This window comes from Dendrobium catenatum, unplaced genomic scaffold (assembly GCF_001605985.2).
Source record: "Dendrobium catenatum unplaced genomic scaffold, ASM160598v2 fragScaff_scaffold_847, whole genome shotgun sequence".
NCBI lineage: Eukaryota > Viridiplantae > Streptophyta > Magnoliopsida > Asparagales > Orchidaceae > Dendrobium > Dendrobium catenatum.
In genome coordinates this window covers 5,720,447-5,784,096 of record NW_021319309.1, presented here as the reverse complement: position 1 = coordinate 5,784,096, position 63,650 = coordinate 5,720,447, and the positions used below count along the sequence as shown (strand labels likewise).

At 33.5% G+C, this 63,650-nt stretch overlaps 3 protein-coding genes across 3 annotated transcripts in view; 2 read left to right on the top strand and 1 right to left on the bottom strand.

The window, feature by feature from the left end:
- Nucleotides 1–21,459: 21,459 nt before the first annotated feature.
- LOC110097808 (trihelix transcription factor ASIL2-like) lies at nucleotides 21,460–23,393 on the top strand. Its single transcript, XM_028696797.1, has 2 exons — nucleotides 21,460–21,582; nucleotides 22,161–23,393. Exons 1-2 carry the CDS (start codon nucleotides 21,460–21,462, stop codon nucleotides 22,695–22,697), a joined length of 660 nt encoding a protein of 219 aa, XP_028552630.1. The 3' UTR covers nucleotides 22,698–23,393.
- Nucleotides 23,394–40,662: 17,269 nt separating this feature from the next.
- On the top strand, nucleotides 40,663–46,926 carry LOC110097802 (peroxiredoxin Q, chloroplastic). Its single transcript, XM_020824372.2, has 4 exons — nucleotides 40,663–40,904; nucleotides 43,325–43,462; nucleotides 44,047–44,136; nucleotides 46,338–46,926. The coding sequence occupies exons 1-4, from the start codon at nucleotides 40,713–40,715 to the stop codon at nucleotides 46,554–46,556; spliced, it is 639 nt and encodes a 212-aa protein (XP_020680031.1). The 5' UTR covers nucleotides 40,663–40,712; the 3' UTR covers nucleotides 46,557–46,926.
- A 5,170-nt stretch (nucleotides 46,927–52,096) lies between these two features.
- Nucleotides 52,097–63,650, bottom strand: part of LOC110097791 (probable ethanolamine kinase) — an 18,984-nt gene continuing 7,430 nt past the window's right edge. Inside the window, exons 3-11 of the mRNA XM_020824357.2 lie at nucleotides 60,576–60,682; nucleotides 56,268–56,373; nucleotides 54,573–54,695; nucleotides 54,335–54,426; nucleotides 54,001–54,085; nucleotides 53,695–53,800; nucleotides 53,526–53,592; nucleotides 52,549–52,641; nucleotides 52,097–52,443 (exon numbers count right to left, since the gene is read on the bottom strand). Coding sequence (XP_020680016.1) covers nucleotides 52,312–52,443; nucleotides 52,549–52,641; nucleotides 53,526–53,592; nucleotides 53,695–53,800; nucleotides 54,001–54,085; nucleotides 54,335–54,426; nucleotides 54,573–54,695; nucleotides 56,268–56,373; nucleotides 60,576–60,682 — 911 coding nt within the window. The 3' untranslated portion in view covers nucleotides 52,097–52,311. The remainder of the gene's footprint in view (nucleotides 52,444–52,548; nucleotides 52,642–53,525; nucleotides 53,593–53,694; nucleotides 53,801–54,000; nucleotides 54,086–54,334; nucleotides 54,427–54,572; nucleotides 54,696–56,267; nucleotides 56,374–60,575; nucleotides 60,683–63,650) is intronic.

Sequence of the window (63,650 nt, the reverse complement as noted above, 5' to 3'; positions counted from 1 at the left end):
AAACGGGTCGATTTCTGGAACCCGAACCCGACCCGTTTTGAAATCGGGTCGGGTTCAACCCGGATTTTCCGGGTCGGGTCCGGATCGGGTTTTCGTGTCGTGTCAAATATTGACACCCCTAATTCTAGCCCGCAACAATCATCATCATCATCATCCACCATTTTCTAACAATGCCCATCATCAACAATCATCAGCCTCACTCGCATTCGCTATTTATTTTCACCCATTGTTGAATGTATGATAATAACATCCATTATTCTCTATCATCGACCGACACCAACATGTATCATCTTATCTTTTATTCTCACCGCTTTGATGATAGAAAAAAGATATATTATTGCAATTTTTAATCTATATATTTATATTATTTCAAATAAATATGACTCCATAGTTCATATTATATTTTCCATCTATGCATGCAAAAATTTAACATAATTCTAAGATAATAATATTGCATGACATTGCAAATTAAGATTTCGTTTGGGATGATTTTCTTACTGCTTATTAAAACAGTTTTCTAGTACAAAAATTAAAAATTTTGTACTACGAATCTGCTTTAAGAAGTAGTAGAAATAGCCGTCTCTAATGAAGCCTAATGTTTTGTTTGTGACAGCTTTTTAATTGCTTTATAATACAGTTTTTTAGTACAAAATTTTAGTTTAAAAACTTTTTTTTATTAAAAAAGAAAGAGGTTGCAAATGAAGCCTAAATATGGTTAAGTAGTTTGCAATACTAAGGGTAGGGGTGTCAATTTCGGATCACGGGTCGGGTTCGGGTCGAACCCCGAACTTACCCGGGTTCAAACGGGTCGACCCTAACCTGACCCGGGAAGACAAACGGGTCAGAAATCCGAACCCGAACTCGAACCGTTTTTTAAACGGGTCAATTTCTGGAACCCGAGCCCGACCCGTTTTGAAATCGGGTCGGGTCCAACCCGAATTTTTCGGGTTGGGCCCGAATGGGATTTTCATGTCGTGTCAAATATTGACACCCCTAACTAACTCAAACTAAGGGTCATCAATGATGTCATCTTGTCAATTGCTAAGACGTGTCAAAAAATATAAAAAAAAAATAAATAAAATTTAATGAGGAAATTTAATTTTTCATTTTGAAAATTAGGAAATTTATTTCTTAATATATAATAAAGACAAAAACGACTCTCTAGTTCACGAAGGTCCATCCCCTGTCTATTATGTTCTCGACAAGTCCAACGCTGATGCGTTTGGGACCGCGTTAGGTAACCATCTCTAATTTTAAAACAAACAAAATTTTGAGAATCTTTTTAGACCGACCATCCTTCAGCTTTTTCATTTCAGTGCAGTTGTCTGATTATTTATGCACTGATTTATTTTATTTGACGATAAAGAAATAATAGTGAATTTTATTACATTATTTAATTTATTTGCAAATTTAAAATATCATTTTAAGCAAAATCCCCTTATAGAATTTTTCAAAAAAAAAATAAAATGTTATCACTTAATGAAATTTTGTAAGCTTCGGCCTAAGTTTTCAAAAAAATAAAAAAAAAAATTATTTATTTTGATAAATATATTATGTAACTAACTACTTATTAAATATTTAGAAATTCTGTTAAGTCAACCATTCATGCACTTTTAAACTCATAAACAAACACAAAACTATAAATGCTTTCTGATAAGTGATAATGGAAGGCCTCATAATATTACACTAAATAATGGCCGGTGCTTTGTTTGGCTAATACATTTATATTTGAAAGCAAAAGCTGTTTCCTCAGTGACTTTTTTGGGAAAAAATCTTAAATTATCCCATTTTGTCAAGTCTTGAGTACACATTAAATGAAGACGATTATTCCCGTCAAGCCAAAACATCACTGTACGAAGTTGCTTCTCGTGGGAAATTTCGTGATAGAGGCGGTAGAAGATAATCTTATTTCAATTTTGAGTTTTTCACTTTTTCTTTTGTTGTTTCGGGTTGCCTCAATTTTGGTTGGTTGGAGGTATTAGAGCACACTCATGAAAACAACAGCAACAGTAATAAGTAGATTGTAATAGGATAGGTTATGTAACTTCTGTGGCACATCTTATCTGTTATAATACTTGTATCTATATATTGTACTCTGATCTCTGAATATGATAACCTAACATTTTCCTTTACTGTATCCGTCTTCTTCCTCCTTCGGTTCTTGCTCTCTGTGTTCGCAATCCACTCCATGTATTTCTACATGGTATCAGAGCTACCATAGCTTCACAGCAAATCGCTCACGGCTTCGTCGTCGGTCTCACGGATGGAAGAAACAAGAGATCAAGGATCATTCGATTCCACTGGCATCCCTTCATCTCTAAAGTTTGTCGTTTCTAACCTAAAGAATCTTGTTCCCAATCACTTGTCCACTGAGAACTACTCTATTTGGAGAGCTCAGATTGAAAAAATCTTTAGAGCCAACGGGTTCTTGCAATTTCTTGAAACCACAACCAAAACCCCTCCCAGATTCATTCAAAATGACAATGGCTCCACCGAACCAAATCCAGCGTATCAGCTAGCAATGGATCCTAACGGACCAAAATTTGGCTACAGCTCTCTGTTCGTCGATCTCGTCAACAATCCTACCTTACATCCTAAATCTTGAGTCCGCTGCGGACATCTGGGCTTCGCTAGCAGTCCGTTTCCAATCATCGAATAGATCCCGGTTCATACAGCTCAAGAATGAGCTGCACAACACATCGATGAAGACTGCCACCATGACGCAATATCTTCAAGAAATCAAGACATTGGTCGACAACATCGCAGCGGCAGGCTCCACCGTCGACACTAAGGACATCATCCTCTATATCTTGAATGGTTTACCAGCATCTTATCAAGCTTTCAAGACATCAATTCGTACTATGATTCAACCAATTTCGTTGGATAATCTATATTCGCTGCTTCTTAGCGAAGAAATTAACGTGGCAATGGAGTCCGCTCATACCATCAATCAGCCTGATCCGACAATTGCATTATACTCAAACAGAGGTCGTGGTCGTCGGGGCCGTGGCAGAAACCAGAACAGTCATCCTCCTCAGCCGCGAACAGCATCCTCCACCACATGTCAGATCTGCAACAAAAGGGGTCATTCGGCCACAGCATGCTGGCATCGTTTGAACATGGAGTATACACCAAGGCAGCCGGGGAAGCAAACAGAGCATTGATGGCAAATCACGAACGTCCATCGCAAGAATGGTATCTAGACTCCGGAGCTTCTTCTCACATGACCAGCTCCTTCGACAATCTATCTCTCGCTCAACCGTATCGTGGATCAGAGACAATCACAATTGGTGACGGTCGTTCGATCCCAATCGCTCACACCGGCGATGGTCTCTTACCCACGCCGGATCGTAAGCTTTATCTATCGAATCTTCTCCACATTCCTAGTATTCAATTCAATTTGATTTCCATATCCAAATTAACTAAGGATAACAACATATACATCATCTTTTCTCCTGATGGATTTGTTTTCAAGGATTTGCAGAATCATCAAACGATCCTCACAGGACCGTGTCACGCAGGGCTCTACTCCCTTCCGAATCAAACAATGACATCTACAGCCAAGGCGTTGGCAGCCACTAGATCTGAAGCTCGTCTTTGGCACGAGCGTCTGGGCCATCCAAATAAGCATGTGTTTCAATTCATATGCCAGAACGTTTTACATTTGAAAATATCGTCTATGTTTCCTATCTGTCAATCTTGTAAAGCCGCAAAAGGCCATAAAAATGCTTTTGAGATTTCTTTAAATAGACAATTGTTACCGCTATCATTGATTCACTCTGACGTATGGGGGCCTGCCCCAGTTGATTCTGTTCAAGGATACAAATATTATGTTCTTTTTGTCAACGATTTTTCTAGGTACACCTGTATATTTCCTATGAGACAAAAGTCTGAGGTCACTGACATATTTATAACATTTAAAACTTTCATCGAGAATCAACTCTCACATAAGATCAAATGTCTTCGCACCGACGGAGGCAAAGAATATGTTAACTGTGAGACCTCGTTCCCTTACTGTTCCTCTCTAGCTTGGATTTTCCTCCCAGGATCGTCCGGGACGATAGTGAGATCGGCCAGGCCGATCTGCACTGTTCAAAATACCGTCCTGAGATAAGTTCTGGGAACCGTCCAGGACGATCGATTTTGGTCTGATCGTCCCGGGACGATTTAGCGATCGGCCGGGCCGATCAGCCTAATGATATAAGAAAATCAGCTCGTTTTGAGGAGAGAGAAAATCATTTTTTATAAAATCAGATATTTTGAGGAGAGAGAAAGAGAAAGGGAAAAAGAGGAAAAGCTGGATTTTGGAGGCCGCGAAGCGCTTTTCGTCCGACGCTGCTGTTGGGAAAAGTGTAGATCTCGTGGTAAGGACTCTGAATCTTATTTCTGTTTTCAAAGATATTGTGTTTTGACCGAGTTGTGTACTGTTTTGTGTTTTCGTAGTCGAACTTTTGACATGATTTTGATTTGACACAACTTTCACCGCACAACTTTTAGTATGTTATAGATATGACTATTATACACGATTTGAGTATATGCACCGATATTGATATGGATTCTGTGTATTGATTCATAGATATTGACACCGACATTGATATAGATTGTACCGATTGATCGATACCGACATCGATATTGAAATGGATATGATATTGACATATGGAAATTATTGATACGACAGATCCTGACATGATATTGATACATTGATTCGTCGTACCGGTTATCGATTGATTGATTGAATGGATTGTTGTCGTATGGATTTGATCTATCGCAGAATAGATTTCTTTATAGAGCTGATTGTATTGATTTTTACTGACCTGATGATTCCATTGTATGATTCGATTGTTCGATGGATTTCCCTGCTGATAGAGATAATTGACTGGAAAGTGCTTTATTGATTGAGATGATTTCCCTACTGTAGCAACGTACGTCGTCATTATTGAAGCTGTCGTAGTGTCATTGAATATTGTATATTGATATCGAGTAAATCGTATTGAATAATTGGATTGACTGATTTGCAAGAGTACGTTCTGACACGAGTCCCTTATTGAATTAATTGATGTTATTGATTGATATTAGTTGACACAGAAATTCGACGAATTGATTAGACGACACGATTAATTGAACTGATAGTATTGACTGATAGACATTGCGACGATGATTGGATATTGACTAGAAGCACTACTGATTTGATTTCCGCCGTGTAGACTTGATTTCATTGACGATGGATTTCCGCATTGCATAGATTCATTGACCATTGATTGGCTTGATTTTATTGACCTGCATATTGATAGCATCGCCGTGCTTTGATTTCAGTTGTAGGCTTTGGTGACCTGCTGGGCTTTGTAAGCTCATTATATGTTGTTTAAATTTTCAGGTCCGAGCTTGGCAACTAGAATGGAGTTCGATCAGAATGTCAGACGAATCCTTTCACTATTGATTTCTGGGTCATATCATTAACAACCGACTGTTGTCTCATTTAAAACAATTCGGCATACACCATCAGCTATCGTGCCCATACACACCCGAGCAGAACGGTGTTGCCGAACGCAAGCACATGCATGTTATCGACACTACAAGAATGCTCATGCACAATGCCTCGATTCCATATTGTTACTGGCCGGACGCCTCCCATACGGCGGTATATCTGATCAACCGCATGCCATCGTCCAATACCGATAATAAATCTCTGTTCCATCTTCTTTTCAACAAAGCCCCCTCTTACCAACACCTACGCACGTTTGGATGCACTTGTTATCCATTAATTCCAACTCATCTTCGTCATAAGTTACAGCCAAACACTACGTAGTGTATATTTCTTGGATACTCGGACGTCTACAAAGGCTACAAGTGTCTTGATGTTGATACAAACAAGATTAAGTTTTCTCGGCATCTCACGTTTGATGAAACCTTGTTTCCCTTCTCTACCACTCAGCACCATCCTTCAGATCAAATGACCGATACGCATCCCTCACTTCTTATCCCGCACTCTATAAGCAATCATCATCCAAATGTGCAGGTAATGTCTCAAAGTAATTCTATACGTCACAGTAACCAATTGTCTTCTTCTATTCAGGATATTCAAGAAACTATTCCATCGCTCAGCTTGCACTCACCTGTGTCTACCGCACCTGCACCATCTCCCACTCACGGATCCATCAGTCAGCTCAAACAGCGGTTAGCTCCCACTCACAATATGGTCACTCGTAGCAAAACAGGTAATCTTAAACCTCGCCAAATGTTAAATCTAACTCATCAAGTGCAGCATTCAAATCACACGCTGGAACCCAAGAACTATGCGGAAGCAGTCAAGAATTACCATTGGCATAATGCCATGGCTCAAGAAATCCTCGCACTACAACGTCAAGGCACGTGGGATCTAATTCCAGCTCTGGACAATGTTTCAATCCTCGGAAGCAAGTGGACGTTCAGAATCAAATATCATGCTGACGGATCAGTGGCTAGGTACAAAGCGCGATTGGTGGCGCAAGGAAATCGTCAGGAATATGGAATCGATTACACAGAAACATTTAGCCCAGTGGCCAAGCTCCCAACTATCCGCATAATGCTCACTGTCACTCTCAATAAAGGCTGGCCGGTTCACCAACTTGACGTAGAAAATGCGTTTCTTCACGAACAATTAGATGAAATCGTCTACATGGCTCAGCCCAAAGGGTTTGAAGACACCAACAATCCGGACTACATCTGTCGGCTTAGAAAATCTATCTACGGGCTCAAACAAGCTCCTCGTCAATGGTACAACACTCTTACTTCTAGTCTAGTATCTCTTGGGTTTAAGCAAAGTAAGTCAGACTCCTCACTCTTCTTATTCCAACATGACAATACCCAAATTTTTCTTATTATTTATGTTGACGATATGCTAATAACTGGAAATGATCAATCAACTATCACTCGTCTGCTTGGGCAATTAAATCAAACATTTGCTCTCAAACACCTGGGTCAAGCTCACTCCTTCCTCGGCATCAACATTTAGAAATTTCCGCACAGCTACTTTCTCTCCCAGACGGCTTATGCCCAATCAATCCTGGAATTAGCTAATCTTCAGAACTGCAATCCGTTGGCTAACCCTCTTCCAACCAAGCTGCCCACGACAATACAAACAGACAGTCATCTGTCGGATCCTGTTCTCTACAGAAAAATAACAGGCTCACTCCAATATCTCACCATTACCAGACCGGACCTTGCTTATGCTGTCAATTTTTTGTCACAACATATGCACAATCCGATGGAGCAACATGTGTACTGTCTGAAGCGATTACTTCGGTATATTCAGGGAACGAAGCACTTCGGTCTACCCATTACTATAAGCTCTCTTCAACTCAAGTCTTTTTCAGATGCTGATTGGGCAGGCGATCCAGTCTCACGAAAATCTACATCCGGCTACTGCTCCTTTCTCGGGGATACTCTAATCTCCTGGACAGTCAAGAAACAACACACAGTTGCCAGATCGTCCACTGAATCCGAATATAGGGCTCTAGCCGCAGTTGCAGCAGACATTCTATGGCTTCGTCAAATACTTCAGGATTTCTCTATTCCCTTAAACACTCCCACTGAATTATTTTGTGATAATATGTCTGCAATTGCCCTTGCTAACAATCCTGTTTTTCATGCCAGGACCAAACATATTGAGATCGATCAACGCTTCCTACGAGACCACATCATCAACAAAAGCATTGCTCTTCTTCCAATCAGTACTATGGACCAAATTGCAGATATCTTCACAAAATCTCTCTCTACACCGCGATTTCAGGCTCTTCGTCTCAAATTGACGGTTGTTCCCGACCCGTCACTTTGCCAGGGCGTATTAGAGCACACTCATGAAAACAACAGCAACAGTAATAAGTAGACTGTAATAGGATTGGTTATGTAACTTCTGTGGCACATCTTATCTATTATAATACTTGTATCTATATATTGTACTCTGATCTCTGAATATGATAACCTAACATTTTCCTTTACTATATCTGTCTTCTTCCTCCTTCGGTTCTTGCTCTCTGTGTTCGCAATCCACTCCATGTATTTCTACAGGAGGTTTGCGGGGCTATGATGTTGCTGGGGCTCGTGCATGTCCTCGTCGTCTAGCTAGCGGCAACCTTGGGTGAGGCCCTCATTTTGGTTTGGTTCGATCAGTACGCTTTAGTCACCTAACTGAATGGTCTTGGCGCGACTTTAGGGATGCTGGGAGCCTCGACCTTTAACTGAGCCCTCTCGTTGGATTTTTTTCTCCTTTTTATTGTGTTTGTAGTTTTTAGTTGGTGTTTTCTGCTCTTATTGTTTTTCATTTCTGTAGCTGTTGTAACCTCTTTTATTTTTTCTAATATATTGGCTGGTTTTGGGGAAAAAAAATTTTTGTACGAAGTTTTTATTTATTTATTTTAAGACTAAAGTGAGATAGTATAATATTGTGTTGAGAGTAAAAAATCTAAAATTTTCTTTTTCTTTTTAAGAACGCAAGATTATCCATTTTGAGGTTATTAAAATACTTAAAATGTTTATAAAATCATCTAAGATCAAGGGAATCATTGCATGTCATTCAATAAAGAATTTTTTTTTTTTAATTTTATGTAAATTTATCAAATGCTACTCTAAAGGGTTGTTTGGTAGCAGGATTTGGTTGGATTTGAGATGGATTTGAGCGAAATCCAGCCAAACGGCCTAAAATGCAAAACCAAATCTTATGGGAAAAGAAAGCCGTCATAGACTGAAAATTTCGCCATTTCGTGCTGAATCCCGGATTTATGAAATCCTATTTTTTTGTTGAATTTATGAAATTCATTGGCTGCGGAGGAAGAGTCCACTTGTTAAATCAGCTCTATAGCCAAACAGTCGCACGAAATTTAATAGAATTTATTATGAATGTTACCAAATAGTTTTTAAGATTTTGGGCCCTCATGATTTTTGAAACCCAGATTTAGAGTATTTACGAAATCCTACTTAAATCAAATCACATGCGCTACCAAAAAGCCCCTAAAAGCTATAAATACAATCTCATTTAATTTGGATAAGGTCGAATGGGTTGAAAGAGGCGCTGACTTAGAGGAATAAAGTATACAAATTTTTTATTTTTTTTTATTAATAAAGTATACAAATTTGGAATGCCTGAAGAGAGCCAAATTGGAACTTAAAGTTCACAATTTTTAAAGAAGTGTGATTATGAAAACTATAATAACGTTTTTTATAATAATATAATAATATGATAAATTAATCATATTTTGTCACAGATAATTGTAATTATGTCATCGATGTTATCACTCTCTTAAAAGAGCAATAAGCAATTAAAAGTACAACTAAAAGAATTTTAATAATGCTTATTAAAAAATGTGGATCATAAAGAAATTTTTAGTTATAATATTTTTTAAAATTATAATATAACAAAAAACTTTAATAATTGATTTGTCACCCAAAAAGCTATATGATCATACATGAATATCGACACAATATTTGAGCGGTCAGCGTAGACGCGACATCAGGTAGACACGGTCGGCTAGTTTTTATCGAGTTTTCTTGGGTTGAATTCGAGTTGTTAGATCAGCATGAACCTGACCCGTTTTTTCAAAAAGATCGAATATGAGAACACGACTCATTTGTGAAACGGGTTGACCCTAACCTAAAATTTTCGAGTCGAGTTTAAATCTGATTTTTGGGTCGTGTCAAATATTGACACCCCTAGTTATGATATTATTTAATAGCCAAATAATCATCTAAGCATGCATGTTTCAATGAAATTTGACGAAAGAATTTAACAAATAAAAATCATTCAATTTTGATGTTGTTAAATCACTTTGATTCATAAAAAAAGTGTTCATTAGATAGTGTTTGAGAACTTATTTGTAATTTCTAAAATTTCATTCTATAAAATTATAAATATACCATCATTCTTCACATAAAAGAGATTTGAAATTGAAAAGAACTTAGAGATTTGAACCATTTTGAAGTCATGCTAGAAGATCATGATCAATGATCAATCGAGCAACTATAGTCGACCGACTATCATTTCTCAATCGCCTTCCACCTAATCATCATTGCTCAATCATTATCACCTAATCATTGTTGTAAGAAAATCTTTAATATGTAAGAAAAAGAAAATCGATCTTTAAAACTTGTAAGACAATTTCAAATGAAAGAAAATCTCATATTCGTCTCATCAAAGAAAATATTCATTCTCATTTAAACGATATAATCGTATAAACACTTAAGGCCGAAATTGAACAATATGATTTTCACAAATCAGTAATTAATATAAATAACATGCTTTGATTCAGCACCAATTTCTCCATGGATTTCTTCAAATTGAGAAACTAGGGTTTCTTTTCCTTCTCCCCTTTCTTCTTCTCTTATGTTAATTGATGAGGATTATCCTGTTCCGCATACCCAAGTTACCTTATTACAATTCCCACTGCCTTAGTCACTATCTTTGTTCCCTTTATTCCTTTTCTATCAGGAATGTTCTCTTGTTCCCTTCCTAGCTGTTTCTTCCTATAATAGCATGATAGCAAGTGAAATGATATATAAATACTTGAAAACTGCTTTGAGGGAATATATACAAAGAATATTACACTCCCAATTACTGTTCCATTGCTGCTTTAATTCTTAATTTGTTCTCCTTGCAGGTGTTCACCCGGCGGGCTATTGCTGCGCGAGGATACATCAGTTGGTATCAGAGAAAGGTAGTAGGTAATGGCTGCGGACACGTCTCGTGGAGCTCCCGGTGAGGATTACACCAGTTGCCGACAAACTGTGTAGTGATTACACCATTCTCCATGGCTTCTTATTTAAAGAAAGCTGCCGGTGTATTTTCAACTCTTCTTGGCGTCAGCATCTTATCAAGGAAGCTCATTGTGGGGGCTTGGCAGCTCACATGTTGGATGCGACAAAACCCTTACTTGTCTTCAAATGTGATTCTGTTGACCGCATTTGTCCCATGACGTGTCTTGATTCATCGAAAGGTGCTCGGTATGTCAAATTGGCAAAGGAACAGCATAAAGCACGGGTTTTTATATGTCATTTCCCACACATGACTCCATTTGGGAAAACCTTAGCATCGATTTTGTCCTTGGCCTACTGCGAACTAAGAACAGAGTTGATTCTATCATGGTAGTTGTGGATAGATTTTTCAAAATGGCACACTTTATCCCATGTAAGAAAATTTTCGATACAGTTCATGTTGCTAGACTTTTCTTTAAGGAGATCGTTCGTTTACATGGCCTCCCACACAATATTACCTCCTACCGTGATGTTGAGTTCTTCAGCCATTTTGGAGGGAATTATGGAAACAGCTTCATACTGAACTCAAGCTAAACTCCGTATATCATCCACAAACCGATGACCAAACCGAAATAGTTAATTGCACCCTCGGCAACATGCTGCATTGCTTAGTCCAAGACCATCCTAAGAAGTGGGAAGAGACGTTGAGCCAGGCTGAATTTGCTTTCAATTCGATGCCGAATAGGTCCACCGTCCACTGTCCTTTCAGCATAGTGTATACTAAAATGTCAAATCACTCTATCGATGTTGTCGTCTTACCCAAATGCCGCAACACAGTAACCCCACAAACTATCGAACAGCTCAAGAATATTATGGAAGAAGTCCATAGTAAGCTCACTGAATCAAATTTAAGCTACAAACGGTTTTTTAGTCCAGGTGTGCTACAGTTAGTTAAAAAATTATTAGGTATAATTCTAATTATTAATTATATTAATGAGAAGTTAGATATTTTTTCTTAAAATCATAGTAGAGAAAATATATTAATATAATTTTACAATTCAATACTAAAAAACAAATATTTTTTTCTATTTATAACTAATAATGGCATTAAAAAATCAATTTATACTTAAAAAAAGCTCAATTTTTATTATAAGTATAACGTTATAGTCTGATGTTGATATACCAAATTAATAGTATAAAAGAGATGACAAATTTATCTTGATTCATTCAAAAAAAAAAAAAAGCTCACTCATAATAAAATTTTACTATCTTATAACAAATTCTTAAAAGATGCTTTTGACATTGAAATCTATATGTTATATAATAATGAGATTAAAAATGAATAAGCAAGAGAAATGATACTAATCACAAAACTTTTTCAATATAAATCTTTTTTTGGATATAACAGGATATGTGCACATTATAGAAAATAATAATAAATTTTTCGTCAATATATAATACAGTGGCGGAACCAGAAACTTTTTATAGTTTAGATATGCATGCCGTCATTACAAACATGAAATACCTAGACTTTCAGATTACAAACAGTTAGATATCATACTTCTGGAATACTAATTTTTCTTACTAATCGGTTCTTGCCTATTCCAATTACTCACTTATTAGCGTGGTTTTCAAAATCGGACCGGACCGGCCGGTTCGACCGGTTTAATCGCGAACCGGTCCGGCGCTTTGAATTAGTTGGATATTTGGATGACTTTCTTTCTTAATAACAACAGCACATCATCCAAGCCGCCGGCGAACTCCTCCGACGATCCTAGCCGCTGGTTTACCATGAGGTTTAACTTTTTTTTTTCTTTTTGGATCTTCCTACATTCAAATCTAAATGCTTATTTGAATTTTTTTTCCTATTTTAGTTTTTATTTTATTGGATTTCCATGTTATCTCAATAATCAATATGATTATTTGTTAGCAATATCAATTTTTTTGTTGAATGACTTGAATCAAATTCATATATGTGGTTGTTTGTTAGCAATATCAATCAAATTCATTTATTTGTTAGCAATATGACAATATCATTTTAAAATTTTTATGTGGTTGTTTCAGATTTGAGTGTAGATAATTAGAGCATAATCCTAAGGTTTTCTAAACTTTGTTGTGTATCCAATTTGCAATTTTTTTAGTCTTTTACATTTGCTCATAGACAACTCTATCATTTTGGCACGTCTACATTCAAAGAACTCAATCTTTAAATTCATAATTCATATGAAATTCATTATTGTGATTGTATTTAGTTGATCATATGAGGATGGAAGCATCTGGAACTCAGAGTGCAGCTTCAAGTAGTAGTGTGCGGGAAAAGGTGGATATTGCGTGGAATCATTTTAGTGAGATTAAAGATGCTGAGGGGAAGAGACAATTCAAATGTTTGCATTGTGGTATTGTGTACAAGGGAGGAGGAATAAATAGAATGAAACAAAATTTAGCAGGAGTTAAGGGGAATATAGCAGCATGCAAAAAGGTTCCACATGATATTAGATTTCAAATGCAGGAGAACTTGAAGGATATTTCAAAAAGAAAACAACAAGTGCAGGAGGAGTTAGAAAGTACACCATTTCCAATAGATGCTGAAGTAGACGAAGGAGGGGATTCTTCCTCCCTACCTAAATCCCAATCCTCTGAAGCATATCTATCAGAACTTGCTAAGGGAAAGAGAAAGCTTGCTGTGATTGACACTTTCTTTGCTCCAAGAACAAAATCAGGTTCACAACCTTCAATCAAAAGTGTTTTGGCATCTAAGGAAGCAGTACATCGTGCTGACCTAGCTGTAGCAAGGTGGTTTTTTGATTGTTGCATACTTTTTAATGCCTTAAATTCACCATATGCACAGAAACTGTGGATGTTATAACTGTTATAGGTCCTGGATACAAGCTTCCATCTTACCATAATATGAGGGTTAACCTACTTAAGGATTGTAAAGAGGAGTGTAGGTTACTCATTGATTGCTATATGAATACTTGGAAGGACACATGATGTACTCTTATGGCAGATGGATAGACTGATGGAAGGAGTAGAACATTAATAAACTTTATGATTTATTGCCCCCGTGGTATATATTTTTTGAAATCAGTGGATGCATCAGATATTGTTAAGGATGCTACAAACTTGTGCTCATTATTTAGTGAAATTGTTGAGTGGGTAAGGCCTGAAAACATTGTTCAGCTTGTTACCGATAATGCTGCTAATTACAAGAAAGCAGGCGAGCTCTTACAAGCTAGATTCAACAACATTTATTGGTCTCCTTGTGCTGCACACTGTTTAAATTTAATCTTGAAAGACTTGGGCAGCATGCATCTCATAGAGGACTTGGCAAAGAAAGCATCCAAGGTGACGATTTTTGCTTATAATCATGTTTATGTACTTGCTTGGCTTAGGAAAAGGCAAGGTTGGAAGGAGATTGTGCGTCCAAGAGCCACATGGTTTGCCACAACTTTCATACCCTTAAAGATTGTATGTGAGCATAAACATGATCTACAAGCTTTAATTACAAGTAAGTTTTATGCATATTCAAAGATAGCCAAAACCTGTAAGGGGAAAGAAGCAGCTGTAATTATCTTAGATTTAAAGTTTTGCAATGATTGTTTAACAATTTCAAAGATAGCAGGTCCTTTGATCATGTTGTTGCGCATTGTGGACTCAGATGAGAAGCCATCACTTGGTTATTTATATGATGGAATGTATAGGGCACGGAAGGCAATCAAAGCTATGTTTAGAAATGTTAAAAGATTATATAAGCTATTCACCAGTATAGTAAAAAGAAGATGGGATACTCAATTAAGACAAGGCATTCATGCAGCAGCATATTTTCTAAATCCTCAATTTCAGTATGACAAGGAGAATTACTGTCAAAAGCCAGAAGTATTGCAAGGACTTGTTGAACTTCTTGGAAATAAGGATGTTTGTCATAAGCCCAAACTTGCAATGAATGAGGTTAGATTATTCCGAGATAGCTTAGAAAGTTTTGGAAAATCAATTGCTCTAACGATGGTAATTATCTTTTAAATGTCCATGCATGTACCTTTTTTTTTACTTATATGCTTATTTACTAAACTTTATAACATCACATTATGCAGATGAGTGGTGGAAGATGTTTGGATCAAGTGCTCCTAACTTGCAGAAAGTTGCTATAAGAATTCTTAGCCAAACATTATCATCATCTGGTTGCGAAAGAAATTGGAGTATTTTTGAACAAATTCACTCAAAGAGACGCAATCATTTGGAGCATCAACGATTGAACAACCTCGTGTATGTTCGATATAATCTAAATTTAAAAGATAGGTATAATTATTTATTTTTGAACGCAATGTCGCAATCAATACATTGTATGTTTGTAGAAATGTCACTGAAATTATTACTTCATTTTTTAGGTTTCAACTAAAAAAAAGAAGCTATGATCCTCTTGATTACACTTGTGTTGAAATGGTAGATTTTTGGGTCCTTGATGAGGAATCACCTCCAGATCTTGCATTAGAGGAGTTGGAAACTGAGATATACAAAGAGGCTTCAATGCCTGTTGTTGAAGAAGCAAATATTGCATCCACTCAGCCTACACCTGGTTAGTTAGTGAAATATGAACTTATTATTTAAGTAAAATAAAAAATATCCATTATTATTTTTAATTTGTTTGTGAAGGTGAACTTGAGAATGAAGGAGATGGAGATGACATTATTGACTTCAATGATTTAGGTGCATTTGTGGCTGCAAATTTTGATGAAGCGGGACATGAAGACTTAAATAATGAGGATAGCTTTCATGATGCAAATTAGGAGATATATGATTTTCCTTTTGTGGAATTAATTAAGAGAAACATTAGTAACTCTATATATGTATTATGAATGTGTTTTTCTTTTTCTTTCACAATGCACCCATGTTTTGAATGTTTTTGTGCTTTGCATATCAGTGCTAGATTGTAGTTTTATACTTTATTTCAAGGTTATAAATTCATGTTGGCATATATTTAAAGATTAATTAAAGATTTTTTGTTTGTATTTAAAGATATGCTTCTATTCCTATAACTCCTTATTGGTATTTAATTATTTGTTGAATGTTGTAATTATTCTTTCATTAAAACAAATTTTGTATGGCAAACGAATTTTGAAATGCTTCTGGCAAAACCAAGCAACACTGCAAAAATCCAAATCATATTATAGAAGGTTTATTCCTCAAAATCCAACACTTGACAAAAGGTATGCATTCAAAAATTTCTTATTTGGTTAGTTATTCACTTATTTATGAAATATTTGCTTATATTTTATTATTTTATTGACTTATTTGATGCCACATTTATATTGTGTGTTATGTTTTTTTATGTTTTATGAATTTAATTGATGCAATACTTAATGTTATTTTATGAGTTGAATAAGAAAATGAAATGTAGCTAGATTGAAGTTATTAGAGGAAAATGTCTAATTCATTTTATAAATTTTATAATATTAATATATTATTATTTATTACATCATCCGGTTCGACCCCGGTTCGACTGGTCGAACCTTGAACCTCTCCTTCTTCCGATTCGTTATCCGGTCCGGTTATCAAAACCTTGCTTATTAGTGCATCCTTTGTTCTCCATTTCATTGCCTAACCTACCCAAGGCTTCGTTTGTCACCCTTTAAAATTTTTTCAGTAGTTTAGTCATTTATATGTTTTAGTAGTTAACAACTTTTTCAGATCAATGCACTTTAGTTGTTCGGTTAAATGCCCCATCAAAATGATAAATTAAAAATAGTTTGTCACATTTCATGTTGCTTAATGAGTTTTAGATTATCTTGTAATTAAAATTTTACTTTTTAAAACAAAATAAATTGTAAACTATCTATGTTGGTTCTGTCGGTTCCATGTCTCGATGAAAAAGTTGAGAAATTTTTTGAAAAATTAAATTTGTGCCCCCGCCATAAAATATAAATATCATATATATATATATATACATCGATGATTGAATTACCAGTGAGTATGGCTATCAATAACTGACCCAACCCGAAAACCCGACCCGAACCCAACTGAAAAAGTTGGGTTCGGGTCAACCCGTTAAAGAAATGATGTTTACCATATTATTAAGTTTTGAGTTTTGACTTTTGAGTCTTTTGACATCTAATATGTCGGAATGCCGTCTGCGGGTCGGGACTCGGGAAATTAGGTTTTCATTTTTCTTTTGTCATTACACAAATAGAAATTGTTGTTGTGAATTTGTGATTTATTAAGTTGTTATGTTGGATTGTTGGACACTTGGACTTGGACTGTTGGTGTTAAATCTGTTGACCCGTTGCTAACTAGCTATCTAGCTTCTAAAAACAGTTGATATGGAATTGTTTTATTGTTCTGGAATACAAATCATGAATCTATGAACTATGATCGGCCTGTGATAGTAATCCAGTTAGGCTTTAAGCCTTTGAGCATGTGATTTTGTTTCCCTGTTATTTCTTGTCTTTTGAAATAGTTAAATTTTGATAATAGTCTAATGTTATTGTGCTATTACTATTTAAATTCTATACTACAATATTTTTTGATGCATCATATTACATTATTAGTTTTTTACTATAATAATAATATTACTTGTTTAGTAGATTATGTGTTTGGTGATTAAATATTTAAATATTTCATAAGTATGTATATTTTTTGTATTTAAATGGAGGGTTCTAATACAGTTGTTGATAGTAATCCTTCCGAGAAAAATGATCAAGAACCTATTGATAATGACGTAGAATGTGATAGTGATGAGTATAACAATGTGGATGTGAATGAGGTTGGTGATAATGCCGTTCGAAATGAAGAAAAAAAAAAAGAGGAGGTTGAACTTTACTGTTTGGGGACATTATGAAATGTTGCCACTTGGTAATGATGACAAATAACGTTGCAAATGTAAGAAATGTGGGGCAACTTATTTGTTTGATAGTAAAAATGGTACAAGTAATCTGAGACATCATATTCAGAACTGTAAGAAGCAGGACTCCCATGATATTGGTTAACTTATTCTTTAAAGTAACATAAGCACTTCTATTTCTATGGTTGAAAATAAGTTTGATTATCATGAATTTCGTAGCTTGTTTACTGCATGCATAGTTAAGCATGACCTACCTTTTCAATATGTGGAATGGTCTGGTGTTAGATCATAACTTCGATACTTGCGTCCTGATTTATAAGTTGTATCTAGAAATACAACATGAAATGACTGTAAGAAAATGTTCATTAAGGAGAAAGCATAGATACAAGCCCTTCTATGTAGTTGTAAGAGTAGAGTTTCTTTAACTTCTGATTTGTGGACTTCCATTAACACTGATAATTTTATTTGTTTAACTTCATACTTTATTGACAATAATTGGATGTTATAGAAGAAGATTATAAGTTTTGATTATATGCCCCCCCCCCCCCTCCGTGATGGCTTAGCATTATTTGAGAAACTTCAATAGCTTTTGATTGATTGGAAACTTGATAATAAACTTTTCATTATTACTCTAGATAATGCTTTAGCGAATACTGTATCAGTTGATTTTTTACGAAATCATTTGAATTTGCAAAATACACTTATATGCAATGGTGAATTCTTCCATATGCGATGTTGCGCACTTATAGTAAATCTTATTGTGCATGAAGGTTTGAAGGATATAGATTCCTCTATTATGAAGGTTCGGGTGAGCATTAATTATGTAAAAGGCTCTCAATCAAGAAAATAAAAGTTTATGGATTGTGTACGACAAAATTTGCTTGAAACTAATCAAGGTTTGAGGCAAGACGTACCAACTAGATGGAATTCTACTTTCATTATGCTAGATAGTGCAATATACTTCAGACATGCTTTTATGCATTTGGAGTTGAGTAATTCCAACTACAAGTCTTGCCCTTCAAATAGCGAGTGGGAGAAAATGGTTAGAATATGAAAGTTTTTAGCCCATTTTTTATGAAATTACTTGTGCTTTATGTGGTATAAAGTATCCAACTATAAATTTGTATTTCCCATGTGTATCAACTGCATATGCCACATTAAAATATGAATTGTCTTGTGGGGAGGAGTATACTAGAAGAATGACTGTTGGAATGCTTGTTAAGTTTGAAAAGTATTTGTAGGACTTCAGTGTTATTTTAACAGTTGCAGTGATTATAGATCCAAGGTACAAGTTTAACTTTGTTGAGTGGTGCTACAAGAGACTTTACTCTGATCATTATGATTCTGAAATTATAAAAGTTAAGGCTAAGTTGTCCACACTTTATTCATCATATTCAATTGTAGAAGACCAACCATCAACAGCCACTATATCTCAATCATCTCAATCTTCACGACAAACTCCATCAAGTAGTCATTCAACTACCACCATTAAATCACAATTTCTATAGGTATAATTTGGCAGCTCACATATTATTAACATATTATGTTATGTCAACTTATCAAATATAACTCTTAAAAAAATACAGGATTATGATTCTTTCGAGGTGGAGGTAACTATGCCAAGAAAATCAGAGCTTGAGATGTATTTGGATGAACCCAAGCTAGATAAGAATAGTGAGTTAGACATTTTGCAATATTGGAAAATAAATCAATTCAGATTTCCTCGTGTCTCAAGAATGGCTGTTGATGTTTTGTGCATTCTAATCTCTATTGTTGCATCGAAATTTACTTTTAGCAATGGTGGTAGACTTCTAGACCAATATAGAAGTGTATTGAAACATGATATTGTAGAAGCATTGGTTTGCACAAAGGATTGGTTGTACAATGACCAAGGTAATTTATTTGTCAATTATCATACTACACACTACACAAGTACACGGATGGTTAAATTTTTGTTAAAATTTATATTTCAACTAAACTGTTGTTTTGTTAATATATATATATATATATAAGACACGGAGCTTGATGCCGTGATAGAAAACATTATTAGCTTTGGTTTGGAGGGAAATCAAATGGGCAATGTGAATGAGTCAAGAAATTAAGCATTTTAAAAACTATTATTAGTTCAAATTTCTATTTATAATGACTTTAATGAACAGCTACTGTGCAACAACTGCTTTTGACTATGGGGTTTCTTTTCATGTCTTCTTACAAGTATTTTTCTGGACTTCTAATGGATGGTTGCTCTTGTTGTTGTTGGCTTGTTGTTTCCATGATGTGCAGCAACTGTGGCTGGTTGGCTATTGTGCATTATGCAGCAGACGCTTCTGGACCTCTGGTTGTGGCTTTTGTTTCTTGTCTTGTTACATCAAATTTTTTGGTTGCTCCCTATTGGAGGTGTTTTTCTGGACATTATGCTGGACTGTTTTTTTTCTGGACATTTTCATTATGATTATGTGACTTTATTTCTGGACATTATAATTCGGGTTTAATGTTTTATTATATATTCATATGAAAAGGTCTATGATTATGTTGGGCCATTGCTACCTGAATCCTGATGGTTATGTTGGATTGTTGGGGCCGTTGGGCCGTGGGCAGCAGTGCAGCTTGCATATTTGTCTGCAAGCCTGTAGTAGTGCAGCTTGCATAATTGCATTTTCTGGTTGCTCACTTGGTCTTGTCTTTCAAAATTCTGTTGATATTAGTTTTTTATTATAATATGGCAATGATGAAGAACCTTGTGAGTTTATAGAATAGTGGCAATACATAAATAAAAATGTTTTGCAACCAGGTTACAAATTGAGGAAATGAATTTTTTTTTTTATTTGAGCATATACTATTTCACTAAATAGATACTAAAATTATAAAATTTGTATTCCCAATTTGTAATCTTGGAGGGCAAAATTTTAAAATTGTTGTAGACTTGCAAATGATGCTTCTTCAATTTTCACTAGGTTCATTTTGAGCCTAAGGCCCTAAAGCCTAAGCTGGTTAGCCCTAACGCATTCAGGACCTAAGGACCTTGACTCCTTCAGCTTGTGGCATTTAATTAATCTTTATTGCAGGTTCATTGATTATGCTGACTGATGAGATGTTCATTGTTCAGATTTCATAATCCATATTAGATGAATTAGTGAATGACAAAGAAGCTAACTGCTTGAGCAAATGTATTTGTAGATTGTAAATTTGTAATTTGTAATGTATCTTGTATCATAAAAATTAGAAATTTTGTTTATTTACAATTGAAAAAGTAATAATGCTCTTATAATGTGTTGAATTAATCAAATTTTAATTGTATTCATTTATTATTTCATTGTTTTTTGAATTTTTTAATTTAGTTAATATCTCTGTTTTATTTAAAAAAAATCGGGTTGGCGGGTCGGGTCCAGGTTCAGCAAGTGGACCCGTATAACTAAACGTGTCGGGTTCAGGTCGACCCGTTTAACTTCAGGTCAGTTCAAGTTCGACCCGAACCTGACCCGATAACCCGTATTGATAGCTCTACCAGTGAGTCGTCCTTCACAGGTTGCCAGTCTTTTCTTGGACAAGATCATATTGCATCTTCCACATTGATTCTTTGTTATTTATATTATCAAGATTTTAATATTGAGTGATGACAATAATGAATGATATAAAAATTTTAATAAAAATAAATTTTGATGTTTATTATATATTAGAATAATTTCAAATGTTATATATATTTTTTCTTAAATATTAAACTATTCTCTAAATAAATATAAATATATAAATATTATATTGTAATGTAAGTAACTCTCTCAAAAAACATATATCATAATATATCAAATTTAATTTTAACGGTTGGTATATCCCCTCAACTTTCAGTCGGCGGTCTGCAAATCCCACTAAGGGGTTGTTTGGTTGCAAGAAAATAAAATCCAGTGATGGCGACCCCTTCGCCGCCGTTTCGCCATAGTGGGGAAACCAACACCACCAAAATCCACCAATCCGAGATCACTTCCCTTTCGTCTTGCTCGAGTCTACTTTCCACGACCCCTTTGCCTCCGGTGTGCTCGGCTTGCCGCCGCCGACTCATATTGACCATGCCCCCTTTAGAATCTCTGAGTTCAACTCTGACTAATGGATGGACAGAATGATAGGCGAATCTCCAACCGAAAGCTCAGAAATCATGGTGGTTGTGTGGCAAGGGAGTGATCTCCCTCCAATCTTCCATGATGCTTTTTTGTTTTGAGCGGGTTTCAAAGTCGCACGACGACCAGTCGCAATACACCACTGATGCTTCGAATGTTTTCTTTACGTTCCGCTCAAAATCAACCAAACGACCTAATTTATAAAATACATATAAATAAATTACTTTACCCTCCTAATTCTACATACCAAAAAGCCCCTAAACCCCTCCCGATGTCCTTCCATATTCCTCTGTTCTCCCTCTTCCTCCCCTGCCTCCACTCTCTCATTCTCTCTACACATCCTTCCTTCTCCCAAATCCCTCAATCTCTCCATCCGCCGCCGCTGCTGCCGCCTTCCAAATATGTGTGCCCCGATTCACTCGCCTCAGCTTATGGACGACGACGATGACTCTCCGTCCTCTTCTGACCGCTCTTCCTCCACCTCCCCACAATAGACAACAATCTACGTAGTCCACCCATCTGTTTCTCTTCCGCCGCCGACGAATGCACACTCCTCCGACTCCGTTACCATCGCCACTCCTGCCCCACGCCACCAAACCCTAACCTTAGCCCTCCCCATCCAGCCCCGGCCGGGTTCCTCCGGCGGAGGCCGCGAGGATTGCTGGAGTGAGGGCGCCACCTCAGCCCTAATCGATGCGTGGGGTGAGCATTTCCTGGAGCTCAGCGGTGGCAATCTCAAGCAGAAACACTGGCAGGAGGTTGCCGAAGTCGTCAGCTGCCACGACGACTATACCAAACCTCTCAAAACCGATGTCCAGTGTAAGAATCGCATTGATACGCTTAAGAAGAAATACAAGATCGAGAAATCTAATATCTCCGCCGCCGCCGGTACCGGCCTATCCTTCTCCTCCTCCTGGCCTTTCTTTGACCGCCTTGACATCCTCCTCGGCCTCATCATGAAGACCCCACCTTCCGCCGCCCCCGCCAAACAACCATCTCCGGCTGCGGTGGCGACGATCGCACGCTCCTAGTTCCCTCAGAAGCAACGAACTAGCATGTCGATGAAGAGGAAGGCCTCCTCGCTGCTATTGCCGCCGGCCCCCACTTCCTCCACCTCCGACAGCCTCCCGTCGGTGACGCCAGATACAGCGCCGTCTAATATACGGTGAAAACGAGCTGTTATAGTGGGGATGAAAGTGTTGATGCAGGCAATTCTGAAGTTTGGAGAGGTTTACCAGAGAGTTGAGAGCTTAAAGCTGCAACAAACAATGGAGATGGAGAAGTAGAGGCTAGGGTTTACCAGAGAGCTCGAGAAGCAGAGGATGCAATTTTTTATGAAAAGCCAAATGGAGCTTTCCCAGCTTAGACGCCACCTTCCACATTCTAGTGTTGGAGGAGGATGTAGTGGCGGCGTTAGTAGTAATAACTACCTCCACCATAGCCGGCGTGGCCACCAACATTCAGCCGAGAACGGAAACAACAATTTCATCAACGGGTAGAAGATGATCTCGATAAGGTTGGAGGCTCATCTTCCTTGTATCTGTTTCTTTTATTAGTAGGATTTGTAAAGGTCTCTCCTTTTTCCTATTGAAGCTATGGAATTCTTATGCTTTTACTTATTTATAGACAGATTCAATCACAGTTATGTTCTTCAATTCTACCCTGTTCGTATTCGTAAATTTCAATGAAAGATTCTTAGGAGAAGTCAGCTCTTCCTTCTGGTATCGGAAAACAGTGAACATTGAACAAGAAAACTAGTTTAGACTAGTCTGAATATTGTAGATTATCAATAAAGATTAATATATTGTGATTCTATTATGAAGAGGAAGTTACAAAAAATTTGAAATTTGTCATGGTAGGAGCATCAAATTCCAACTAATTAATTATACAAATTTAAGCAAAACTGATTAGTAGAAGTATTAGCATAGATTGCAATTAGTATAAGAACAACTTTGTCATACCTGTATTCTCTAGCTACTAACTTTATCATAAATTTGATCTCCTATAAATGGAAATTTGTTCTTGCAAGAATTGTCATTCCAAATGTTGAGAGATTATTACGTGCGGAGTCCGGATAGGAGGAACGTCCAGTTTTTGTGAGTTACTGTGCAGCAAAATTGTGCTTTTGCTGCTCACACTCATAAAAATCAGACAGATCAACTCCGCACGTAATAATCTCTCCCAAATTTCAGCTGCTTGTAGTCTCATCCATAACCAATCAACAGAAATACAGACAGCAATGTCATAAAATCCCCATGATTGTCTGCAGATAGTGAATGTGCTTTGTAAGCTGGGATCTTTAAAATCTAATAAATTTATTATTTTCAAATCATATATATTATTAATTTCAAGCCACCAGATGCGCCATTCCCAAAACTTTACTTTGCTTGACTTCCTTCAATTTCTTCTTAAATCGGATTTATAGATGAAATTAAATTCTTTGATGGATTTGGAGGGTAAGGAAATAATTTCAACTTAGGCTACCAAAATTTTGGTGAGGATATTCTGATTATTGTTTTCAATTGGCCAGTAATCTCATTATTTATAGTCTATTCATGATAATATGCTGATGCAATTTTTTTCTCCCATTTATTTGCTTGTAAATAAAAAAAAAAAAAAGAAGTTTTAAAAAATGATTACTTTATGTTAAGAGTGTCAAAATTTGACTCGACGTAAAAATCCGATCCAAAAAATGTGGGTTAAGGTCAACCCGTTTGGCAAATGGGTTGGGTTTGAGTTCCAAAATTCGACTTATTTGAAAAATCGGGTCAGGTTCAAGTCAACCCGCTAACCTGAAGTTGACCCAGATCTGACCTAGTTCTAGATCCGGGCCTCCGCCAGTCCTCCTGCACTCGTGCAGGCATAGTCATGTTGCTCCTGTAAGCCTAGGAATTGCTTTTTCCTCTTCTCACGCAGGCGTATTCCACCTGCTTCCCGCATTCACCTCCTTCAACGACATTCCTTCTTTTCGGGTTGGAAGGCTAGACAGCTCGAAATTAACGACGATGACGAGAGGGAGCTTGCTATTCTGCAGTTGGATCGAAAGTAACGACGACGGGAGGGAGCTCTATGTTCTGCAGTTTGATCGGAAGTAATGAATTAACGACGACAATGGCAGGGACTCGCCATTTTGCAGTTGGATCGGAAGTAACTAACTAATGACGACGATGGGAGGGACTCGTTGTTCTGCAGTTGGATCGGAAGTAACGACGAAGATGGGAGGGTGATCCATGCTCGCAGTTTTGTGGTTGGATCGAAAGTAACGAACTTACGACGATGATGGGAGAGACTCGCACTGTGTTTTCGTGTTGATCCTGAAACCCGATTTGTTGGGTTTGAGTCGAGTCAAACAGAAACAGATCAATGTCGGATTCAACCCGAACCCGATCCGTTAACACCTCTATTTTATGTTCAATTGTATTTGAAATTAAAGCCAAAACTTTTAAGAGTTTTGAGAAGATTTTGTAAAATTTGATATAAATATGATGTCAAATGATAAAATCACCTAGTTAATTTAACATGCTTCATCTTTTTTAAATATGATTGCTAAATTTAATTTTAAAAACTTCTTTTTTTTTTTTTTAATGTGATTACTAAGTTCAAGCAATCAATGGGTGTCAATTAATTTCGGCTTTGTTTTGAATACTTTTTTTATTGTTTTATTTTTACAGTTCATAATTATAATTTTTATATTGCTTTAAAAAAAATTTGTACCGAAAAAGCTGCGTTTTAAGTGAGTTTCTTTTAGACATTTACATCAAATTTATGCATCGACACATAAAACTTTCCACCCTTAAAAAAAATCAAAAGGCCCACAGAGCATTAATAGAAGATCTTTATAAGCGAATTTCTTTCACAGCAATAGCATCAAAGTCTATTCGTGATCTGAACAAAACTTCAGATTTACAAAAGTTTGTAGCAAAGCAGTATCGGAAGCATGACGAAGAGAAGCGGTGTCATTTCATTAGTTCATTAAACACTTAGAATTATACTAATTTTTTAGTTAGTTAGACTCCTATTAATTCTTTAATTAAGCTAAATTAGATTATTTTAATTATACTACTATATCAACAACAACAACAACAACAACATTATATCACTGATTATTAAATTAAACTAATTAACTATTAAATTTTAAATTATATTAATTAAGTTAAATTAGATTAATTTCTAATTTTAGATGGTAGGCCTTCTAGGGTTTGTCTTTAATCTTCTCCATTTCTTCGTTACTGTTTTGTGTGCTTCGTATGTAGTGTTATGAAAGAGTTGCAAAAACTTCACGTTGAAACGGAAATTGCAATGGGAACTCATTGCAAAGGTAACCATCTTTATCCTTTTCGTGTTTCAGCCAAATCCCATAAATCCGTCGAATTCTAGGATTTTATAAATTCACGATTTACAACAAGAAGAGGAAAATAGAGAATTTGATAAGGTTTAGCATAAATTGACGTGTTGCCAAACACCCCGAAAGAGGGATATTTGAGGAAAAAACTCATGGTTTTGGCAAGAAGCTATTCATGAGATAGTGCATAGTATAGGTGTAAAAAAATATTGGAAGAATCTATTTGAACTAATTTGGATTCAATTCTAGTCAAAGTTACTTCAATTTTAATCCTAAAAATATTTGAAATTCAGAATCAAATCGGACTTTATTTTAGAATATTAAAATTTAAACGAATAATACAAACTATAAATGAAATGTATATAGTGACCAAATAACTTGGATAACAATTAATTATTATTATTATTTTATTTCAATGTTGATGGTAGCTCTAACTCATTTGTCCTCAATTTCACAGTTATTATAATGCTCTCTATGTAATTTTGATTCTAAAATAAATAATTCCATGTTTTATATAATCAAGGTAGAGCCACATAGGGGAATTTTTATTAGGTCCGGACACCTAACGTAGCTCTACATCCATACACCAATAAAATGTCGCCACGTGCTCTTACTCTTTACCGCGCGACCTGACGACCCAACCCGGAACCGAAACCCGATATTGCTATGTTCGTCTATTGCAAGGTATTGCTCGGTATTGCTATGTATCGCTTGACAATAACGAGAAATACCGCTCTATCAAGACCAATACCTAGCAATACCTAGCAAAACCGGGGTATTACTCGGTATTGCTAGGTATTGCTCGGTATTGCTAGGTATTGCTCTTGACAGAATGATATTTCTCGTTACTGAGCAATACCGAGCAAAACCTAGCAATACCCTGGTCTGTACAAATAAGCTAATACATAGCAATATTGGGTTCCGATCCGGGTCGGGTCGTCGGGCCGCACGGTAAAGAGTAAGAGCACATGGCGACATTTTATTGATGTCCGGATGTAGAGATACGTCAGGTGTCCGGACCTAATAAAAATTTCACATATGGGGCCCTAACAACAAATGCCCCCTCTAGCTCACTAGGCCTTTTTTTAGTACATTTAGGGCCCATTTTTTTTTTCTTTTCAGTGAGAAAATCTTAAATGAAGATTTGGAATCTTTTAAAAATAAATTTAACCTAACTAAATGTCATCGCTTTAAATCTCCACCACCCGATGCTTGACAAGCATTTTTTAGGAGCAATTAAATGTCTTCACTTTTAATCATACATTTTTATCATATAATCTATCTTTTTATAATAACAATTCTAATTAAAAAAATTAAAACCGTCAATACTGATTCCAAGCCAAAATAAAAAAAAAATCGAAAATGCTTTTAAAATTGACAAATTATATCCCCACAAAAAAAAAAATTCGGACTCTTCCCTTATTTGATCATATCTATTTAATTCTCAAATATATAGTAGTTCATATTTATGCTCATCATCCTTAATCATGTACTAGATGATCTGTTTCGTTTGTGATAGTTTTTTTACTGTTATCTAAAATAATTTTTTAGAACAAAATTTTTTTGTTTAAGAAAATTTTGTATTAAAAAATCAGTTTAAAAAACAGTAAAAAAGTTATCTCAAACGAAGCATTCGATCAAATGTGAAATCAAATTAACATACTCGATTCATTTGATCTAAATCAAACTGACCCTACCTGATTTGCACCTCTAGTAGGACAAATATATATTTTGTATGATTTAATAGCAGTGGTGATAATGAAGTGGGAACCAAAGAAATTTTTAGTCCGCTAGTGTTTGATTTTTTAAAAAAAAAACTATTTGAATGACATGATTGTATCTTATCCAAAAAAAAAAAAATTTATTGCATGATATGTTATAGAATCTGATTAAGTAAAATTTATTGATAAAAATTGTCATTAGGCAGATCTTTTAATCAACATAAGGAAGAAATATGATGGATATAATTTAGACCATCATTTTATTAAATATTTGATCTTAAAATAGAAATTTTATTGACATAACTAATTCAAATTATATAATAGGAAATGTAAATATATGTTTATAATATTCTTGGGATTATAGAGTTCAAGAGATAGAAGAGGGGGATTTAAGGAAGCATCATCTTCCTCATTATTATAATGTTGTCTTTTTCTTATAGAGATGAAATTTGAGTATATTTTGCTAAAGAAATGAGAATCTAGATTAAACATATCACTCAATGTCACCAACTAGGTGGATCTTTTAATGATGTCTTATTGATGCTAGTATATCAGGTTATTTAGTATTTGAGTGTTATGTTATGTAATAACCAAAAAGTGTGAAATGAATTATTTGAAAACATATATATATTTTAAAGTAGAGCATTATAGTGCTAGGCCACTAATAGTATATATATGCATCACCCACCGTCTCCCTAACTTGGTTGTTTGGTCAGAAAGAAATTGAAGGAGGAGAAGAAGAGAAATGAGAGAGAAAGGTATTTGAGTCATATTAGCATGTCATTCTTATTTACCGTTTAACTTTTGATATATTATAGATTTGATCATTATAAATGATTTGATATGATTTTATTACATTTTCATTAGTTAAATCTTTGTATATGAATTTTTTATGTAAATGAGTATGAATAAATATAATGAAAATGGAATGTACTGATATGAGTGATATGTACTAGAATGTAATTCTGGTATTAGAGAAATGATGTACTGATTAATATCAAATATATGATCTGATAACCCCACGTGATACTTTACTGATTCATATGATTCACTGATAGGAGTCATAAGAAACTGGAGATTTATTGGGAGTTACAAGAAGTCAGAGCTACTGATTCACCTCATTCAAGGGGAGTTATGTCATAACTCAAATACGTGAAAAAATTTTTTTGAAAAATATGAAAATTATGAAGTATAGCACTTTGGCGCTGATCTGATGAACACTGAGGAGCTAGGCCATGAACAGCTAGCATTTATGTATATATATTTAAATATCCTTGTCTCAACCCACTGAATCCCTCACTTGATTGCTTGGCCACACAAAAATTTAAAGATAAGGAAGAAGAGAGATGAGAGAGAAAATTCTTTTGATCATATTTGTCAGTCATTTTTATTACAGATTTTATTATATTCATTGTATATGACTAATCTCTTACTTCTGTTTTTAATGATTTTGATTTCTACAAATTTTATCTCCTAAATATGTCAAAAATATATTATCTCTTGAATTCATAAGTTTTCAGTGTGTAAATTTAGATATGTTATAGATTTGATCATTTTGAATGATTTTATTATATTTTAAATGAAGTACATATACATGATATGATAACTCCACATGGTATCCTATAGATCTAATTGATTAACTGATTTGGAGTCATAACGAGCTGGAGATTGATTGGGAGTTATAAGAAGTCAGGATGACTGATTCACATAATTCAATGGGAGTTATAAGAAGCATATTAATTGGAAGTTATAAGGGGTGACTGATTAAGAGTCATAAGTACATGAGCAAGATACTCTTAAGATAAACTCATTAAATATCTGAATATTATTACCGACACTGCTGCTAATAATATATTAATATTATGACTGATATTAATATTATTTTATATCATTAATATTATTTAACATTATTGATCATGATATTAATATTGTTATTGGCATTAGCATTATTACTAACGATGTGATTGATGATATAATGGATTAAGGTGTGATGAACTATATAAGGATAAATTGATACTGATAATCAGTATACACATTGATTCATATATTTATTTATTTGATTTATAGCATATTGTTCTCTTTTATCTTTCATATATTTCAACTATAAGGTTTTAATTATTTGCTATGATATGTGCTCATTATGTAATTTTAAATGTTTTTTCAAGAAAGGGTAAGGATCTCAATATATGCAATTAGTTTGGTTTTAATTATAATTATTAATTAATAATTAGCTTGGTTTTAATTATAATTATTAATTTTTATATTAATATTGATTATTGATACTGATGTTGTTGCAAATACAATTTTATTATTGATACTAAAATTATTATTAATATTGTGACTGATCAAACTGAAATATTGATGTAAGCTAAATGGATTATAAGATTTAATAGAATTGATTGAGGGATAAATATCGACTGATTAATTGATTTATTAGAGTTTATAATGGAAGAATGAAACAAAACTGACTGAGATATGATATATTATTGATTTATTATTGATATTGATAACTAGTATAGATATATTGATGCATATATTTATTTGTATGATTTACAAAATATTATTATTTTTACCTTGCATTGATTTCAATTGTATGATTTTGGTTACTTAGTGGGATATGTGCTTATTATGTGGTTCTATATTTTCTTAGGAAAATATAAGGATCCTTTGATATGATGCTTCAGATATCATTCATAATTTTTTCTGTTGTTCATAAGAAATTGATAAGCTATAATTAAATAGTTAAAATGAAAGACAAATACAACTCTTTCAATATAGATCCTGATGTGTGACATGTTAACACTAACATATCATGTTTATTAGTATCAAAGTGTCATGTTGCCACTGACAAGATAATAGAAATGGATGCCACCAACATATTGAGTGGATGACACGTTGTGGGGTGATTAATCTATATTCTTATTTTTAGAGCAAGAAACATTCAGGTCCCAATAAGGAATGGTTAGGCAACAATTTAAGGAGGGAGACATTGCTTTATTGAATCCCCTCTCTGATTATATGAGTCTCTTTAAAACCAAAATTGTCTCATATTGGATCTCAATTCCTTAGATCTCTATTGATTACCCTTAAATCCTTTACAATATCTCTTTATATAAATAAATAATGCTGATTGTAATTATATAACAAAACAATATTAATTATAAATTCAATGTGATAATATTGAATATGGTCCTAACTATATGGATTGTTAATGTTAAGCTGGCATCAAAACTGCATGTCTTTAATCATCTTGGCAACAAATTTCATCGACTCCCATGCATCTTCTCGTTACTTTTTTTAGTTTATTTCAGTCACATCAATTCTTCTCAATTTTAATGTATTTATCTTGGTAGCACGTCAGTTATCTCAAGATTTCTCTCAAATATAATAATCATCTCAGGATTCCTCTTCTCAAATTGGAATTCCTCTTGTTTTATCATCTAAGTGTTTTCCCGAGTCACAAATCTGTGGATCATATACCATTCTTCAGAAGGTGATCTGCTTAAGTGAATAAGATATTTATTGAACAACTCAATCGATCCCTCTCTCCCAAGTATACCATTATGCTTTAGAGTCTACTTGCCCTTTATTTCCAATTATTTAAAGTGTGTTAGTGCCATCATGGTCAGCAAAGTTTAGTTCTCTAGAAGTTAGTTTTCTTTAAGTTAATTTTCTCAACCCAGTATAGTAGTAGATCATAAAGAGGATATAGGATTCATATACCACATCATCAAATACTAAATACTCAAATGATTTAGTATTTTTACATTCACTATAGAGTAGATTTCAATGAAGGTAGCCATTTCAAATTGATTTGCATTGCCACTAACTATCTTCAAAATCATGAATGGCCCATATCAAATTAGATCTTTCTCCTATCTCCCTTCAGTTTCTCCTATCTAATATAGAGCCACACATATCCTTCTTTAAACTTATTTTCTACTCAGTGTTGGTCATATCAATATTTATAGTGATGGATAGATTCATAATAAGGGCATTAAGGGGCTCATGCCCCTACAATCTTGGCCCATTAATGTTAGATTATTAGTGAGTCTCCTTAAAATTTTATATTTATACGTGTTAAAAAGAAGTTGTAACACATCATATTTTCCCCTACATATTTTGAGGATTCAAAGGAGAGAATTAGATGACTTAGAGAGTTCTAGAGGTGCACCCCTACACATTTTGATTATTCAAAGTTGAGATTTCTATGACTTAGAAATTTCTAGAGGTCCACCAATCAACACCATAAATCCATCATCGAAGCCCATCAATACTAGACAATGCCCATCATAGATGTCATCCAATGATGCATGTCATCTACACTCTACAACAACACTTGTGATCAACTGCCCGTACACCAACCACAGACTATTGTCAATATCTTTTGTCCTACATAATGGACGGACACTTGCACCTATAGCCTTGTCTTGTAATCTCATATTCTCTTGTGATAGGGAAGGGTGGACTGTTATAACTTTCAAGCTATTTAGTGAAGTTATTTTGGGTGAGCTAGGACCAAAAGAAAACTAAAAGAAATAACACATCAATCAAAATTCATCTAGAACAATAATAGAATATCATCCTTACAAGACAAAACCTAAAAATTTCTCTAAAAAACAACAGAATATTTCCTATTGAAATATAATATAAAAAAGGAATGGCGTTGGAGTAGTTGGCCATGGCCACAGTATGTGAGCACATATCCAAACCAAAAATAATTTTCCACACGCCACTCATCATCTGACAAGATAAATCAAATAAAAATTATAGAACAATCAGACCATCATGATCATAACATCATGATGATCTCATCATGATGTTTTTTTCTCATTCAAAAAATTTAAAGCTCTATAGCTTTGGCCTTTGGGAGGATTAATTATTATGTGCGGATGTCGAATACCGTTCGGAGACCAACCAGAATGTGCCACATCACCCCTTGCTCTGTACCGCGGCTCGATATTGCTATGTATCGCTCGATTGGTACTGCGGTTCGATACTGTTGACATGGCGCATTATGATTGGTCTACATATGACGTTCTGCGTCTTGTTTTCGCACAGAATAATTTCTCCTTTAGGAGTAGCAAATATTAATATTTTTATAAAATAAAACCAGTGGTTGGGTCAAGAACATCATTAACATTGATTGGAGGGACAGAAAATGATAAATACGCAAGTTGTTATCACAAACACCAACACATTTAATGCAAATATGAAATACTTTCAGTTTGGTGGCTGTCTCTTCTTGTTCTTTTCTTGAGAGGGATCCTGACAGTTTGTTTTCTTTGGGTGTTAGATGTAAGAAAATAACTACATAATTATTACAGCTAATTAACTTCCTAAAACCTATTATTATTATTTTACTAATTGTATTTATTTATTAATCAACTTCATTAATTCTTAAATCATCTTACTTAAAAATAATTAACAATGAAATTAAAAATGTATTCACATGCATGCATGCAAAGAGCATTTTCTTTCATTAATCATATTAATTAATTCGAGTAAATACTAATCTCAATCTCCAACTCTTTAGAAATCTCATTTTCCGTTTGAAAATTTTCTAAAATATGTGATCCTTACGTAAAAATAGCCATGATCATGCTGGTATAATTAAATTAGTCTAATATTTTTTACAGCACAGCAACATTTTCTGTACAGAATACGTACTTCTCAACTGCTCATTGATAGGCTGATGTAATTGTATTAATTAGCAGTTTATGCGCACATAGAAACACAAGGAAATAATTAATTAAACCAACAACTTGTAATTAATCTTCCTATATATATTGTAGGAACTGAACCTTATCAGTTCTAAACTATGTAATCTGGAAATATAATGAAAGCTTTAAGAAGATGCAATTGATCAGACTATAAAAAAAAACAATGAAAAAGTCTTATCCTTCCCATCTTTTTCATCATGCAGACTTCCAATACTTCACGTCATGTTGGCAATCAAACTTTCAATAAAAGAACAAAGAAGTGGATGCTTGAAGTGGATGCTTGCTGCCTCTTTAATCAACAATAACAGTAATAAAAAGATAGATTTTCAGTGAAAAGTTTTCAAATTTGAAATTCTCTCCTTGATCTGAGGCTTTGCCTGCAACAAGACTTGCATATTTTGCTAGCAAGCTGGAAGTGTTAGCTAGATTGTTTACTTATATCATTTGGGCTGAACAATCAAGCATTCAGAGCTCATATGAAATGAAGTCCAGTTTTGAAAGATTCATGTAGCATATATAGATATTTATTCAGACAAATGGAAAAAGAGAAGGTTCAGCAAATAAGCAGGATTAGAGAAACTGGGCTTCGTTTTGGACGGCTTTCTAGCAAGGAAGTGTTAGATTATAACAATCAAGACATTCAGAATTCAAAAGCTCAAATCCCAATAGTTTGGAGAAGAAATTGAACTGAAAATACAGAACAACAAGTTTTCAGTAATGACTTGAATCAACATTAAGCTCACATGAAATGAAGTCCAGTTTTTGAAAGATTCATAGTATATATAGATATAAATTCAGAAAAATGGAAAAAGAGAAGGTTCAGAAAATAAGGAGGATTAGAGAAACTAAATTACAATCTCAATTAAGAAGTATATTATATTACTCAAACTAATTACCTTCAGGTAACTCTTGGCAATAAGAAGAGCTAAAGGAAAGTAGCCGTTAGCTTCATCTCCATAAAGAATGGCAAGCATAGAAGGGGCGAGTAGCCGAGATGGAGAGGGAGTGCACGTGTTTCATCAATCATTGATGATCATGACCATTAATCACGCATCAGACGATCACAAACACGTGCCCTGCTTCTCCAGCTCGGCCTACTTGACCCGTAATTCTTCTCTTTCTTTCTCTTCAACTGTTGAGGAAGGAGAAAAGAAGTTGATAGCTAGCATGTAATTAGCAGTACTAAAGTTGCATCTACTGTGAGAATTTATATACAGAAACACTTAAAAATGGCAATCATAAAGTGTTGTTGATAACGGTTAGATGTTAGGCTAACTAAAAAGGAAGTGTGGTTGATGAATTGCTAAAATGAACAAACACCTACCTGAGAGAGCCATTCTCATCAGCAGCTGCAGAAGTCACCAAACCACTTTGGAAGGAAGCAAAGGCAATATTGCTGATATATAATCGCCAATTCAGTTAGCTCCACCTTATAAACATATATAGCAGTATCTGGAATATGACTAAAATAAAGGGGTCTGCTATTTTTGATCTATTGTGCAGAGGACGAAGACTGGGAGGGATAATCTTGTAATTTCATGTAGTTTGTACTGCTGGTGAGAGATTCTATGTTTTGTCGAATTGGCAAGTCTAGATTTTTCTTCTAACAAATGGTAGTGTATGAATGCTCCTATTCTTATATTTTCCATTTATGCATATCTCAAGTAAGATATTTGATGTAGATGTAAGATAATTTGGCGACAATAACATAATTCATCTCCAATTAATCAGGTTATTTCACTCACTGATAGAATTTGATTTTTTTTTAGCAAATTAATGCAAATTCAAACACATCACATATGCAAGTCTCGAATTCAAGATTTCTTAATTGATAACCTAATTAAGCTCCTAACCAACAGATTAAGGCTTCGTTTATTTTTTTGGTGCTTTTGTAAAAGACAGTTTAAAAAAACATTAGTTCAGAAAATGGAGTTTTGTAACGGAGAAGCATATATAAAAAGCTTTCTCAAAACTGTAGAAAAATGAAAAAAAGGAGTTATTGGGAACGTGATTTGACAAATCAAACAACACAAAAAAAAATTCCTCCGTTTCCAAATAAGGAAAAGGCAAAAAAACGCTCAAACAAACAAAGCATAAGGTGGGCTGCATATATAGAATTTAACGTTACATTATGATTAAATAATATTATTATTATGTGTTGAAATATTTATATATGGTAATAGTGAATGTTTATCATCTTATTATGTTAGCCTGATTAAAAATCTCACACGCACATAAATTGAGAGTATTTATAATTAACTGATACGAGATTTCTTACATAGAAATTAATTTGGGAAGGGGAAAATCATAGAATATGATTTAATTGAATTGATTATACAAGAGTAAGTTATATATTATAAAAAATGCCCTTCTTCATCATCAGAGAATATGTAAATACATGCAATATAATGTGAACTATTTATAAACTATTTTTTGATAGAAGTAGGAGTCTTGAGATACTTGCAGACTCCAAAAATTGGGCCCCGACCTCCCCCGCTGCTTTTTCGGGGGAGTTTTAGCGGGTTAAGTTTCGGGATAAATTTTGGAAGGCACATGAGATTGTAGATAAGACATTACCCAGAGATTTTGCCCTATTTTTGCGAGGACTTTATGATCTAAGTTCTGATTTCCTATAGGCGCAAGCCCCTATAGTTAATTACCCCTCCCGATAATGAGAGAGGACTTTAGATTAAGGCTTGTTGTCATTCATATATGTATAAATATGTGTTATCTTGCATATAGTAGCAGCATGAATTTGGAGTGTTGGAGGTTGAATATTTAAAATTGAGAATTTCATCATTTTGTACTTAAAATAGATAGTGAGTGAATGGATGATGGACACGATCAAGATCACATGGTTCTATCATCTCGGGCCATCGTGGTCCCTGGCTTACGTAGTCAGAGGAGGTAATCGACCTAACCTGACACAAGGATCCTTGTAAGAAGTCATGGGCTACTTCGTCTAATGGTACCTTGCAGACCTGGGAGAGTGTTTATCTAAGAAATATAAATTCACCTTAGCTAACAAAGGGCTTTATGCTCTATCAATTATATTCTATTGATTTATATCTCAAGGATTTGATGTCATTAAGGAACGTATTTGTTCTAGCCATAATCATTATCTCATGGTGCTATTTGGCGGCAAAATCACTCAGTTCAGAGAGTCCCGCCAGATCATAATCGTTTATCCTGCGGTGCTATTTGACGGCAAAACTATCGGTAAGATGACACATACCACATCCTTACTAGTATGAGGTTATTTGAGAATGGATCATGGTGATATTTCAACTAGGCATTAGCTCTATATGAGCTGAATTAAATTTCAATTTGTCCATCCGACAAACTATTGAGGAGGGTGGAAAGATTTTGCTTTAAGGGGTTTTGATAGTTAATTTCATTTTTAATATTTATTTAATGATTTAAGGATTTTAGATTTCAGGTATTTTAGATGGCATTTCAAAATATTGGAATTAACCTCTCCGGTTGAAATCTGCATTCAACATGACCATCATCGAGGTATATGGAGTCATTAAAAAATATTTGCATTTGTGGATGAACCTTATCGACTCTATTGAGCTATTGACAGTGGATTGAGTTTCATAGGCTTTATGCCTTTGTTGATGATTTTTTTATTGAATGCCTTGAAGGCCTTAATTATATGAACATATAAAATAGATATTCAAGTGTATATTTGTTTGATAATTCGAGCAGTGACAATTCCTATCTATTCATATTGAAAGATCAGGCTCGAACTACATTCATTTATGGACCTGTGCAGAATTCCTAGATGTCACGTGTGTATCAATAAAATGCTCGTCGGAGGCCCATGTGGTTATATGATTGCACTTAACCCTTTTAATTATGTATCTATGTGTGTGTGTGTGTGTATTACAGTACATGTACATAGCATTTTGAGATATTTTAGTTGTGCATGTAACTATCATTTGAATGCACACAAAATTTCATTTGAGAATTTATATACACCTTATGTCCGCTAATACAAGTGTTGCGAATCCGATAGCGTATTAATTACACGCTGAGTCTTCTACAGCAGCCTGGTAGGTATTTGTATTTATCGTATATTTGCTACCCTTGCTCATAAACAACTTGTTATTTATATAACAGATCTAGTGCAATGACTTGTAGTTGTTTGAATTTGTTGTAAATCTTCTATCATTGTCTGTAGGAGATCAGTGTATTTGCCTACGACTGATTATTGCTAACTGCACGAAGCTATATTCTCCTTGAATCATTCAAATACAACATGTCTTTCGTTCATTGCATGTTGAATTCCCTTGCTAGTAGAAGACAAATGTCTTCATCGCAGCTGCCTTACTATGGGTTGTATGAGTATCTTTACATTCATCACATCAATTATATCATGCATTAACCATATTTTTAAATAAAATTTCCATTAAAAGTACTTCTCGGCTCCCTTATAATATTTGGTAGAATTTTTTTAAAAAATAACGATTATTTTTATTCTGAATAAAAGCATCAGTAATTAAATATAATTATTTAATCATATTAAAAAAATAAAATTTCATTAAAATTCTTACAGATATATGCAAGCAAAGTCATGTTTTTCTAATTATTTTTCAAAAAAATATATATTGAAATATTAAAAAAATTCAATAACTTTAAATTCATTTTGAATAAAATTTAATTAAAATATTTTGTATCCAAAAAAAATTCAATAAAAAAATTAAAAATACAGCCTTGTCCACCTTCATCGGCTTCCTTCATATATTAACGTTACTAAGCCAGGATTAACTCAGCAAGCATGAGTTCATATAAAAAAAAAATATTTATAAACTATATATGAATTTTGCAGGCCGGTAAATAAATGACGGAATCGAAGCAGTAAAACTGCTCAGCCTCTTGGCGCCGCCTGCAAAAAACTATGGGTGGCCGGCGGCGACGTGGGAAGTTTCAGCTGCTGATAAGTTATAATAATTATGCTTGCCGAATGTTAATCGTTATTTAAGAGTTAATAATCGTAATTAAGTACGCAATGCTTAATTAGAGGAAAAGCGACGTTTATATATAAATTAATTATTACATAAGACTTTGATTATTTCTTTTTGTTTTTCTTGAAAGTAGTTCTATGAGCTAAGGACAAGGTTGAAACACTATTGTACTTCAAGAAAAATATATTGTATTAGCTAAGGAAATAAAGCCCATTCATCAAGAGAAGTAATTAATATTCTGATATAAATTATATGAATTTTGAAATTATTAAGTTTATTTTAAGATTAATATAATATAATTTTTCATGTGTAGTATTAATTTAATTTTATTTTAAAATAATTTATATTAGAATATTCTGATCTAATTTTTATTCTTATCAAAATATAAAATTTAAGATAAGAGAATAAAAATGGAAGATAGGTTTGGATAAAATTTCATGTGTGATCGGTATTTTAAAAAACTTTTATTTCAGTTCTTATTTTACTTTAATATTTTGTGTTGGGAAATAGAGGATTATGAGCTGTTTGATTTGTTATAAAAAGAGTGTAAAGTATTTCAAATGTATAGATTTTGAAAATATTAATGTTTGATTTGAAGTAAAAGGAATGCAAAATAAAATTTTGAAGTAAAAGAAATTCATGTTTTATTTCAAATTGGAATTTCTCCGATTTGAACGATTTCCAAATACACCAAAAGTTCATTGTAATTGTTGCCGCCCGCCATCACCGTGTATCAACCACTAACCACAATCATTCACCACCGGCCACCCACCCTGTCGGCCACCACCACTGTCAGCAACACACCGTCACCGGCCACCACCACTGTCAGCCGCCCACTATCACCAACCACCATCTCTTCCAACCAACGCTAGCAACCATCGGGCCCCACCGTAGCCCACTGACGTCAACAACAGATTTTTTTGCATTTTACATTGCATTCATTTTACTTCAAACCAAACAAAAAAGTAATATCATACATTCGTATTACAATCATCCAAATAATTATAAAGTATTCCTTTTACATTAAATTCTTTTTACAAACGATCAAACAGTCCCTTAGCCCTCAACAAATATAAAAAAGATATATAAAAGAAAACGTTCAACAAATAAAATATACTAAGAGTTTTATATAAGTTCATGTAATAATGATTTCATTTAGTTGAAGTTGTTAAATATTTCATTATGTTTTATTGTGGAGCTTTGAAAGCTCTAATTATATACAAACACGTACAAAAAAGAAACTCGACTCTTTGTAAGTAAAAATTAGGGTAGTTAAGAATATAATTAAATTTTCAAAATATTCTTGATAAAATATTATGGGATAAGGTTAGCCCACAATTAAATTTGTGTGACATGCTTTCCTTTTAAAAGAGAAATTTGATTTCATGTTTTACAAAACATATAATTGAAAAAATACCATCGCTCTTTATTTTCTTGAAGAAATATGTCAAAAATTTTACTTTAGCCATCCATTGAGAGATAATAATGACTCCTCAATTGACTCTAAATCATTCAAAATTTATTAAAAAATAGAGAGAGCTTAGTCATACAACCGTCACAAGCTTAACATTGTCATTGGATCACATCATCATTTGACTACTATCATTAGACCTCCGCCTTCCAAGCATTGACTACGGGTCCTTTAAGCCCTGTCGTCCAACTTTTGTCTCACGACCACCGTCATCTCAACCATTGTCATCAAATTATAATCTTCTAATCATAATCACCCAAATACAATTCTCTGACCACAATCGCTCAACTATGTTCTTCTAATTATCATTGCCTAATTATGATTATCTGACTATAGTTGCTCAACTATAGTCCTCCAACCACCATCCCCCGATTATGATCCTACAACAACTATAACCCAACTATGATTCTCCGGTTATCACCTCTCGACTATTATCCTTCAACTATCATCGCATGATTATGATCCTCTAATCATCATTACTTGACTACGATCATCTGAACCACTAGCTGAATAAGGTGAAATTGAAGAGAATATGACTTACTTTTTTTTTTTCTTTTAATTCGGCAGCACTATCTAGAGTAAACTTTTTTTTTTTTTTTTAATATTTTCTTTAAAAAAAATTGGGAAAAATAAATTTTCTTGTCAAAAAACAAGGTTGTTTTTCTCCAAGTTTATTGGGCACTCGGCATTGCCATATCAAGAGACAACGGCGAACAAGAGGCCACGTCAATCTATTTTTAGGTTGTTATAACCTGACAATGTTATCTTCATTCTCAAAAGCTTCTCTCGCAGATTCAGAGACCCTCTCATTATCTTCCAATGGCCTGTACCTCTCTCTCTAAATCAGCTCTTCCCTTACTACAAAGCAGAAAACCTAAGAGCCCTTCTGCTCCTCTACTTCACCTACACCTCCCGAAATCATCACATTCCCCAATATTTGGCCTCAAGCTCAGCTCCCCTAAGTTTTCTTCACCCACCATTTCCTCTCCGAGGCCTCCTATTTGTGCCAAGGTAAAAGCAATGTAGTGGATTTTTCGTTTACTTTCTGGTTGTTTCATTTGTCAATTTTTTATTTTCATGAACAATCTGTCTTACCATGATGTATTAAGAACTTTTAACCGAGGGAGGACTTCAACTGATAATTTTAGATCAGAGAGTTCTAGAGTTTATATGTTATGTCGAATGGTTTGTTGCCTTTGGCTTCTTTGGTCTGATTAGTAGAAATGTGGTTTAGTTGATCTTTTTGCTTCTATATCGTCAACTAATTACTACGAAAGTAATTTTTGGTTGATTAATTGGTCTCTGATTTTTTGAAAGAATGATGCTCCTCCAATCGTCTTCTTCTAGAATAAGGTGGCCACGCTTATGTGGTGGACAGTAAGTGGGAAGTTTGATGGGACCGGTGGGCTCAACCAGCCCACTCATTGTGCAATACACGATGAATTATTATGTGCGGATGTTGAACGCCGTCTAGAGCCTAATGAAAATGCGTCACGTCACCCCCTACTCAGTATCGCGGCTCGGTACTGCTCAGTACCGAGCCCGGTATTGCTCGGTACTGGATGATGTGGCTGCACCTGATTCGTCTTTGGATGGTAAGTTTTGCTTGGTGTCCACACAGAATAATCTCTCGCAACACACAGCATAAAAAAGGGTAAAAATTTGGTCTTATATATACTTGTGGTCAAAATTATAATGAACTCAAAATCTTAAGCCTATCGATAAGAGCCAACCACTTAATATTTCTTTAGCAACTTCTTTTTCAGTTATCTGGTGTTGGACTAAACTAAACATTTCACATGCCCTAATAATCTTCCTCATATTTTAGAGCTCTTCATATCAGTCATCATTGGCCCTATAAAAAAAAAAAGTGCATGCCTGCTTAACCATTTGCAAGCACTATGGGATTCACCTATATTTTTTTAAACAATGCTGAACTTTGATTGAAGGAACCAATGACTCATGTAAGCCAAAAATTGTATGAAGTACTTGATCTTAGACAAATCTTTACTTCTAAGGGCATCTCCAACCAAAAATCCCATTTTTCACTCCAAAATGCAGTGAAAATAAAAATGTCGTGATTCATCTCCAATCAAACTCCATTTTGCGTGCTTCTGCTATGTTAACCGTCTTTCTCCTCTTCTGTGCATTTCTTCGGCAAATCCGGTTGAGATAGAAAAATCGCGTAAGTGAACAGTGCGACGCTTTGTTCTTCCTCCACCGATTAGTGATTTATTTGTCATTTGAATGGAACAAACCAGCTACGCTTTACAGTCATTTGGAGTTCGGCTGGAGACACCCTAATAACACTTGTTAGTGATGATGAATCAAAGGGAGTTCAAAGTTGGGTCTGATACACTAGTGGTCAAATGAATATTCAACCCAAAAACTTTAGCTAAGTGACATCTATATGGTATTTCTACACCATTTTTTTTAAAGAAATGGGATTTCTTGATTATTGTGTCCAGTACTTATGTGGCCTAATAAAAAAGAGTGGACCTTATACACACATCAATTTTTTACAGAAGAATTAAAAAAACAAATCATTTTAAATCTACATCATTGGTTTGGAGAGTGAATCATTACTCTTACCACGAAGGTGAGTTTAATCTTAGATCACGGTATGCATTAATACAAGCGCTTTCCAGGTCTTTTCTTTTTCCATCTTGCTGACTTTTTTTTTTTAGTTATTTCAATGTTTGTTCAATATTAATTAAACTAAGCAGTGTTAAGTCTTGTGGCCTCCGTGGTAGTTTTTAATGTAATTTGCAATGTTCTATAGGGTATTTCTTTATATTATGAAGTGTTATGCCAAACATTACAGGTATAAAATAGTTGGCATCTCCTTCAAAACTGACGCAATGCTCTAATAAAAGAGTGATTAGGTTGGAGTCGTCTGAAGGATTATGTCAGGCCAAGTATTAAAAATGCGCTTTGTATGTTATAATATCTTTCATGTTTTGAATACATTTTTTTAGATGTTTAATGCTAACTAATCAAGACAGGATTAGGTGCATAGTTTAGCACGAACAGGATATTCTCTTTTTAAGTATGTGACCTCTTAGGGATAATTTGATTTTAGATGGAAAATATGTATTAAAAACGTTGATTTTTTTCACCCATTTTGAATATGAAATCTAAATTCTCCTCTGTGAGGGATTTTTAATGTGTCTGTGGAGTTGAAAATGCATATCTGACTTTCAGCTACATCCAACCAAATGGTAGAATTTAATAAACTCGTCATTTTTCAAAATATATTTTCCAACTTATCAAAAGAAACCTTAATCTATTTGCTACTTTATTTTATTATTGAAAATGCAACTTTTGTGTTAATTACTTAATTTCTCCTGGTTGTTAACAAATTTGTTAGTTAATCATTGCTAAGCTGAACTCTTAGAACGGATGGATTTTATTGGTTTGAATTCTTGAAGGTGTCAAAAGGTGATGTTCCTCCCAACTTCAATCTGAAAGATCAAAATGGGAAGAATGTGTCTCTGTCCAATTATAAAGGCAAGCCTGTTGTTGTTTACTTTTACCCAGCGGATGAAAGCCCTGGATGTACTAAAGAGGTGAGATGTTGAGTTCACTGGTACCTTATGGCTCTTCAATTACAATAAAAGTTTGATATTCCTGAGATTAATCCATATGCAATTCTCCATATTTTTTTTTTTTTTTTTTTCTATTTTCCTACAACAACTACTATAACACTTTACTCCCATGTTTAGCAATTAAATTCTGAGAATGCAGGGTAGTTGGGTGATTAAAAAATAAATTTCTTACAATGAGTAAGTTTTCTTGAATATTTATCTTAAAATTATTTGAAATGCATGTTAGAATCATAAAAATTTCGGTTGTTTGATTAGATCAAGCATTACTGAATTTGAGATGTAAAATTGGCTATTATAAATTTATATTTGCACCTCAAAAAGCAATGAGATAGGAAAAGCTACATCCTTTGAACCATATTATGTTTAATTAGCTATGATTGTAACTAAGTAAAGTTTGTTGTAGCAAATATGACCTTCAGAGTGCTTATTAATATTACCTGAGGATGGCATTCTATATAAAAAAAAAAAAAGAAGAAAAAAAGGATGGCATTCTATATTAGCTCTCACTCAATTGATTTTTTTGTGATTGTTCTGGTACCAAGTAGGCATGCGCCTTTAGAGATTCTTATGAGAAGTTTAAAAAGGCAGGTGCAGAGGTTGTCGGAATAAGTGGTGATGATCCTAGTTCACATAAGGTATTTTCCTTGCCTGATGTTCTTTGTCTTCATTCAAACTTTTTAATTGCCGGTTTTGATATGAATCCCTTTTTATGTGTTAGCCCATCCTTTTTTTTTTTTTTGGTTATTTCTCTAAGAAGAAATATTTTTCCTTTTTTTTTTCCCACACGCAAATTTAAACCTAAATATTATGGAATGAGTAAGAGTGAGACTTAGAGTAAGACTTCGAATGAAATGAGTAAGACTTGTTTTCAGGAAACATCAGGATACAAATGATCTTGTTCAAAATATATAAGAAAAAAAAATTAAAGGTTACAAGATAAGGAAAAAGAGTTGGTGTCACAGACAGTAGTGGGTCAGGAGAAGAATGAGATTAGAAAGATTATCAAAAGACCTCTTTGCATTTATTTTGAAATGTTAACCAAAACTATATTGCAATGGATTGATGAGAAGTCCTAGAGATAAGAAGAAAAGCAGAAACGTCATAATTAATATTTTCTGGTACTACAGAGCTTATTTGCTCTTTCAAAAATGCTATATTCTTTAGTTGCAAGTTTATTTAAAGGTCATTTTCTCTTAAAGCAAAAAAACACAGCGATATTTAAGAGTTCAATTTTCTTTTACATGAGAGTCTTGAGTTTTGCTCTAAACATCAAATATTAATAATCACAAAAAAATCAAGTTTTTTTTTTTTCTCATAAAGGGAAAATCATCCAACTCCAACAACTGCCAACATTGTAGATGAAAGAGAATCATCTCAACCACTGAGTAAAGCTGCAGCCAGTACCTCATATAAATTTCATCCGTTTGATCATAATTAACCTGAAGAACCTTAACATGACTCAATACCTCACAGCGAGCAAAACTCTTATCAACCACATAGCTTCCGCCGGATCCTCAGTTGACATATAGGACATCATCCTCTACACACTCAATGGTTACTATCCTATCAAGCTTTCAAAACCTCCATACGAACCAAACTCACACCCATCAGCCTAGACAATCTATACTCTCTACTAGTCAATGAGGAAATCAATATCTTAGATGAATCTTCCCATCAATAGTAGATTTCCAGTCAACTCTTTACTACTATCATGGTAGAGGCAGACGAGGACGTGGCCGACTTCCCTATAACCCAACAACCTCCAGCAGAAACTCCTTCAATTCTACCACTTAGCTTCTTGTCTGCCAAATCTGTAGCAAGAAAGGGCATTCGGCTACAATATGCTGGCATAGACTCAACATCAACTACATACCACAATCTCCACCCACACCATCAAAAGCAATGGTAGCTGCAACTTCACCTCTGTCAAATGAATAAGTGCATTGATTCAGGAGCATCATCACACCTCACTCACACGCTCGACAATATGCAAAATCCATCTCTATACTAAGGTTCTGACAACATCACCATTGGAGATGGAAGAAGTCTCCCAATAGCTCATTTCAGAGCTGTTCTGCTTCCCACTACATCCAGTAAGTTAAATCTGTCACATCTACTTAATGTACCCAAAATCTCTCATAATCTCCTCTCGGTTTCTCACCTAACAAATGATAATGTCTCCATTTTTTTTTTATTGCCTCTGGTTTCACAATCAAGGTCAAGGACTTGAGGACAAACGAAATCCTTCCCCAGGATCCTTGTCTGGATGTACTCTACCCAATTAAGCTCCCTCCTTCAGCAACCCGTCAATCTTCTCTAGTGACCACCAACTCCAACACTCTTTGCTGGCCCAATCAACTTGGTCATCCTCACTGTGAAGCCATCACCATCATCTGAAAGCAACACAAAGATCTTCATATACTTGTTTCTTCTTATTTCTGCAATGCTTGTAATGCCTCAAAAGGTCACAAACTAGTGTTTCCAAAGTCCACTAAATCTACATCTACTTCTCTTGCTCTCATTCACTCAGATGTATGGGGGCCTTTTTCCCGTTAACTCTACTCAAAGCTACAAATATTATATCATCTTCATTAATAACTTCTCTAGATTTGCTTGGGTATTCCCTATGTTTTACAAATCTGAAGTACCAACAACATTTATTAAATTCAAAATATGTATAGAACAACAACTCTCCCATAAAATTAAACATTTAGAGTAGCTTTCTCTTTCATCTCCTACTCAAGTTCTATTATGAATGGTGAATCATAATCTCCTCAGACATTTGGAAAATCATTCAATAGTAACTTTGTTGTTTGCATGAATCTCATCTCTGCAGGCATTCGCTTCAAAATATAAGCTTCCATTTACATTGCTAAGTGATGAAGGAAACAAGGTAAGGAAACAGTGGGGGGTCCCCTCCGATCTCTTCGGAACACTCGCAGGGAGGGAGACTTATGTTATTGACAAGAAAGGAGTAGTTAAGTTGGTCTATAACAACCAATTCCAGCCCGAGAAGCACGTGGATGAGACACTGAAGCTACTACAAAGTCTCTGAGGTCCTACGCAGTTAGAATTCATTTGGGACAGTTTTTTTATTGCTTCTTAAAGTAGTTTTTTAATGCAAAAATTTAAAAATTTGAACTAAAAACCTGTTTTAAGAAGCAGTAAGAAAGCCGTCCCAAACGAAAGCTTAATCTGTATTTGTTCTTTTTCCCCCTAGTTAGCTAAAAACTGTTTATTCTTATTCAGCAGCGATATAAATGATCAAATTTATGTCTGATTCTTGCTGTAAAAAATGGATTTAACGCCTCAAATAACTAAGATGCAAATGCCAGTGAGCAAATTTCTCACATGCATTTGATCACATAAGGTTTCATTATATCATGGGAACCATCAAAAAATCAGAAAATTAGTTTTCTCGTTCATTCATGTTTCATGATTCTCTGTAAGACTGTAATTGTTGTGTATCCGACTCACCTTTCATTCCCATTTGGGTTCATGCTTAACTGTAAGCTTCACAGCTCAAGGCTTTGCTGGGACAGTTTTTTTACTATTTTTATGGTAACTTTTTAGCTTAAATCTTTTGAAAGTAATGAAAAAATAGTATTAAAAAGTTTCCTCAAATAAAGTCTTGGTGTTTTCACAAAAGAGTGGTATGAGAAATGAAATTAGATGAAATTGATTCTTTTGTAATGCCAGGCTTTAAATAATTATTTGAAAGTTGAGAATATTATGCAGAATGAGGAGTTAAATTAAAAGAAAATTGTAATTTGAAATTTAATATTAAAAAAACCTACTAATGTTTCAGTTGGGATAGTTTTTAGCCATTGCTTTTTTGTTACATTCATTGAATTTTTGCGTTAGAAATCTGCTTTTAAAAGCAATAAGAAAGCCGTTCTAAATGAAGCCTAAGGTTTCGTTTGGGATGTTTTTTTTATTGTTTTTTAAACTAGCTTTATAGTACAAAAAAATTTTGTTCAAAAAAATATTTTAAATAGTAGTAAGAAAGATATTCAAACGAAATCTAAATTATCTATTGAAAGTTGATGCGGAGTTCTTAGTAAAGAAGTCAATAATAAAAATGGGGGTAAGTTTTTAAACTAAGTATCTTATTAATCTAATTTATGCAGTTAACCAATGGGACTTTTTTTTTTTGTGAAACCGTCAAAGTCGTCGATACAATGATCTACATTGACCATTGACCTTTCAATGACAACCTCAATAGAGCCTTCTCTCTATCACGACCGATTTCATGAATTTGACCCTTGAGAAAGTTCAGCGAAACCAAATGCCCATCATGTTCCATGAACGTTAGTTGTATATAGTTTTATTTTCAAGCGTATGCCACAACAAGCAATATTTATCTTTTATTACATTTGGCTTTCTCTTCAAGGCTCTCATCATAACTTATCGTCAAACTTTCTTTCAAACGAGTGCTACCCTCTCAATCATTTGCTTAGTAGGAATTTTTCAAATATTATTCATCACTGACGAAAACATTGTGAAGTAAGGTATGAGGGCTTAGACAACTAGCAAACAAACTTAATGCTACAAGTTTCAGATCTTGCTCATCAAATGAACCTCTACATCTACAACTTATATTGACAGAGAAGCACACTTAAAATATGACAACTAAAATATGAAAAATATTTTAAAAAATTAATTGCTATTGTCTATATGACAAAACAATAATATATGCGAAGAAATATGATTTGATAATACACAATGATTTGATAAGATAATTTTACAGCTCATACAATGTGACTACTCCCTGCAATCTTACAGCTCAAAAAATAAAAAATTTAGCTCAAGTACTATACATCTTTAAAGCATATCTTCATGTAGACATTTTAGAGGTTTTATGCAAATTGAAGAGATGTCATGAAATTCACATCGAAAAGCATATTACACATCCAAGATTAAGTTGTCGGACCCTCCTCTCTCCTAATAGCAAGTTCAAACGAAGAGAAACCTTCATCCAAGCATCTTTTCATGCAAACCACAGCTCATGTACTATCCATTTATATTTTGAATTTGAATATAATCATTTTAATTTTGAATGTTGTATATTTTGATTTTTAATATCCTTCATGTTTAAATATGATGAAAATAAATAATTTTTTATTTTATTCTTACTAATTTGTTCTTATCTTCCCTTTAATAAGGGTTCATGTGTTCGTTTGGAATAGATTTCTTAATACTTTCTAAAATAGTGTTTTAGTTAAAAAATTTCTTGAATTAGGATTTTTTGTACAAAAAAAATGTTTTAGAAAACAATGAAAAAACTACCCCAAATGAAGAATAAGTGATGAACTATCAAATGGATGTTTAATAACTTCTACGACTTATTGCATAATTTCTTTGATGAGAAATAATATAAATAAAATGTTTTTTTTTTTCCTTCATAAATTTAAATTCATCATCTAACTTTGCCGTTCTAAATGAAGCCTAAGGTTTCGTTTGGGATGTTTTTTTTATTGTTTTTTAAACTAGCTTTATAGTACAAAAAAATTTTGTTCAAAAAAATATTTTAAATAGTAGTAAGAAAGATATTCAAACGAAATCTAAATTATCTATTGAAAGTTGATGCGGAGTTCTTAGTAAAGAAGTCAATAATAAAAATGGGGGTAAGTTTTTAAACTAAGTATCTTATTAATCTAATTTATGCAGTTAACCAATGGGACTTTTTTTTTTTGTGAAACCGTCAAAGTCGTCGATACAATGATCTACATTGACCATTGACCTTTCAATGACAACCTCAATAGAGCCTTCTCTCTATCACGACCGATTTCATGAATTTGACCCTTGAGAAAGTTCAGCGAAACCAAATGCCCATCATGTTCCATGAACGTTAGTTGTATATAGTTTTATTTTCAAGCGTATGCCACAACAAGCAATATTTATCTTTTATTACATTTGGCTTTCTCTTCAAGGCTCTCATCATAACTTATCGTCAAACTTTCTTTCAAACGAGTGCTACCCTCTCAATCATTTGCTTAGTAGGAATTTTTCAAATATTATTCATCACTGACGAAAACATTGTGAAATAAGGTATGAGGGCTTAGACAACTATAGCAAACAAACAATGCTACAAGCTTCAGATCTTGCTCATCAAATGAACCTCTACATCTACAACTTATATTGAGAGAGAAGCACACTTAAAATATGACAACTAAAATATGAAAATATTTAAAAAATTTAATTGTTATTGTTTATATGACAAAACAATAATATATGCCAAGAAATATGATTTGATAAGATAATTTTACAGCTCATACAATGTGACTACTCCCTGCAATCTTACAGCTCAAAAAATAAAAAAATTAGCTCAAGTACTATACATCTTTAAAGTATATCTTCAAATTTAACATTGAATGACTAATATTTAATATTTTTTAATATATATAAGACACCTGTTTAACTTGTGACTTATGGCAAATTGGGCTATTTCATTTTTTTTTTCGTTGCTTAAATAGCTAAATTAGATTAATAAGATACTTATTAGTTTAAAACTGTCCTAAAAATGAGTCAACATCATCATGTAGACATTTTAGAGGTTTTATGCAAATTGAAGAGATGTCATGAAATTCACATCGAAAAGCATATTACACATCCATGATTAATTTGTTCTTATCTTCCCTTCAATAAGGGTTCATGTGTTCGTTTGGAATAGATTTCTTAATACTTTCTAAAATAGTGTTTTAGTTAAAAAATTTCTTGAATTAAGATTTTTTGTACAAAAAAATTGTTTTACAAAACAATGAAAAAAATACCCCAAATGAAGCATAAGTGATGAACTATCAAATGGATGTTTAATAACTTCTATGACTTATTGCATAATTTCTTTGATGAGAAATAATATAAATAAAATGTTTTTTTTTTTTTCCTTCATATATTTAAATTCATCATCTAACTTTGAAGTGGTGGATGGTATCCTCTTCCATCATTGATATCATTCATCAAAGATTTGAAACTTTCATGATCCTGGTGCTTAAGAATCATCTAAAAATTTTAGTTTAATTTGTTTTGTTAGAACTTGTCAGAGGAGTTCATCATAAATAAGTTCTTAACATATTATCATCCAAATGATAATACAACAACAACAACAACATCAAGCCTTTATCCCACTATGCAGCGGCCCTTGCACACTTGTCACTGTATTCAGGCCATACAGCGCGTCGCTTCCAGGGGACGCCCTAGCATTAACACAATTTCTTAAAGGATTCATGTCATTATTGTTCGACAAGTTTTACGCTGGCTGTCGACTACCTAACGCAACCCTCCACTTTTCTCATCCAAATGATAATATGAAATTATATTTGTTCTATTATAATTACACATTCAAATATATATATATATATATGAATCTCGAAAGAATATTTAAAAATATCTTCATTTTTTACCGCACATTATTTTCTTAAGAATGTTTAAGAAGTTTTGATCAACGAAAAATCACAAGGAAGAAAATTTTGAATATTTGAACCTTATTCAAATCATATACGAATATTATTCAAACATTATTTGACCCAATTCAAATAATATGATTTGATTAGAAGATAGATTCAAGAACGATTCAAATAAAATTTGAACAAGATTCAAGCATGATTCAACAAGATTAGATACAAGTTACATTTCAAAAATCAGCATCATTTTCATCAAGTTATACCAATTTCTAATAGCTCAAAACCATCTTCATTTTCAAGATAAGCTGTCATGAATAATTTCTTAACATGTATTTTATTGAAGTAGTTCTAGAACTCTACTTTTCTATAACCTTGGATGCTAAATGTATTCCTCATGACAAATATCACTTTTAAACTTCATTGTGATATATATTATATCATAATGAGTAAAAGCTCCATCATGTGCCTTTGAAAAATTAATTGATGAAGCATTTGTGATATTATTATGTCTATCAAAGATGAACATCAAGTTCTCTATTATGCTTATCGACTCTCTTAGCTTTATGTTGAAATCGCCAATGAACAAAGAAATATTCCACTTCAATTAACAATCCATCCTAAACAAAAAAAATCTCGCCGCGAATGTATGATGATGATAGCAAGGGAAAACGCCGAACCGGCAATGACAAAACATCATTCTTCCATACAATAGGGTATATTATAGGTGTGTAGTATCTTCATCTGAAATAAATTTACAAAATATTTTTCCCCCGAAAAAATAAACAACGCTCATAATTCTCTGTTTTTCGCTCTTGTGAGCCATGTAAATTCAAAATTTTCATACAAATATATAATTCATCTAATAATACAAATAAAACTATTAAATAAGTCAATTTTAATTAGATATCATAGATCCATTTATACCTAATAACCAAGATATAGATTTAAAGTACTAATAAATTCATCATTAATTATACTTGACTAAGGCTTCATTTGGGGCGGCTTTTTTACTGCTTCTTAAAGCAATTTTTTAGTTCAAAAATTAAATTTTTTGTACTAAAAAGTTGCTTTATGAAGCAGTAGAAAGCCGTCCCAAACGAAGCATAAATCTCAATTACAGCTTAAACTCGATAAAATGATAATAAATCAGCTTGAAAAAAACAAGTTAATACAATTTGAGTTATCTTCAAGCTCAACTCAAATTTGACCAAGTTCATTTCCAGCTCTTTATTAAGATTAGCATGATTATTTACTTATAAACCCCTTAATACTAATTACACATTCAGTCAGAATAAACGGGAAGAAAAGATTTGAAATGCAAACAAACAGTCCATCCTTTCTGTTAAAAAAGAAAATCATACTATACAAATTACAAAGAAGACGTATTCCTTTACCTATAGATAGATGCTAGCCGTTGATCGAACCAGTGGAGATGTATTCATTTGCAATTGAAAAGCAGTCCTCCTTCTGTTTCTTATACTCATCATAGCGAAGAAAGAAGTAGGAAAGGTAATCAAAATCAATAGGTGACACTTTCGCCTGTAAATTTATTAGAAACCAAACAATTGTAAGAACTTTACTATATCCAGTTGATGTAAACTACGAGAAACTATAATGAGAAGATATTATTAGAGAAATAATTACCTGTATGATAGCCCACAGAGCCCAGTAAAGGTGAGATGCCAACCTGAAGGTATTAGTTTCAACATAGAGGGCTTCAACGACCTTGCCATCAGCCTAATAGCCCAGAAAAGTTAAATCAGGAAATAAAAGAGAGGAGACTTTCTTCTTATTCAGCATAAAAGAGTTGCATATAAGTATTAGGAAACTAAGGCATCTGTCTTTGGAACAAGGAAAGATTAGTGAATAAATTACCTCTGATAGCAAGGAAAATGAATTAGTTTGGTTGAATTTCATGTAATCTAACTAGCACATAGTAGTGAACGATTATATCTAAATGGTAAAATTTTTAAATGGATCAATTTTAACGTAAAAATTAGGAGGAATGCAGTCAAAATAAAATTTAAAAAGATCAAAAATGGTAACTGGCAGTGCGTTTTGCAGAAAATGTGAATTAGAACTGTGTTTTCACGAAAAACGCAAAGATTAATTGCGTTTTGAATATAAAATGTGAAATAGTTATGCGTTTTCTACTTAAAAAACACTGACCTACACTGCATTTTCTTCTTAAAATTTAAAATTAAAAAAAATAGATGGAATGGAAAGAGAGATGGAAATTCATTTAAATTTTTAATTAAACACTTTTAAAGTTAATTAAAATTTAACATAAAAATTCAATATCTCTCTCTTCGTTTCTGTCTCTGCCTCTCTCTGTTTATGTCTCTCGTTCTCTCTCTATCTTTCTACCTTTTCTCTTTGCTTTTTAATGAAAAATGCAAAATTGATTTGCATTTTCTTACTTTAACCAAAAACACAAAATAGATTTGCATGGATGATCCTTCTATTTTTTTTTTTAATCATGTTCCTTCTCCTAATTTAATCTTTCATAATGATCCTTTTTTAAATTTGGCCTATCTAAATTATGATTAATGTTTGATCAAGCAACTCAAAAATAAGCAAGAGAAACTTTTCTTATGTTGAACTTTCAAATTCACACACACCTCATGCGGCCTCTCTGGCTCGAGATAATTTCTGAGGAAAAGATACTGAGCTTCTCTGTCAGGATACCTACAGTGGAAGATGGTTGGAGGAAAGAAAATGTTACAAAAAGAAACTTAGAGAAGAATTAAGTACGGAAAATGATTGTTTACAATAGATAAAAGAACATACAAGCTATAATCACAGTCATAACCAGCATATTCATTGAAGTGGTTTGCAATATCGTAGCCTCTGTAGCTGTATGAACCGTATTCAAAATCAATGAGGTAGAGTTTCTCTGTAAGGTATGGCAGTGTTGTAAGGAAATCGGGATCAGACTACAAATATTGGTGTACTGTATATAGATGAAAAAATTTGACCTTGTAGCGCCCAGGTAAATATAACAGTTTTTAACAAAAAATATTGGTCCAGACAAAGCAAGAATAAAAATTTGGCATGGCAAGAACACATTAGCATGTTTGAGTTGAAAAGTTCTACCTTCTTCATCATTTCGCATCAAATTACCAGAGAGTAAATCATTGTGAGCGAAAACCACAGGAGCATCTAAACGGTCAGTTAGGTTCTGTAATTAGTAAAGCGGGAACTGTAATTAGTGAAGGGAAATATTACAAGATAAAAGACTTTCGAAGCTTACAGAAAAGCAAAGCCAAATCCCATGACTCAGACAAGTAATATGAAAACAGTTCAACTTGAACTAAATAACCACTAATAAGGCTTAAATAAGGCTTGCTTGAGGAGGCATATCTGGAAGTATCGTAAATTATAAAGAATGCAGAAGTAAAACGACAACTCAAAGAGACAAAAGGAATACCTTAAGTGCATTCAATTCATCACGGATTTCTTTGAAAGAGATGGTTTTAAACTTGGCCTGCTTCTCCTTGTCATCAAACTCTAATGCCTCAGCTGCAAAACATTCTTCTCTTAACTATGACATTCTATAGCATAAGTAGCAAGTCGAGAAGAGTCAAAGTCAATCAAGAATTGGAATTGAATAACGGGAACATATTTTGGTTTAGTCCATCAAAGGACAAAGAAGAGAGGTCAGAAACCTTGTTTAAGGAACTTAAAGATATCACTCCACAACTGTGGTTCTCTAGAACCTGCTACTTTCACCTGGTGGAACTTGCGAAGTTGGCATGCGATTTCGGTGGATATTTTGGGCTCGCTCATATCTGTGGAAAAAGGGTTATCAATATTATCATATGTAGCAAAATCGTTTGATGGAACTGATGAAAGAACTTGCTTAAATTAGTCAAGCGAATAGCATAAAATAAACTAAATATGCCTCAATTAGTAAGCATTTCTAAGAAGATCTGGATGATTTTGCTGTCTAATTGCCTACAGCTACAGTTTTCTAATGAGACCCAATTGTTTACTTAAGATGGCAGGGCAGGCTTGAGAGAGGTGGATAAGTTTGTGGTACAAAACAGAAACATATAGAATTAACATTTTAAAGTCAGAAAATTTAAACAAAGAGAAGGCAAGATAAATTGGACGATAATAAAGTACAAACATTCGGTAAAGAATAACAATTAACCCCCGCAAATTTTGGCAAAGGAACTAGATACTACAAAATCAAATATCAAGGTAAGGTAACCACCGCCTCTATGGCTACCTAAAAACTTCCACAATCCACCTCTTAACCAGCAATTCATAGGAAGCCAACAATACCATAAAGCTATGGAGAATTATGGTGGTGTTGGCTCCTACAGCTGTATGTTATTTGTTAAGAGATAGATTTTGGAAGTTTTTAGGTTACCCTAGGGGATGGTGGGCTTACTTTGGTATTTGATTCTATGGTTGTTTGTTTTCCTTACCTCCATTGGCTTACATTTGCAATGAATTTATGTTTTACGTTTGCCTGGTTTTTCACTCAAGTTTGTTACCATGTGGATAGGCATGCATTGGGATTTTTTATGTTTGACTAAGATTTCCGGTACCGTTGCAAGATTTCAGCCGCATTATTCTCTAAAATTCTTTATATAAATCTAAGAGGATTTGTGATTAAAAAAAGAGGTTTGAGACACGTAAAATGTCAATGAACTATTTTTTAATAAAATTCCAATTGGATGTGCTATTCCTTATAATTATAAGAGTCAACTTCTTGGAAAGTGGGAGACTTAAGATTTTTTGGAGATTATATATTTCTATAGGCATAAGAACTTATTCTACAACTTTGGGTAATTTATTTCATCTTACTTTCATTCAATTTGTTATTGGATTAAAAGTGTGATTGAATTTAGTTAGATGCAATCTAATTTTCTACGGTGCATAATTCCAATTAATTTATGATTTTATTTTTAATTTCAAATTACTATGTTATTTATACTAGAAAACCATTAAAATATCAATTGCATCAGAGTACTGTCTTTTATTTCCATTTCAAGTAACAAATAATTTCTAAAACTAACAATTTTTTATCTGTGAATTTGTTTTATGTTTGTGTGATTTGTGCACACCATAGTGATCTATATCAGCAAATTCTCGATCCTAAGTCATCCTACTATAGCAGGAATAAGGCAAAAATAATGATGATGATGATTTCCCTTGGTAATAAAATAGAAGATGGTAACCAAAAAATATCCCCCGAGCATAAGTAAAAGTTCTATCTTGTCAATCAACTTCATAAGTTTAAGCTCATGCTAATTTCAAGGAAAAAAAAACTTATATGCAGAAAATAATAATTAAAACATGTGAACAGAAACTTGTCCGCAATTGCTTGAGAAGCATAGGGGCCTTCTTACCTGATGGTGAAAGAGTACGAGCAGTAATGAATGACTGGATCATGCCATTTGCAAATAATCCTAGCAATTCAGCACCAAAACCTGCAGCTGATATAAATGGTAGGGCCTAAAAGAAATAACAAAAATAAATTAAACTATAAAAGGCAGCAGAATTTCTACGTTCATATCTGGTATCTATATGCATAAATATGCTTTAAGTTAATCAATTGAACGAAAAAAATTGGGATTGCTATGTGGACATGTCAGGAATAACATTTGCCTAAAGGTTCTTAAGGTTTTCTGCATTTGTAATTAATTTTAAATCAGCGACATCACAAAATGATCTTACTAGTACTTACATTAAGAAAAAGGATTGCTGGCAACTGCTTGCATCATCTAGAATGCCTACTCTTCCATTATTCGATGGTTTAAAAATTGACACAGCTAGTCTCAAGCCGATATGAGAAATGTGGGGGTTGATAGTAGACGGAGAGCAATAGTTACTTATACCAAAACTCATGAAATGAACTGACACCAAATAGTTGGGATAAGGCCAATAATAATGAGATGTTTTGCAAATCAAGAACTGCTTAATCTTTTCGTGGTGGGCATTGTTTGATTAATGGTTTGTTTGTGCACAATATGAATGCACATTTTTTTCTATGCATATCTGTTACAATATATCTACACACATTATTTGCATTATGTTTTGACAAGTAACACAAACATGAATAGGAGCAGGCAATAGAATCCTCCTCCCCTCAGCAAAAGAGGTACTCATACCAAAAGAAACCTAATTGGTTATTCTGCATAAAGAAATTAAAATACTTATCACTATAACATCATCATCATAATTAACCTTATCCCAATTATTAGGGGCCAATATTATGAATCATCATTTGTCATTCTTTCATGATAAGTGTTATGTTGTGTGCAAAACCTATTATTCACAAATTATTTTTGTATAACCCTTCTCTTTTCTAATCAAATAACTTATTTTATCTGTCCATCAAATAGTTGCATTTTCTACACCTCATTATAAACGTCCAAACCATAAAAGTCTATTTTCAACTACTAAACTTTCATTAAATGTTGCTCCAAACATTCCTCAAATACAGTCATTCCTTATTTTATTCTTATCAATTTTACCTCGCATATAACTTAGCATCTCATTTTTGTCTCATTCAACTTAATAATTAGCAATTTTTTTATTATCCAACACTCAAATTCATACAATATTACTCTTATAATTATATTTTTATACATTTTAAGTCTCACATAATACCGTCTTATTACTATTTATGAAGCATTTCTCCATTTGATCACTTAGCCTCAACTCTGGACTCCAGAAGTTGCATCATTATCTATATTTAAATTCTTCTATATAATATATCCAAGATATTTAAACCTACACCTATAATCAATATTTTCCTAATAATATTCTGTAATAATGATTAATATTATAATCATTAAAATTGCACGACATATACTCATTGTTTTCTCTACTAATTCCAAGCCCTCTATCTTCTTAATCTTTTCTTATTTATTTTCACTTTTTACTTATTTCAACGAATCTTTCATTGATTAAAACTATATCTACAAAAAGCATACACAAAGGTACCATGCATTTAATGTATTGTCTAAGCATATTCATAACCAATACAAAAAGATAGACCCAATGTTAATCCTCGATTTAATCCTATATTGAAAGCTCGGGTCACTCCTAACTACTTATAAGCAATATTTAATAACTTAAATATACTTTTAATACATAATTTTCTCCTTAATATGCACCAAATCAATTCTCATGATACTTGATCCTATGCTTTCTCAAGCTCAATAAAAATCATATGAAGATCATTTTTCAATTCTCTTTACTTTTTCATTAATTGCTTCACTACAAAATTTCACTTCAATAGAAGATTTTCCTAGCATGAAATGAAATTGATTCTAAGAAAATAACATCATTTTTTGGAGTCTATATTCTACTAGTTTTTTCTGAAGGCTTCATTGTATGATCGGTTCAATTCATATATAGTTAGCAAAATCTTGAACATCTCTTTAATTTTTAAATATTATTACAACTATGATTAGTTTACAGTCATTTGGTACCATTTTAGTTTTCAAATTTTCTTTGAAAATGTTTATTAACCAACCCATTACAGCATATCTTATAATTCTCCAAATCTTGATAGGTATCTCATACAAACTTGACGCTTAACTAGACATCTTCAAAGCAAACTCCACTTAACTATTTTAGATAACTATATAATATATCACATTATTTTATTCATTAGTTATGCTCGCCCAAGATAACTTCTTCCTAAAACTTCACTTAATAATTTATCAAAATAGAAATTTTCACTTTTCCTTGATATCTTAATCTTTAACTAAGATCATATTATATTTTGCTTTTAATACATCTAAATTTGATCAGAATCTCAGATCTCTTCTCTTTTGCCATAGCTATTTTATAAAATCTTATTCTCTCCTTCCTTCATAGCAGGATTAATATATAAATTATAAAAGATAATAGTTTTCGCTTTTCTCATTGCACTATTTGCAAGACTTCTAGCTTTCTTAATCTATATAATATCAATAACTTGAAAGTTTGTCAAGCAAGGGATCTAGCCATTCATTCTAACCATTTTTTAAATGATTAATATCTACTCTAATTATATAATTCAAATAGCCAATAATGCTCAACTTTCTCTAATTATATAATTCAAATAGCTAACAAAGCTCAACAATACTTTTGATGTTTTAAGAAATTTTATGTAGAAACTAATCATAAAAGGAGGTTTAATAATTCATTAATTCATATAATTACTATGAAGCCAAATAATTTTATATTTATATCATTCTCTCAATTTTCTATCCGATTTTTTTTTCAAAACACTTAATAAAATGCTATAAGAAAAAGAATTTTTTTATATCTTCAAAACATTAATATGACACACAAATACACATAAATACATATAATACTTATTTCCAAAAAATCAAAATTGCATTTAATATTTCCAGTTTAGGAATTATTTCATAAGCTTTAGATGCAAACAAGCCATAATAATACTTTATATGTTTATTAATTCTTGTCTATGAATACTTTAAATAAGCTTAAATTTATGAAACACGTAATGTTAGTTTCTCTATCATAAAATATAATTATTATTATTATCTAATCGCATTTTCCACAATGTTCATTATATGTATAACTTCTGGTACATATCTCTCCAAAGCAAGCATAACTTGCCACATTATAGCTTCCCCCATTTTAGTAATTAATCGAATGTGGTCAATTTAATCTGCCACATTTTTCTAATTTAGTCCCTCAACTATGCAAAATTAATCCAAAATAGCCTCTCGTGTACAAATTGTTATACAAAATTAATCATAATTTAGTCCCTTAATCTTAATTCAATCCCTAAGGGTTCATTTTGAATTAATTTTATACAGACAAAAAATATGATACTTTAGGACTAAATTGGTACAACAACAACATCAAGCCTTTGTCCCACTACGTGGGGTCGGCTACATGAATCTTTTTTTGCCATTGTGTCCTGCTATGCGTGGTTAGAGAACAACATGACTGTCATTTGCATCAAACTGACTTCCATGTCGGAGTTCGATTGAGTGTAGTGTGGACATCTATTGGAGAAGGAGATACTTAAAGGAAAATTGATGGAAGAAGTGGCAAGCTGAAATATTGTATGCCACAAAAAGAGATTTAATGATTCATGCATATGTTTTGTGAGAATTTTCCAAACTATGATTTCATACTTAAACTAAGCCTTCATCTTCAACTTCGGCAGTTTTCCATTTTAATTTCATGACACAAGTTATCGGAAAATTAGCCATGCCAATTATTTTGAGTTCATGATCACTTTTTAGATAAACAAAAAAAAATCAAGTTATCAACATTTTATCCTTTCGGTATGCTTTTAAGCGTACATGCATACTCTATAATCAAGGTTTAACTTTACTTAACTAAGGATTTATTATTAATGAGGAAAATGAGAAAAAATAGATGAAAGTTACAAATGTGCAACGATTATAAATTATAATTACTGGATAGATGATGGGGGTTCATTTATAAATGGAAATTTCTGAATAAATTTCAAAGTTGACGGCATAAACACATCCATCAGTGAGAAACATTAGAATAATGAAGTGGAGCTTAACTTCAGGTTATTACGAGATTACCAATAAATAATCTCAAGGAAATCACAACATGCATGCATGCATTAAAGTGTGATTCACTCTCCAAAAATGCTACTTCAGAAATAATTAATAAAAAAGAAGAGCAAAAGAACAAGCTACAAAGCACACCTGCAACTCTCGTTTGCGGTCAATAACTAAATCAGTATTTGGCCCATACAACCTAACTGTTAGAAAAACATAATCTGAACTGGCTTCTTTCACAGCAACCTTAAGCACTGCAGGGTAAACAGGGACAGCATTAAAGAAGCAAAATATGGAAGAATATCAAAATATTTTAACTAACCTAGCAGAAAATATCAAAAATGGGAAATTTACACGCATGCCCAATATCTGATTAAGTCCTACACCTCCCAAAAATATTAAAAAAATAAAATAAAATAAAATCCAAAATTTTAAAGTCTAATCACTTCACTTATTTTATAATTCCAAAATATAAAACATTGATCAAGAATTTAACAGCCAAATAGCTATTGAAATAGTTAAACAAAACTGTATTATGCAAACATCCAAATTTTAAAAATAATAAAAAATCCAGATTCATAAGATCTCTAAAACTTAAGCCGCTTGAACTATAAAGATAAAAAAATTGCTAAATAAATTATGGATTTAACCTTTATAGATACACTAAGAGGCATTGATAAAGAGTCGAGACCTCCAACTTCTTTAATGAAAGAAACAAACAGAGGCATCAGCGAGTGTGAATGCAGCCAAGATAAGACTCACAAGTTGATGAATTGGCAAAGACAAAGCAATCCCAACAAAATAGTGAGGAAGTGAAATCGATAGAGATTAATTGGACAAGCAAGTCAATGTGGAAGGAGCAACTATCAAGCAATTCGGTGAGGTAGTGGCTGTGAGTTGGTGTGGGAGATGCAACAATTGAGTATGTGAGGAAGCGATTCAACGAGGACGAAGTGAAACAATTTCAGGAGAGTCAATTTAATCATTATTTTTTAATTAATGGGAATGTTTTCTTTTCTTCTTTTATTAGTGGTAGTTTGATAAATATGTCTAGGTGTTAGGAAGGATGCTAAACTATTTATATCCCCTTTAGAAAGAGGGTGATTTTTTTTTGTAAGTTCCGGTTTAGGTTTCCAGAGTTTGGGGAAGGAGTTCCCTGATTTTGGAGAGGTGGAGAGAGAAAGAGATCATGCTGGAGTTTAAATTTTAGCCACAATCAATTGTCGGAGCTTCTAAGCTTCTCCCATGGTTGTCCTAGGTGACAGTCACCGCATTCTTAAGTTGGTTTTACCTGGAAGGCAGCCGTCTTGGGTTCTAGCAAAAATTTCTCCTACTGTAAAGAAGAGACAAGAAGGTAATCCTACAGAATACTGCCGCCAAAGTCTGTAGTATGGAAATGTATAGGGGCTGGAAGCTGAGAATGGATATTGTTTTAGGGTGAACCTGTGAGCCGACTACAGCAAAACTAGAGGAAAAAACAAATAAGTAAATAAAAGAAGAGTAACTGTTATTATTCCTCCTGGTTCTTGTATCCTAGTGCCAGTATTTGGTCACGTATATTTTGTGCAAAAAAAATTTATAGTGTTTAGTTTTGCAATCAAGCTTGAGATCGATATGGTAATCCAATCCTTACCTTTCTTGTGGCGTCAAAGTGGTTCAATGAAGGAGCAATGTGAGTGCAAAGTGATTTTTTTTTTCCAATAGGATTTAGAAATAACTTTCACACATATGAATAATAGATTAAAAGAAAAAATGAAGTTTTTTTTTATTTTAAAAAGATACCTGCTTAATGTTTTATAATCATTTTATTAAAGTTTACCAAAATTAAAATATGGAGTGATAACCCCACTTAAGAGGCAAGCATGACTCAGGACCCACAGCGATGCCTCACCCAATGGGACATAAGCCCCCCACAAGCTTAACATCTCCCCTGGTTGCCCTAAGGCACATTTGACCCACCTCACCCCAAGAGGAGCCCCAAGCCAGCTCCAAAAAATGACTTCTAAAATATATAAACGAATATAAAGCTTTTTATTTACTAAGAATCAAAACAACAGAAAAAAATTGGTGTGTATCAACATTGATAAATTTCCAAAGACGCACATGAAACAATCGCCACAAAGTTAAAAAGAAAAAATCAGAATAGAGATCACCAATTGAAATCACCAATAGAAATCACCATAAAGGAGAATCATTTCCCAGAAATTATCATTAAGACCTACAAAGTGCTCAAAGAATCTACATCCAACAACACAGAAGTATTCAGATATTTGATCTTCATCCTTAATACACTTCACTTGAACTAAATCCTTACTACTCCTATCTCTTTGTTTGGCTAACTTATACATATATCTTTCTCCCTCCTTAGTATTTAATCTATTATATAAATCGCTAAAAGCTAATGTCAAACACAGAAGTATTCAGATAAAAACTAAAATTATATTTAAGGATTTAAATGTTTAGTGAACTTTGCAAGCCTTAGAGGTTCCATTTATAACCCTAGAAGATCCAAAATCGGTAACTTCCTCGAATCGTCCAAAATTGCATTATTATGTTTTAACAATTTCAATCCTTTCACAATTAAAAAAAAAATGGCAATATTCAAAGAAGTATTCAACTTATAGATCCATTTTGAAAATTCATAAAAGTTATGCCTCTCATCAAATGTAGGAATATAATTTGGATCCTCATGATAATTATAATGTTTATATCTATAACTATAACTTATTTTGTTTAAATTGTATTTTTTTATTTTTTAGAGCCTCAATTAATGTCCTATTTTTTAGTTCACATGATAATGCAACCATATGCTCTAAAATACCAACTGATGTAGAAGGTCTAAGGCTCTAGGGGTCACTATTGAAAACCTAGGATAACATGCATAAAAAACACACAAAAGATCAAAATAACTTCCCAAATTTTCATTTTATGCAAAGATTAGTCTCTTTTGATGTAAAACTAAAAAACACACCTAATCCATTCTTAATGATAAAAATGAATCACCAAATCTGAAATTTCATGAGAAATCTGAAAACAAATATAAAATTTTGTAAGGATTAAGAATTACATAATAAAAATGAAAATAGGTATGCATCCAACTTGAAAAAATCTCAATCGCACACAAAAATTAACCATAAATAATTTAGAAGAAAAAATGAGGATAGAAATCACCAATTAAATGATTCAAATCATATGTTCATCCAAGAGGAATGTTCCCTCAAA

Bases quoted from the DNA above. Each gene is read 5' to 3' on its own strand.
- LOC110097802 (XM_020824372.2), top strand. From the start codon at position 40,713: ATGGCCTGTACCTCTCTCTCTAAATCAGCTCTTCCCTTACTACAAAGC. The intron at 43,463-44,046 runs GTGAGATGTTGA...GGTACCAAGTAG, and splicing joins GCCCTGGATGTACTAAAGAG to GCATGCGCCTTTAGAGATTC. The intron at 44,137-46,337 runs GTATTTTCCTTG...TCATCTCTGCAG, and splicing joins ATGATCCTAGTTCACATAAG to GCATTCGCTTCAAAATATAA.
- LOC110097808 (XM_028696797.1), top strand. From the start codon at position 21,460: ATGGCGACCCCTTCGCCGCCGTTTCGCCATAGTGGGGAAACCAACACC. The intron at 21,583-22,160 runs GTGTGCTCGGCT...TCCCCACAATAG, and splicing joins CCACGACCCCTTTGCCTCCG to ACAACAATCTACGTAGTCCA.